Source organism: Panulirus ornatus, chromosome 31, assembly GCF_036320965.1.
Source record: "Panulirus ornatus isolate Po-2019 chromosome 31, ASM3632096v1, whole genome shotgun sequence".
NCBI classification, from domain to species: Eukaryota; Metazoa; Arthropoda; class Malacostraca; order Decapoda; family Palinuridae; genus Panulirus; species Panulirus ornatus.
Window position 1 is genome coordinate 3,736,873 of NC_092254.1, and position 70,628 is coordinate 3,807,500.

The 70,628-nt window shown below is 40.2% G+C and overlaps 5 protein-coding genes across 15 annotated transcripts in view; 3 read left to right on the top strand and 2 right to left on the bottom strand.

The window, feature by feature from the left end:
* Positions 1 to 18,518, top strand: part of LOC139758719 (uncharacterized) — a 31,001-nt gene extending 12,483 nt beyond the window's left edge. For 2 of the 4 annotated variants that reach the window (XM_071680406.1, XM_071680407.1), the window contains exons 3-12: positions 1 to 478; positions 2,991 to 3,395; positions 5,397 to 5,588; positions 6,763 to 6,935; positions 9,409 to 9,544; positions 9,789 to 9,890; positions 9,990 to 10,244; positions 11,536 to 11,718; positions 12,833 to 12,939; positions 14,475 to 18,518. The exon at positions 1 to 478 is cut by the window's left edge and continues 4,797 nt beyond it. In XM_071680406.1, the coding sequence (XP_071536507.1) occupies positions 1 to 478; positions 2,991 to 3,001 (489 nt within the window). In that variant the 3' untranslated portion in view covers positions 3,002 to 3,395; positions 5,397 to 5,588; positions 6,763 to 6,935; ... (4 more) ...; positions 12,833 to 12,939; positions 14,475 to 18,518. Of the gene's footprint in view, positions 479 to 2,990; positions 3,396 to 5,396; positions 5,589 to 6,762; positions 6,936 to 9,408; positions 9,545 to 9,788; positions 9,891 to 9,989; positions 10,245 to 11,535; positions 11,719 to 12,832; positions 12,940 to 14,474 lie in introns of those variants that run through there. The other 2 variants (XM_071680408.1, XM_071680409.1) reach the window with 2 other exon arrangements.
* On the top strand, positions 3,237 to 14,514 carry LOC139758623 (FYVE, RhoGEF and PH domain-containing protein 6-like). The gene is made up of 11 exons (XM_071680132.1): positions 3,237 to 3,395; positions 5,161 to 5,172; positions 5,397 to 5,588; positions 6,763 to 6,935; positions 9,409 to 9,544; positions 9,789 to 9,890; positions 9,990 to 10,244; positions 11,292 to 11,402; positions 11,536 to 11,718; positions 12,833 to 12,939; positions 14,475 to 14,514. Exons 1-11 carry the CDS (start codon positions 3,237 to 3,239, stop codon positions 14,512 to 14,514), a joined length of 1,470 nt encoding a protein of 489 aa, XP_071536233.1.
* Positions 18,519 to 24,800: 6,282 nt separating the features above from the next.
* Positions 24,801 to 27,073, bottom strand: LOC139758722 (protein YIPF3-like). The gene has a single exon (XM_071680417.1). The coding sequence runs from the start codon at positions 27,071 to 27,073 to the stop codon at positions 26,375 to 26,377; it is 699 nt and encodes a 232-aa protein (XP_071536518.1). The 3' UTR covers positions 24,801 to 26,374.
* Positions 24,801 to 33,534, bottom strand: MED9 (mediator complex subunit 9). Of its 4 annotated transcripts, none has more exons than XM_071680421.1 (4): positions 33,265 to 33,534; positions 31,945 to 32,041; positions 31,114 to 31,249; positions 24,801 to 28,201 (listed from the first exon to the last, which is right to left on the bottom strand). In XM_071680421.1, exons 1-3 carry the CDS (start codon positions 33,336 to 33,338, stop codon positions 31,118 to 31,120), a joined length of 303 nt encoding a protein of 100 aa, XP_071536522.1. In that variant the 5' UTR covers positions 33,339 to 33,534; the 3' UTR covers positions 24,801 to 28,201; positions 31,114 to 31,117. The 4 variants fall into 4 exon arrangements, with proteins under 4 accessions (XP_071536522.1, XP_071536520.1, XP_071536521.1 ...); XM_071680419.1 differs by having other exon boundaries at positions 33,168 to 33,307; XM_071680420.1 differs by having other exon boundaries at positions 28,063 to 28,201; positions 31,114 to 31,252.
* A 52-nt stretch (positions 33,535 to 33,586) lies between these two features.
* On the top strand, positions 33,587 to 58,782 carry Ipk2 (Inositol phosphate kinase 2). 5 transcript variants are annotated; one of them, XM_071680415.1, is made up of 7 exons: positions 33,587 to 33,719; positions 43,332 to 43,436; positions 48,844 to 48,972; positions 52,061 to 52,198; positions 52,935 to 53,050; positions 54,996 to 55,131; positions 57,471 to 58,782. In XM_071680415.1, the coding sequence occupies exons 2-7, from the start codon at positions 43,355 to 43,357 to the stop codon at positions 57,857 to 57,859; spliced, it is 990 nt and encodes a 329-aa protein (XP_071536516.1). In that variant the 5' UTR covers positions 33,587 to 33,719; positions 43,332 to 43,354; the 3' UTR covers positions 57,860 to 58,782. The 5 variants fall into 5 exon arrangements, with proteins under 5 accessions (XP_071536516.1, XP_071536513.1, XP_071536517.1 ...); XM_071680412.1 differs by lacking the exon at positions 33,587 to 33,719 and adding an exon at positions 35,320 to 35,388; XM_071680416.1 differs by lacking the exon at positions 33,587 to 33,719 and adding an exon at positions 35,320 to 35,388 and having other exon boundaries at positions 57,474 to 58,782.
* Positions 58,783 to 70,628: the final 11,846 nt, after the last annotated feature.

Here is a 70,628-nt window from a genome sequence, read left to right on the forward strand (position 1 = left end):
CAGGTCGATGCTGCCGCCGCCATCAAGGACAAGAAGAAATCAAAACGAATCGAAGAACTTGGAGGTGAGAGTGAAGAGCATAGTAAGAAGTGTGAGGATCAAGTTGAGGGTCCAAGTGTGAGAGTGAAGAGTGAAGTTGAAGCGAGAACACTAAGTGTGGAAGACACCAAGGCTGGCCTGCTCGAGTCAGGTGTGTCAGACACCAGGGCTGGCCAGCTGGAGTCAGGTGTGTCAGACACCAGGGCTGGCCAATTGGAGGCAGGTGTGGCAGACATCGCTAGCCGTCTACAAGGTATTCAGTGTACCCTAGAGAGTGTAATCATTAACCTGCCGTGCGTGCCTCACGTCCAGAACCCTGGCCTGAGTACCAGCTCACATGTATCTCCTGCCCTAACCTCTCCTAACACACACACCAGGACGCCCAGCCACCACCTGCCTCACATCAACACCAGCGGCCTTCCCCACAACGGTGGTAGTGGTGCGTTCAGTGTATTTGTGTTGCCTTACCTACACCTACTGAGTGTGTTAGTTTATGAATATGAGTTAGTTAAGTGTGTGTTGGTGTTTCCCAGGAAAATGATTATGTTTAGAAGTACAGTTATAATACTTATGGTAGATGTAGACAAGTGTAATGAGAGTGTAGTGTTGTTTGGTGCCCTTTGTAACGTCTGACTATAGTATATTGTTGCTTGGTGCCCTCTGTAACATGAGACTACAGTGTGGTTTTGCTTGGTGCCCTCTCTGTAACGTGAGACTACATTGTAGTGTTGCTTGGTGCCCTCTCTGTGACGTGAGACTTCATTGTAGTATTGCTTGGTGCCCTCTCTGTAACGTGACTACAGTGTAGTTTTGCTTGGTGCCTTCTCTGTAACGTTTGACTACAGTATAGTGGTGCTTGATGCTCTCTCTGTAACGTTTGACTTCAGAGTATAGTGTTGCTTGGTGCCCTCTCTCTCTAACGTTGGACTACAGTATAGTGTTGCTTGGTATACTCTCTGGAACGTCTGACTTCAGCGTTGTAATGCTCGGTTTCCTTTCTGTAAGTTGTGAATACTGTGTAGTTTTGCTTTGTGCCCTCTCTGTAACATGAGACTACAGTATAGTGTTGCTTGGTGCCCTTTCTGTAACGTGAGGTAAGGTAAAATAGGAAGGTTAGGGGAGGGTAAAGATTGGTAGGAAAAGAATTGGGGAAGGAGCTGTATGTACCGGTGGTGGGCAGTGGTCAGCTTGTGGCCTACGGTGACCTTTGGCACCAGACAATTCCCACATTCTTGGGAATGACCGCAGAGAACGACGCCATATCGTCTATAAGAGGTGGAAGGAGGTCCTTGGCATCAGTATTTTGTTCATTTAGGAAGTCGGGTCCTCGTTCTGGAGACAGGAAAGTGACAACTCAGGAGACTGGGGAGAAGTCAAGGAGTCGGTTCTACCTGCAGCTTGATGGTACCAGGACGCTGTCTGCTGAGAACCACAGCCTCACTGACTGCGAAGCAGCCACCACACACCACACTGAAGATGAAGACGTAGATTGTGGTGGTGAGGGCGTGGCAAGGCAGGAGGATAGTAAGGAAGTGCAAGGAAGGAAGTGTGCCGAACCGAGATCCTGCTACACCAGAAATACCAAGTGTGGTCGTATAGGTGTCCTTGTGGTACCGGAGTGTGTGTCTCAGTGTAACATGTACAGAGAGAGAGCTGCCGCCGCCGCTATGGTCGCCTCGCAAGACAAGAAGGAGGATGTCGTGGATAGTGAGGAGGACATCATCAACACCCACATCGTCCCTGATAGCGTCACGCATCAATACATGCATGTGGTGGCCCAGCTCAGACAAAGTCGTCACCTCACTTCAGTACGACGGTTGGAGCAGGTCCGTCAAGATGAGCATCATGGTCGACAGGAGGACTGCAGGTACCGTCCTTCCAGCCCTCACTCTAACATACATACTCCCATCAGCCACTGTAGTCCCACTGTTGGAGGTGGGTTGCGTCCTGGTAATGGGGGCACTGTTGGAAGTGAGTCGCGTCCTGGTAGTGGGGGCACAGTTGGAGATTCGCGCTCTGGTGGTGAGGGCACTGTAGGAGGCGAGTTGTGTCCTGGAAGTGGGAGCACTATTGGAGGTGAGTCGTGTCCTGGTAGTGGGGGCACTGTTAAAGATGAGTCGTGTCTTGGTAGTGGGGGCACTGTTGGAAATGAGTCACATCCTGGTATTGGGGGCACTGTTGGAGATGAGTCGCATCCTGGTAGTGGGGGCACTGTTGGAGGTGAGTCGTGTCCTGGTAGTGGGGGCACTGTCGGAGGTGAGTCGCGTCTGGGTAGTGGGGGCACTGTTGGAGGTGAGTCGTGCCCTGGTAGTGGGGACACTGTTGGAGGTGAGTCGCGTCCTGGTAGTGGGGGCACTGTTGGAGGTGAGTCGCATTCTGTTAATGGGAGCACTGTTGGTGAGCCGCGTCCTGGTAATGGGGGCTCTGTTGCAGATGAGTCGCGTTATGGTAGTGTGGGCACTGTTGGAGGTGTTCAGAACACAGTGGTGCACTACAGTGGTAGTGAGAGACAAGAGTGGCATGGTACTGGCTCCTTACCCCTTACTGAAGGTAATGTGCTTGACCAACACCAGACTTTACCTTCAACCGAACCATGTGATGCGTCAGTGTTGGGCTTAGAGGCCAGGAACACTATCGTGGTAGGGCAGAGTGAAGGCTCATGTGTAGTGGAGTGTTGTGATGCACATGGTAGCATGTCAGATGTGTTGTGTAACACTAACATGAGTCCAGACCTGACTCCAGCCACCACTCCAGACCTAACCACGCATGATAAACGTGACAGAAAGATTTTCTTAATTGCTCGTGAAGTGATGACGTCAGAGAGAGTTTTCGTAAATGTCCTCAAACTCTTGAATGTTGATTTTCGTAGATTTATTTTAGAGTGGAGTGAGGAGCCAGCTCTGCCTGAGGAACACCTCAACAAGATACTCAAGTATCTGCCACAATTACAGAATCTGAATGAGGAGATCCTGAAGGATCTGGAGGAGCGCATCACAGACTGGGAGAGATATAGGAAGATATCAGACGTGATCGTCAGGAAGGGACCATTCCTGAAGCTGTACTCCTCTTACATCCAGGACTACCCGACACAGTGTGACCATATTGACCTGTGTTGCAATACCTATCCCAACTTCTCACGAGTCCTGAAGCAGTTTGAGGCGTTAGACGAGTGCAACAAACTCAAGGTGAAACATTATATGCTGAAACCCATCCAGAGAATACCACAGTACCGTCTGCTGCTGGAGCAATACCTCAAGTGCCTGCCACACACCCACCCAGACTACATGGATACACAGATGGCGCTACGTGTTGTAGCTAATGTGGCAACCCATGCCAACAACACCATGAACCAAGGGGTGAGTAATGTTAATGTTTCCATCACCATAATGTTAATGTTCCCATCACCATAATGTTAATATTCCCATCACCATAATGGTAGTGTTCCCATCACCATAATGGTAGTATTCCCCATTACCATAATGTTAATGTTCCCATCTCCATGGTATTGATGTTCCCATCATAATGTTCTCATCACCATAATGGTAATGTCCCCATCACCATAATGGTAGTATTCCCATCACCATAATGTCAGTGTTCCCGCCACCGTAATGGTATTGTTCCCACTACACTAACAACCCACCATTCACCCTAGCAACACTACACTAATAACTGCCAACCACCCCACCAACACTACACTAACAACCCACCACCCACCCCACCAACACTACACTAACAACCCACCATTCACCCCACCAACACTACACTAACAACCCATCACCCACCCCACCAACACTACACTAACAACCCATCACCCACCCCACCAACACTACACTAACAACCCATCACCCACCCCACCAACACCACACCAACAACACTACACTGGCATCTCACCATTCGCCACCACTCACCTCAGCAACCTACCAGTTGTCACCCCCAACCTCACCAACACTTCACTAACAGCTGACCATTCAACACCATCCACCCCATGAACATGTCAGTAAACACATCTTAGATTTATTAGAGGGAAAAGTGTCAGATAAAGAGGAGCTAACGAGGCTGAGAAATTTGGAGGGAAGGGTTACTGAACTTGAGAAAATAATGAGGAATTGAATAATTGATTACAGAGTGTGCTTATATTGGAATACATCATAACCCTACACTAATGATAAGGGAAGAGATCTTGATCCATAAAAGTTTCATAATTTGAAGTCACCCTGTATGCACCTGGCATTCAGAAACACTTGAGAGGCCATTCAAAATGTTGCTTAAAAAATCATTAGAAGAGGTATTGGTACCAAGGGAGTGGAGGATAGCAAATGTCATGACTTTTTTATGGACATAAAGAATTCAGAAAATTGCACTTGATCACAGACCAATATCTCTGAAAAAAAAGATAGTTTATAAAATGCTAGGAGATATAATCAGAAAGCAGTGTAGATAAAGTACTTGCAAGGGAGACTACTTAAGTGTCAAGCAATCCGAGTTCTGAGAAAAGAGGTTATGGATAACAAATCATTCAGACTGTTAAAGTAAAATCACTATGAGGAGAGAGATTGATGAGTGAATTTTGTTCTTGGACTGACAGAAGACATTTGACAGTCACATATTATAGACTGGAAAAAGATATGATTATCTGGCAAGCATAAGGGAGAAGACTTCTTCAGTAACCTGAAGAATAATTGTAGTGGAAGGGAACACAAGCACATCAGAGGAGCATTTTGTAAGAGGGCTGAGAGTAACCAGTGGCATACCATAGTTAAGTCTCAAGCCCATTTCTATATTTGGTAGGTGTTAATGACTTTTCACAAGGCTTGGATTCATACTTGAATGAGTCTGCAGATGATGCTAAACCAGTTTTCCACTCGCACCACTTCTGCTTTCAAAAAGCTTTTGTGGCATCTGATTTCAGATCATTCCTTTGGCATCCTCATCTGAAATATTCCAAGCCCTTATCATTCCTCGTATTGTATTTATCGATATATGGATAGATGGTAGACAACATTGCATGATTGGTGAACCTGTGAAATATTTTAATGATTTCTGGAGAAATTTTTGTAGACTATAGTTACAACTCATTGAAGAAATATGTAACTTTTGTGAATGTGTCATTGTAAATTGCAGTTGGTTTCCAAGGTTAGCCAGAACTTAGAGTTGCCATTTGTCCAGGATCTACTTTATCTCTTGTAGGGCAATAACAGGACAGGACTGAGTACACTGGTCTCCAACATGCATCAAATTTTTAAATTTTACCTGCTTGTTTTCTTCTCAAGATCCCAGAAATTGTAGTTTTAGCTGTTCAACTAGAACAAAACGCCTAAAATTAGGGTTAGAAATGTATAAAGTTTTTAATCTTTCAGAACAACTTCATGAAACTGTTGGCATTACATGATCGTCTCAACAGCAGTCATAGCACCAGCACTGGTGATCATGGCAACAGCAATAGCAGAAGGCCACGCTATGAGTTAGTACGTCCCGGTAGATATTTACTTAAGGAGGGAGAGCTCCTCAAACTTTGCCGGCGGGAGATGCAGCCCAGGTACTTCATCCTGGTGAGTACTATATTATGAGTGTGTGACTGTATTATAGTGGTTGATACTGCTGACTATGAATTCACTTAGAGACTCACTCTAATACAAATCCTGAACTTAGCATTCAACCCTCAGCCAACCCAGTTGTTTGTCCTAACCATGGAGCTGGATGATAAATGGGTATCTAGTTCCCATGTGGAGAACATGTCCTGCTTAATTAGCCCCACATAGATCTGAGTTTTTCCTGTATAAATTAGTTTATACCTTACCTTGATATCAGTTTGCATGAAGATGTGATAAATGAAAGATCTTGCAACTACATTTTGATTTTTTCCTTTGTTTTTATCTTCACATATATATATATATATATATCCCTGGGGATAGGGGAGAAAGAATACTACACATGTATTCCCTACATCTCGTAGAAGGCACTTAAAAGGGGAAGGAGTAGGGGGCTGGAAATCCCCCCTCCCATTTTAATTTTTTCAAAAGAAGAAACAGAAGAAGGCCAAGTATCCTCTAAGGCTCAGTCCTCTGTTCTTAATATTACCTACCACACTACTGCAGGAAATGACTAGAGACTGATTGTGAACGAGTGGCCTTTTTTGTTTGTTTTCCTGGCGCTACCTTGCTGAAGCAGAGGGTTGCGATGCTGTTTCCTGTATATTTATATTTATTTCAGTGATTAGGTTAGTGATAGTGTTATCTAAGGTTTGAGTTTATTCTCTGACTTCTGTTGATAGTGAGTGGTTGCGTCTGAGCTGATTTCTTTGCTTTATTAGGTGTGTAACTTGTAGGGAGCAATTGGGTTATATTTCTTTATGTGTCTGAGTGGTATGAGCATTCTGCTGCCTTGGTTCAAGATGCTGATGAAGTGTATGATTGCATAATCTAGGGAAGAGATACCATCTATATTGAAGTTTTGGAGCTTTGTTTCTATGCATTGTGGGAATGCTGGGCAATCTGCTTTCCTGTGGTTTGTGTATGTGTGGGGTGTCTGAATGCTTATGGGTATAACCAGGATGAGAAGGGAGAGATAAGTAGTATTTCTAAGAACTTGATTGTTATAGGATGCATTTATGTTTTCAATCATAGTTATTTTTAAACCATGGCTAATTTTATAAGGGCTGTAGTAAGATTTATTTTGATAGTGGAGAATTACTGTTTCTGATAAAAGTAACATTGTGTATTTTAGTTATCAGATGTGCTTCTGTACACGAGCTTTGTTACCAGTGGCCCAGGTGGAGCACTCAGATTGAACTGTGAACTTACATTAGAAGGAATGAAAGTTGAGACACCAAAAGCAGAAGATTTCAAAAATGAGTTCAGTGTAATATCTACCTCACGTTCCTTCACCTTGCAAGCAAGGTAAGTGTACATGTACCAGTGATCCTGTCTTTCTCATGGTGAATGTGTGAGATGCCAGTTGTGTTTGATGATGCTTGCACCAGAAACAATCTGTGGTACTGTGTGTTTATTTTACTTTTGCCAAAGTAAACTCTCTATGTATATAATTGAAGTTTTAATGTGAATAACTGCTTGAAATTGAATACTTAATGTGCATTACTACAGTATGCCTTATTTTTGTGCTTTGAAGAGAAAAAGGTGATTGCAAATTTTTTTTGAAAGAAGAACCATTAATTCTCTTTTCCCTCTTCTTATGCTTTGCATTTTCTTGTATGTAGATTCTTTTCCACACATTTCAGTCTCAACACTTCCAGGTAATGAGATCCAGTCATCTCAACACTTCAGGTAATGAGAACCAAGAGTATCAAAACATTTGCTGAAGAATTCATGATTGTTTGGTTTTCATGTTTACAACTGCAGTTGCCATTTTGTTATTCTTCATGTGTGAAAAGGAAGGTTGCCTTAGGAACCACTCACAAGAAAGTATAAATATGGAAAATGAACATGATAGTCCAAGTTAAAAATAAGGAATAGAGTAAACTGGAACAATTGGGGAAGTAGCACCATGAAAACAGACAACAAAAATATAAGGCCATATTCGTTCACACTCAAGTCTCTAGCTTTCATGTGTAATACACCGAAAACACAGCTCCCTATCCACATCCAGGCCCCACAGAACTTTCCATGGTTTACCCCAACTTTCCATGGTTTACCCCAGACATTTTACTTGCCTTGGTTGTCCGTTGACAGCACCTCGACCCTGGTATACCACATCATTCCAGTTCATTCTATTCCTTGCATGCCTCTCACTCTCCTGTATGTTCAGGCCCCAATCGCTCATAATCTGTCCTTCCACCTCCAGTTTGGTCTCCCACTTCTTGTTCCCTCCACCTCTGACACATATATCCTCTTTGTCAATCTTTCTTCACTCATTCTCTCCTTATGTCCAAACCATTTCAACACACCCTCTTTTGCTCTCTCACCCACACTCTTTTTATTACCACACATCTCTCTCACCCCTTCATTACTTAGTCAAACCACCTCACACCACACATTGTACTCAAACATTTCATTTCCAACACATCCACCCTCCTCCATACAACCCTATCTACAGCCCATGTCTCACAACCATATAACATTGTTGGAACTACTGTTCCTTCAAACATACCTATTAGGTTAGTTGTGTGTGTGTTGGAGGGCGGGGGGTCTTACACAAACCACACCTAATTTGACTTGAACCAACACAGTCTAACTTAGCTCAGAAAATTATAAGGGGCTAAGTTGCAGGTCCTTTTCTTTTTACGTTTAATGCGATTTTTGTATGGAGTATTGCTTTCACATCTTGGGTGGTACTAGCTCCACATCCTTACTTGATAAGAGTTGAGTTGAAAGTGGTCCAACTTATAGACTGTTCCAAGACTGCCACCACTTTTGCTAGAAAAACCTTCTCCTGCCTCATCTTGGTCAACTTTCATTGCTGGAAGAGTCATGTCCATAAAAGTCATTCTTCACACAATCCAGACAGATCAACATCATCAAATGAATCAGGATCATCTGCTGCCTGGTACTATGAATCTAGCTAAGAAAGCTGCTGTCTCCATCCTAGAAAACTCAAAAAAAGTGCTCTCATTAGCATGATTGAAGGATGACTGACTAGGGAGAGACTATCATACACCACCACCTCAGCCACCATCCAGATTCAGTCCATGGCCTTGGAATTGAGGCAGAAACTTGATGTGTAAATATCCACCTAGAGGCATCACTCAACTTGAATAAATATTTCCTTGGAAACATTTGAGGGTTAAAGAGCGAACGTATTCAAACAAAAGCATGTAAAGAAAAAAGATAAAAAAAATAGCACCACAAAAAACTTTTAATCATTGTAAATGTTCATACTTAGTGGACCATTAGCTGTACCAGACTTGTTCACCTCAGGGGTACCAGGAAGGCTCACATCTCTCATGCATCACACAGATTCAGTCCTGTATTCATAAAAGTATGAATTCCATCTTTTTCACTTCATCTTTCCACCTCCAATTTGGAGTGAAAAAGATTTTGTGTGATCGGGGCCTGAACATGCAGGAGGGTGAAAGGAGGGCAAGGAATAGAGTGAATTGGAGCGATGTGGTATACCGGGGTTGACGTGCTGTCAGTGGATTGAATCAAGGCATGTGAAGCGTCTGGGGTAAACCATGGAAAGCTGTGTAGGTATGTATATTTGCGTGTGTGGACGTATGTATATACATGTGTATGGGGGTGGGTTGGGCCATTTCTTTTGTCTGTTTCCTTGCGCTACCTCGCAAACGCAGGAGACAGTGACAAAGCAAAAAAAAAAAAAAAAAAAATTCCATACCTATTCATTTAAAATACACATACTTTTTTCCAGTGTAACTCTCTTAAACGTTTTAGCTTACTAAAGGCTGTTTATATGCAGCACAGCGGAGGAGCGAGATGCATGGATAAAGGCACTTCGTGAAGCAATAGAAGACAATGCTTCACGCAGGTCAACCTTTCTTCAAGCTAAGATGCCTATCTACCAGCAACCATCTACATCCACACTTGGCAAACAGGTTAGGTTCATAGTCATTCAAGGTAAACAGCAATAACAAGACCACTACAATATTTTAACTTTTCATTATGTAAATATTTGTTTGATGTGGTGTTCAGTATGTTTTCCTTCATTCTTCCATTTAAAAATATTGTTTAAGCTTTTATCCTCTTCATGCAAGTTACTTTTTATGCCTTATCATTAGCAAAAATGAGTTTTACAGTACATTCATTTGTTTTATAGTAATGTTATTTGTCATATTGCAGGCTCCAGTGTGGATCCCTGACTACAGAGTAACTATGTGCCAGCAGTGCACAGCAGAGTTCACCCTAACCTTCCGCAGACATCACTGTCGTGCTTGTGGCAAGGTACCGTACACCCTGCTTATTCATAGATGACATACTGATAGCTCAGTCTATATATTGTGCAGTAGGATTACTTTTCTACATACTTAAAAATTTTTACAGGTTGTTTGTGACCACTGTTCTGCCAACCGTGCACCTTTACAATATAAAAAGAATCAAGTAGCACGAGTCTGTGATAACTGTTTTGAAATTCTCCAGAAAGACTTTGAAAATAGATATGAAGGATCTGTAATTCAAGAGGACCAACAAGGTTCAAGAATGAGAAGAGTGCCTAGCCTCAAGGCTCAGTTCAAAAAAGGAATCCGGGACAGCAACAGATATCGCACCAGGAAAAGAGCGCCAGAGAGGCTTATGGAGGTTAGTAGAACTTACTTATTTGAACCAGAAAAACATATTCTCATGAAGATATTGACAAAACATATATATCAGGTATGGATACCACTAAAGATTATTACTTATCACTGAATTAATGTAACTGTCCATATTTATCTGCTCATTTACTAATGATTATTTTCTTATATGAAATTGCATGGTTTAACTTACTTGTTATATCTTACTAGAAAGTATTCGCAAATGAACAGTTGGGGAAGTAGTAACTGACAAAGAAGAGGTGAAAAATTGAATGAGTAATTAGGTGAGAGGATGGCACAGATGGTACATGAAGTAAGGGTCATGACAAATGGTTAAATGAAAAAGGGGAGACATTGAAAGTTTTCCATAAGAAATGGGTAGGATTGTTGTTGAGTTTAATCAGACTTTTCTGTGTATGTATAGCTCAAGATGAGGTGCCTGGGTTACTGGCAGAATACATGTATAGTGCCTGTATTTAAAGACAAGGGGCACAAAAGTGTATACTTGAATTACAGTCTGTACAAGTCTGTTTATATCAAGGCTTTCTTTCACATGTCCTGCCTTCGTTACATAGCACTTACTCAGACTGGATTTCATCAACCATTTAGTAAACCAGTCTTGGAGTTTGTATAGGCTCCCATGTAAACCAACACAGTCATCATTATTCTTTACTTTTTTCATGACCTTGGCATTATCCATAAAACATGTTCAGATAAGAGTCCAATCCATTATATCGAAATACATATGAAGTTGCTACATACTGTTATATTGAGATACATATGCAAATTATGGTTATCCTCTTGAGCCTAAATACAAGAAAGAAAACATTGTTTGTGGTCATTTAAATATTAGGTAAGATGTGTACTTTGTACATTCATATACAAATTAAAGATCACGCGTTACTGCATTTTAATTGCATGTTCCTGAAATGGGAACGTTTGATATAAAAGGTTGTCTTGCCTGTATCTTTTAATTTTCTTATTTTGCTTTTATACTTGCATTGAACAAGTCCAATACATTCAGTTAGCTTTTTAACATGCTTCCATTTCTTAGCTCCAGTTTCCACTGTTCAAATGTTCCTCCTCCAACCTGAACATCAGTATTGACTCATCTGTTAACTTCATTCTACATGGTCTTTCTCGTTTGAGGAGTTACCCATCTTGGGTATTTCCTTTAGTTGCTTTATACCTTCTTAGCTTTCATTGAGAATCAGCATTTTCGTTGCCACATATCTATCGTGAATGATTTGCACACTCATTGATTAAGGTTTCACTAATCCTTTTATAACATATTTTAGGTGTGTGCAAGTGACACTTCATCCCAGATGTGTGGTTATCTCCGGATGTTAGTAAGGAGGTCATGGCGTAAAGGATGGTTTGTTCTTAAAGACAGAGTGTTGTATGAATACCGAGCACCACAGGATGTATGTGCCCTACAGAGTCTTCCAGTACTTGGCTATCACGTCCAGACCATGCAGGAGGTATGAAGTATTAGTAATCCTCCATTAAGCCTAAAGCTGTAAAGAATAAAGACTAGAGGTAGTCTGTTACTATTATTAATTATAAAGAAAGTATCCCTGAACTCTCATCCCATAGAATACAGCCCAACAAATTCAGGATTAATGCCAATTTGGAGTTTGAGTGTCCAGTAAATAAGTCCAATGAATGTTTATAAAATGTTTTATATAATTTATATCTGTAGGTATCACATATAAATATAAACCACTATCAGAAAGACAAAACACTTTCTTCAGGTTACGGAGAATCTAGCTCATATATTTCTAAAATCCATAAGGTAAAAAATCCAATCATTGTTTAGTACCGAGGATTATGGATTACTGTGTTGAATTTCTGTCTGTATACAATGCAGTATATGTGAAAAATGACATTTACTTTTCAGTATGAAATTTTCTAGATATTCAATATTCTCAAGCTGTGCATAACAACTCTACTACTGCCTACATGTAATTCCTTTATGTTGTGCTATTTTTTATTTGAAGTGATTTACCATCAGTATCTTAAGATTTGAGAGGTGGCTGATGGTGTGGATTTTTGTACCTAGAGGTTAGATAGGTGGCTTATGGTGTGGATGTTTGCACCTTAAGGTTCGAGAGCAGACTAATGGTGAAGTTTTTTTTGTGCCTTAGGGTTAGAGAGATGGCTGACAGAGTGCATGTTTGTTCCTTAAGGTTCAAAAGGTGGCGGATGGTGTAGATGTTTGAACCTTAAGGTTTGAGAGGTGGCTGAGAGAGTGGACGTTTGTACCCTAAGGTTAGAGAGATGGCTAATAGTGAGGTTGTTTGTGCCTTAGAGTTAGAGTGGTGGCTGACAGAGTGCATGTTTGTTCCTCAAGGTTTGAGAGGTGGCTAATGGTGTGGATGTTTGAACCTTAATGTTCAAGACATGGCAAACAGAGTGCATGTTTGTTCCTTAAGGTTTGAGGTGGTAGATGGTGTGGATGTTTTAACCTTAAGGTTCAAGATGTGGCTGACAGAGTGCATGTTTGTACCTTAAGATTTAAGAGGTGGCTGATGGTGCAAATGTTTGTACCTTAAAATTACAAAGGTGGCTGACAGTGGATGTTTGTACCTTAAGGTTCGAGAGCTGGCTGATGGTGTGGATGTTTGTTTGGCCTTCCAGCTGACCCATCCCAACCAGGAGCCTTTTGTCTTCCATGCGGACTCTCCACATCTTGCTGAGAAGTAAGTGATACAATCTTTTTCTAGATGATAATTGAGATCTAACAGTCAAATTGAGGTTGATTCTTGTGGCAGGCTGTTATTCTAAAGATGCTTATAAAACTTTTATGAGATGTTTGGGTGGTAAGGAGTGCTTGTGAACCTACAAGTAATAAAGTATTGAGAGTGCATGAAAGCCATTTAATTTTTTTTTTTGCTATTACTATGTATATAGAGGATCCATATCATTAGCCCTGTTGTGGCAGCAAGGTCAAGAGACAGAGTAACTAATAATTAAAATCATCTCTATACATACAACACTGATGCTTATTATTATATTAATAATCTGTTTGAGGACAATGTGTGGTGTGAGGTGGTTTGATCGAGTAAGTAACGTAAGGGTAAGAGAGATGTGTGGAAATAAAAAGAGCGTGGTTGAGAGAGCAGAAGAGGGTGTTTTGAAATGGTTTGGGCACATGGAGAGAATGAGCGAGGAAAGATTGACCAAGAGGATATATGTGTCAGAGGTGGAGGGAATGAGAAGTGGGAGACCAAATTGGAGGTGGAAAGATGGCGAAAAAAAGATTTTGTGTGATCGGGGCCTGAACATGCAGGAGGGTGAAAGGAGGGCAAGGAATAGAGTGAATTGGAACGATGTGGTATACCGGGATTGACGTGCTGTCAGTGGATTGAATCAGGGCATGTGAAGCGTCTGGGGTAAACCATGGAAAGCTGTGTAGGTATGTATATTTGCGTGTGTGGACGTGTATGTATATACATGTGTATGGGGGTGGGTTGGGCCATTTCTTTCGTCTGTTTCCTTGCGCTACCTCGCAAACACGGGAGACAGCGACAAAAAAGAAAAAAAAAAATAATAATAATCTGCAATAGAATATACTATTACCTTTCCTTTTTAGTCTCTGTTCCTTTTTATGATTCTTTCATTTCCTTCTATGCATTCCTTGTTTAGTCTTCTAGTTGTTAAATTCTATCTTTGCCTGTTGCAAATCTTAGTTTTTACTTCCATTCTCTTCATCTGTTCAATCAGTTTTCAATCCTATTGATTTTGTGAGTCTCTCGATTTCATGTATACTGATGTATAGGAATAACCAAAAATTATTGGTTTATAAATGTTATTTTTTTAAATGGCATAGCAGAGGCAAATTATGCCCCAATTGAGCCTTCTCGGGTGAAAGAAAAAAAGAAAATTAATTAGCTCTACAGGTTTAGTTCCACATATAATTTCCAGAATCAACCTTGTATACATAAATCAGGCTAGGGTAATTTTACACACTATGTACCCCATATCAACATTTTAAAAAGGGATATATAACAGTTTGATGATGTACTGCTTCATATTGAGTCAAAAGAGATTCCTTGATGAGTTTTTGAATGTACGAAGACAAGAGTATGCCCTTTAAGCTAAAATGCTTTATTTTCACATAAAGTATAGCTTTCTTTACTTAAAGTGACAATTAATGATCATGTGTTACTGTTAGATCAATCATTAATTTCCACTCAAAATCAGATTAACATTTGGTTTTATTTATTCTTGTCAGGTGGATACAAGCCATGAAAGAAGCTGTCATTCTGACCTGACCCACTGGAAGCAGAATGAACCAGATCTAACTTATGCTGTGCAGATCAGTAACTAAACCAGTGGTTGCAATGATCTGACCCTACTCTTGTATGGTGCGGTAAATAGTAAGAATCTTGCCACATAGTTATTACCACATGCTCTGCTGTACACATATTTATCTCTACTAAACAACGCTTTCATGGATATGGATAGGGATGTTTATGTGTCTGTGCAAGTATAAAAACCCTCTCTACTAGTGCAATCCATTCAACCAAGGTAGATAAATAATTTATCAGTGAACCAAAGTACTCACCTATGGTGAAAGAGGCTTCTGTATTTTGAAATAAAAAAATATTCCTTGGAGTGGGCAGGATTAATCTAGTAAATGTAACTCGAATGTTAAAAGCTCCATTTTTCTTTATTAGTACATGGCCTTTCTTTGAGGTAGGCTAAACTGAACTTGCAGCAGTAAGGAATTTAATTTTTACTTACATAACCCCAGGACCCCTTCTCCAAAGCTCCTGCAGCTTCAAGGCTGTACAACAATCAGTAGCAGGGAACTGATGGATTTCATTGGAGTGATAATTTCTTTGACAAGATCATACTCCTTTTCATCTATTGACCATGATGCAAACTTGCCAAAGATGACTTTTCACTCTCATTGTAACCTCATGCACATATAGAAAGATAACACCTGCAAAGAACTAAATACAAAATTATAGGCTGACCAGAATATATCAAGATATGCTTATATATCTGGCTTAATTATTGTCAATTTCTTTGTTTCATTATTATCACTGTAACACAGATAATGCAAACTGGCCAGCCACACAGAACAGCGACGAGTTTTAAAAGTTTCTTGTAACAATGAGATAGTTGTTATAGGTATTTGTTTTGTAAGTAACAAAATTATGAAGACTAATATTTGAAACCTACACTGGTTTGTTGATGTCACCATAATGAACCTATGTATGGTTTGTCACAAATTTCTGTTAATATTGGAGTGCATATCCTTCCGTGTGTGACTCTGCTTATATGACTGACAAGTTTATATGGAAAAAAGCATAGACTGTTAAGTGTAATATAATAGTTGGCATTGAAACCAACATGAACATGCCAAAATTTAATGCTACAAGATTTTCTGTTGTGTTAGTCATCAAAATACAAAAATTCATAAATGTTATATATAACAACAAAGGAGAAATGGAAAGAAGTCATTATGTTTAATGAGTCTTAATCATTCATACTATTTGTGGTCCTTCTGTAACATATGAATGTTGAGGAGAAGTAAGAGTTGGTTTATTGAAACCAAGTAAACTTCTTGATAGTGGCAATTTATCAACACCATTTCCAATGTATCTTATGTGTCTTTCCGAGTCTGTGATGCTTTTCCTGTTATTACAATGTTGTTGAGATTTTAATATATACATATATTATTAGTTAAATGAATATAGATTTTATATGAAGCTGACCACTTGGACTGTTTTATATAGCATATAGGATTATAGATCATATTAAGGAGTTAGAGCAAACTTTGACAAATGTGGACCTTTTTAATTATATGAGCTTTAGTATTGACCATTAAGGCAGTACTCCCAAGTTGAAGAACTTCTCCCATTGGCCCTACCAAAAGTGTTAAACAAAGCATAGAGTATGAAGGCTAAGTATCACAACCAGATTAGTGGATATTACAATTAGTTGTACTGTATGAAGGCTAAGTATCACAATCAGATGTAGTGGATATTACAATTAGTTGAACTGTATGAAGGCTAAGTATCACAATCAAAAACTAGAATAAAAATAAGTTTATAAATCAATATAGGTGTAGCTGTATGAGTGCTTAATCCTTATTCAGATTTCCCATTACAGGAAACAAGCTGTCTTAACCATAATTTTATCCGAGAAATTAAAAATGTTACCCAAATAAAATTTTTAATTCACTTAAAAATTCTGGGGGCCTTGAAGAATGTGTGGAAGTCGAGAACATTATCTCGGAAAGCAAAAATGGGTATGTTTGAAGGAATAGTGGTTCCAACAATGTTGTATGGTTGCGAGGCGTGGGCTATAGATAGAGTTGTGCACAGGAGGATGGATGTGCTGGAAATGAGATGTTTGAGGACAATGTGTGGTGTGAGGTGGTTTGATCGAGTGAGTAACGTAAGGGTAAGAGAGATGTGTGGAAATAAAAAGAGCGTGGTTGAGAGAGCAGAAGAGGGTGTTTTGAAGTGGTTTGGGCACATGGAGAGAATGAGTGAGGAAAGATTGACCAAGAGGACATATGTGTCGGAGGTGGAGGGAACGAGGAGAAGAGGGAGACCAAATTGGAGGTGGAAAGATGGAGTGAAAAAGATTTTGTGTGATCGGGGCCTGAACATGCAGGAGGTTAAAGGAGGGCAAGGAATAGAGTGAATTGGAGCGATGTGGTATACCGGGGTTGACGTGCTGTCAGTGGATTGAATCAAGGCATGTGAAGCGTCTGGGGTAAACCATGGAAAGCTGTGTAGGTATGTATATTTGCGTGTGTGGACGTATGTATATACATGTGTATGGGGGGGGTTGGGCCATTTCTTTCGTCTGTTTCCTTGCGCTACCTCGCAAACGTGGGAGACAGCGACAAAGTATAATAAATATATAAATAATATTAAATTGAATACCGTAAACTAGCTTTCACAGATGAAAGGTTTTTAATAGGTTACTAATTTTGATATACCATCTTATTTACCATGAAAGTTAATAGCCTCTTACTTCAAGATCTTGTTAATGTTTAGTCTCTCTATATCACTGGTTTGAAAATGAATATACATCCTGTGCGATGGAACTCTTACAAGATACCCTTATATAAAATGCAAGTTCTGTTTTCATTGTACAATAAAATCAAACTGAATTTCAGTAATAGACAGTAAAGGAAATGGTTGTTCTAACTCATAATACAACAATAAGTTTGATATGTTATTATTGAATAAGTGTGTTTTTGAAGTGCTCAAAGTATTTTATGAAGGTCTCTGAGATGTGAGATTCCCTTTCTAGCCATCTACCTCCATACCTCGAGGCTGTCAAACTCTTGCACATGCAATAGCTTTGTTTATGTAAACCTGTGTTAAGATTGGTTAAATTATTTTCTCCCTACCCTTCAGGTTAGGAATGTTGAACCAAGTCACTCTGATCCAAGAATAGTACTTGCTAAAACCATCAGTTTTCCCAGATTGATACAAATTCAGTTATAGGATTTGACTTATGTCAAGCTTTACTATAAAGGAGTGAGCCAGATAGACTACCAAAGAGTTGACTGCTCTTGAAATTTTCCTCTCTGGTTTCTTTCTCCTGACCTCACCAAGCTCCTACATTACACATGAATCAGTTTACACTCGGTTGTATTTATTACTACTTATCTATGTATTATCTTTAAATGCTTATATATACATATGGGGCAAATTAAGTGCAACAGCCTCACATTGCACTTAAACACATCTTTAATCCATGTCCTGTGTGCTCAAGTGAAACAAGGGCTTAAGCAAATAAACTTTGATAGTGTTGCCTATATGAATGAAGTTAATCAGAAACTTTCAAAACTATATTCAATCTTAGGCCATACTTATTGTGAAATAATGAAGGCATTCATGTGGTGTAAATCAAATGATCATAGCATTAATTATTAGTTGGTGCTTAACACTCAGAACTGTGATGCCAATTTAAACTTTTGTATGTTTTTTATTTAGTACAAGTGCAAGGATATCTGACCAAATTGTAAGGGTGAATAACATAGAATAAGTTTCTTGAGTTTCATATAAGTAAACATAGAGGAGGATGGTACCTGCTGTATATTCATACTCTACAGGCAAAGCTGTAGGTGCCAATACAGGTGTGGTTAAGAGTAATGCATGTATCATTCTCACTTCCAATAAAAATGTGAGACATTCACTCAAGCATTTACACAATATATAACCAAATCATCCAGTCTCTCATTTCTGTCTAGTCATATACACCAATGTCTACAAAAAGTTATCCAATAAAAAATATTTCTATATATTTTGCCTTGTATATACCTCTATCATCACTTTTGAAGTTAAATATTTCCTTAAACTTTAAGGTGTCTTGAATGTAACATGACTTCACATATATACCCAAAAATAAAGCATACCATATACTGTACAGTGTAATTCAAGAAATGTTCTATCTGTGATCTCTATAACCTACACAGACAAGCTGTGGATCAACGGTTTCCTAAAGAGGTAGGGCAACATAAGCATTTAATGAAATTCTGTACAAAAGAATTCACGGGATGGTTACTTACAACATTAAAAAAAGCAAATTCATAAATATGAAAGTACCATTATTACATTATTGTTAAAGCAGTAGTAGTAGTAGTATTTCTTAAAGTTATGTTGACTATGAGTACTGTGAGATGGAGGCCAAAGGTCCACAGAAATCTATCCAGACCAAACACACTCTTGTTCTTGGACACTGGCCACATTCCTAAATGTTTAAATGTATTATACTTGTACAAATACACGATTATGTCAAATGTTTGAAGTTATATAAAAGTCTAAACTTGTTTATGTTTACAGTGTGGAAGGAAAGCTGCTGGAAGCAGTGAGTTTTTTCAAGGGTGTAAGGCTTGTGTGCAAGTAGAAGAGGGGATAGTCAATGGTTCCAAGTGAAAGTTGGTCTGTGGCAGGGGTGTGTGATGTCACCAAGTTTGTTGAACAAGAGAGGAAAAGTTGACCGAGGATATACGTGTCAGAGGTATAGGGAACAAGAAGAATGGGGAGACCAAATTGGAGATGGTAGGATGGAGTGAAAAAGATTTTGAGCAGCTAGGGCTTGAACATGCACGAGGGTGACTATGCTGGGGAAAGAGAAACCCGACACTTTATATAGGGAAAAGAGAAACCCAACATTATAAACTAGGGGAAAGAGAGAGAGACCCAACACTTTATACTTGGGGAAAGAGAAAGACCCAACACTTTATACAGGAAGAAAAAGAGAGGACACGAGACTTAATTGGGGAGAGAGAGACAACACTTTATACTGGGAGAGAGAGATCCAACATCTTATTCTGGGAGAAAGAGACCCAATACTTTATACTGGGAGAAAAAGACCTAACATTTCATACTGCAGGAAAGAGGGACCCAACACTTTTTTTCTACGGGAAAGAGAGAGAGAGAGAGAGACTCCCACAATATTATATACTGGGAGAAAGGCTAATCTTTTTTAGGGAATCTGCCCTTAGACAGGGTAATTAAAACCCTTTTCAAAATAAAAATAAAAACTTTACATGGCTCCTTTCAAAATTAATGGATATCTATAACAGATAGTCCATACAAATCAAGAATAAGACTATTATTCATTACAAAATGTAAGTTACAATTATGGTTTTTAGCTCTAAATGGTCTGCTTGCATCTCCCACTGCTAATTTGGCAGATTAATACAAGTAATTTTTTTTGGTACACAGTAATGCTACAAATGGAAAATCTATTTCCAATACCTTAACTGTTAACTTACAATGAATAACTTACAAAAATAAAACACCTTAAATATTTCTTTCCTTTAATCAGAACTAAAGTATATACAACTGCGTAACTACAAGCAAGGAGGGCTACCGTGAACACCCTTCGAATTTCATACAATTATACATTGGGAAAAATAATATTCATACCAATTACATTACCTTCCACATACACACACACATGGGATAGTGATGCTGTTTTCCTGTGGGGTGGGGAAGTGACAGGAATGGATGAAGACAAGCAAGTATGAATATGTACATGTGTGTGTGTATATATATATATATATATATATATTTTTTTTTTTTTTTTATACTTTGTCGCTGTCTCCCGCGTTTGCGAGGTAGCGCAAGGAAACAGACGAAAGAAATGGCCCAACCCCCCCCATACACATGTATATACATACGTCCACACACGCAAATATACATACCTACACAGCTTTCCATGGTTTACCCCAGACGCTTCACATGCCTTGATTCAATCCACTGACAGCACGTCAACCCCGGTATACCACATCGCTCCAATTCACTCTATTCCTTGCCCTCCTTTCACCCTCCTGCATGTTCAGGCCCCGATCACACAAAATCTTTTTCACTCCATCTTTCCACCTCCAATTTGGCCTCCCTCTTCTCCTCGTTCCCTCCACCTCCGACACATATATCCTCTTGGTCAATCTTTCCTCACTCATTCTCTCCATGTGCCCAAACCACTTCAAAACACCCTCTTCTGCTCTCTCAACCACGCTCTTTTTATTTCCACACATCTCTCTTACCCTTACGTTACTCACTCGATCAAACCACCTCACACCACACATTGTCCTCAAACATCTCATTTCCAGCACATCCATCCTCCTGCGCACAACTCTATCCATAGCCCACGCCTCGCAACCATACAACATTGTTGGAACCACTATTCCTTCAAACATACCCATACATATATATATATATATATATATATATATATATATATATATATATATATATATATATATATATATATATATATGGAATGGAGAAAAACTGGAGGAAGTGAAGTGTTTTAGATATCTGGGAGTGGATCTGGCAGCGGATGGAAACAGAGAAGCGGAAGTGGATCATAGGGTGGGGGAGGGGGCGAAAATTCTGGGAGCCTTGAAGAATGTGTGGAAGTCGAGAACATTATCTCGGAAAGCAAAAATGGGTATGTTTGAAGGAATAGTGGTTCCAACAATGTTGTATGGTTGCGAGACATGGGCTATGGATAGAGTTGTGCGCAGGAGGATGGATGTGCTGGAAATGAGATGTTTGAGGACAATATGTGGTGTGAGGTGGTTTGATCGAGTAAGTAACGTAAGGGTAAGAGAGATGTGTGGAAATAAAAAGAGCGTGGTTGAGAGAGCAGATGAGGGTGTTTTGAAATGGTTTGGTCACATGGAGAGAATGAGTGAGGAAAGATTGACCAAGAGAATATATGTGTCGCAGGTGGAGGGAACGAGGAGAAGAGGGAGACCAAATTGGAGGTGGAAAGATGGAGTGAAAAAGATTTTGTGTGATCGGGGCCTGAACATGCAGGAGGGTGAAAGGAGGGCAAGGAATAGAGTGAATTGGAGCGATGTGGTATACCGGGGTTGACGTGCTGTCAGTGGATTGAATCAAGGCATGTGAAGCGGCTGGGGTAAACCATGGAAAGCTGTGTAGGTATGTATATTTGCGTGTGTGGACGTATGTATATACATGTGTATGGGGGTGGGTTGGGCCATTTCTTTCGTCTGTTTCCTTGCGCTACCTCGCAAACGTGGGAGACAGCGACAAAGTATAATATAATATATAATATAATATACTATTCGCCATTTCCCGCACTAGCGAGGTAGCGTTAAGAACAGAGACTGAGCCTTACAGGGAATATTCTCACTTGGCCCCCTTGTCTGTCCCTTCTTTGGGAAAATTAAAAACGAGAGGGGAGGATTTCCAACCCCCTGATCCCTCCCCTTTTAGTCGCCTTCTATGACACACAGGGAATACATGGGAAGTATTCTTTCTCTTCCCACGTATTCCCTGCATGCTGTAGAAGGCGACTAAAAGGGGAGGGATCAGGGGGCTGGAAATCCTTCCCTCTCATCTTTAATTTTCCAAAAGAAGGAACAGAGAAGGGGGCCAAGTGTATACACACACACACACACACACACATATATATATATATATATATATATATATATATATATATATATATATAGTGCTATCTCGCACACATGCGGGAGAGGGGGTTGTCATTTCATGTGTAGCGGGGTGGCGACAGGAATGAATAAAGGCAGACAGTATGAATTATGTACATGTGTATATATGTATGTATGTCTGTGTGTGTGTATATATATATATATATATATATATATATATATATATATATATATATATATATATATATATATATATATATATATATGTGTGTGTGTGTGTGTATACGATGAGATGTATATGTGCGTGTGTGGAGGTGTATGTATATACATGTGTATGTGGGTGGGATGGGCCGTTCTTTCATCTGTTTCCTTGCGATACCTCGCTAACACAGGAGACAGCAACAAAGTGTAATAAATAAATAAATAAATATATATCCATATACCTATCAACATATTCACATGCATACACAGACATACACATACACATATTCATGCTTGCCTTCATCCATTCTGGCGCTACCCTGCCCCACAGGAAACAGCATTTGCTACCCCCTGCTTCAGCGAGGAAGTGCCAGGAAAACAGACAAAAAAGGCCACATACGTTCACACTGTCTCTAGCTACCTCACTAACACAGGAAATGGCAAATATGTATGAAAAAAATACATATATATTTGTTTCAATCATATTTGCCATTTCCCACATTAGATAGATAGCATGAAGAACAGAGAACTAAGCCTTATAAAGGGCAAATCCTCACTTGGCTCCCTAATCTCTTCCTTCTTTTGGAAAAGCTTCTGGAGGGAAGGATTCCCAGACTCCACTCCCATCCCTTTAAGTCGCCTTCTACAACACGCAGGGAATACGTGGGATGTATTCTTTCTCCTCTATCCCCAGGGATAATCTATACATATATTCATACAGGAGTAGGGGGCTGGAAATCCTCCCTTTCTCTTTTACTTTTCCAAAAGAAGGAACAGAGACACAGGTTAAGTGAGGATTTTCCTCTCTGTGGCTTGGTCATCTGTTCTTGAACTGTACCTTACTGACATGGGTAATGATAGTGATATGAATACCTTGTTAATATGGTCTTATCAAATAAATTGATTGCAATTCTGATATTTGCTTGCAGACTGTTAAGACCCTTAACCATATTCATACGGTGGGATTCTTGTGACAGTTTCAGAATGATAATGACTTGAACTTTTTTTTTCACATAGATTCATGCAACTGATTTCCTGCTAGATTATAATCATATCGAGGCCTTTTACTGTGACCCATCCTTGTTACTTTACAGTTACTCGAGTTGAACTTCAACCATGTAACATACCAACTTTCCGAGTGTGTGTAGGTCTTGTAATGTGATGATGTCACCCATTTTTTCACTCCCTCATTACCTTTGCATTATCTATAAACGTATTCACAGACAAAAGTCCAAATTAAGATGGAGCCTCAGTTGAAATATAGAGAGTAATATGAAGGGGAAAAAGAACAAATGACATATTTCCCAGGCCCTCTCATCCACCAACAGACTGCATACTTGCCCCTCTCTCACCACCCAATTCATAAACAAATTAAATAACCATGGTGAAATCACACACCCTTGATGCAGACCGACATTCACTGGGAACCATTCATTCTCCTCTCTTCCTACTCGTACACATGCTTTGCACTCTTGATAAAAACTTTCCACTGCTTGTAGCAGCTACCTCCCATACCATATATTCTCAAGACCTTCCACAAAGCATTTCTCTCTACCCTATCATAAGTCTGCTCTAGAACCATAAGGGCCACACACAAATCCATCTGTTTTTCTAAGTATTTCTCAGATACATTCTTCAAAGAAACAAGTTATCCACACATCCTTTACCACTTCTGAAATCACTCTGTTCCTCCACAGTCTGATGCTCTGTACATGCCTTCACCCTCTCAATCAATGCCCTCCCATAATACAAAGTGTATTCAGCAAACTTATACCTCTCTAGTTTGAATACTCACCTTTATCGCATTTGCCTTTACACGATGGCACTATACATTCATTCTGCCAATTCTTAGGCACTTCACCATGATCCATACATACAATGAATATCATTATCAACCAATCAACAACAAAGTCATCCCTTTCTTAATAAATTCAACAGAAATACCATCCACTTCAGCTGCTTTGCTGCATTTCATCTTGTGCAAGGCATTTGCCACCTTTTCTTTCTTTACTAAATCATCCTCAATGACTGGGAGAGTGTGAGAAAGGAGGAATTTGAAAGTAAATGTGAATAAAAACAATCTTACTTAGTTTAGCAGGGTTGACAGTAAACAGTTCTTGGAGATGTAGGGAAAAACAATCAGAAAACAGAACATGAACTCAGGCAAAGTGCTTGTTAACATAGATGAGAAATTTTATATGAGTGGTGGGTGAATGGAAGAATATGACCAGATTTGGTTAACATTGACAGCAAACATATATTTACAAAGCTGTCTGAAAAGCAAAGTATGTTCAAGATGTGGGACCCTAAGAGTGTAAAGCTCATTTCCCATGAAGGACAAATAAGACCTGAAGTTCACTAGTTGTGGTGACTCTTGCCATGGCCAACCCCTTCAAGGAGTTCCTGAAGGCAACAGGCATCAGAGATACAGACATTGATACAAATAAGTGATTATGAGCTCATATTTTATTCATCACATTTATAATTACCCCAGGACCTCTTTATAAGAAAGACTCCAAATGTTATCCAGGACCCTTTCCCTGATGCTCCCGAAGCCCAAGGCTGCACTATCACCAGCAGCATGAAAACAGACACCCTTAGGGGGAAATTCTTTGCCAAGACTGTACTCCCAATTATACAACCTCAAAGGTGACTTTTCACTTGCAGTGTAACATCATTCAGGAGTCAAGTAACACCTTGCATGCATTTATCATCCATTCTTTCATGCATGCTTGCCATTTCCTGTGTTGGTTTCAGTGCATTACACATGACAGAGTGGATATGAACACGTGAGACCATTTCCTTGTCTTATCCTGACACTACCTCGCTAACATGGAAAGTGGCAAACAAGCATGAGAAAAAAAAGACAAAAAATAATAACAAAAACTCACAGACACACACACTGGAGAAAGGAAGTACACATGAACCATTTACTTAAACTTTTTATATAATCTATGAAATGAACTTATTTCATTGTCAATCATTATACCAATACATAAAGTCCTAAACTTACTCAAGTTTACTTCCATGTGCATTTGTAACTTATCCCGAGATATTGTATAAAATGAAGTGAGTCCCTAACCACCAATAACAATGATTAGTCATGATTCAACATCCTCACCAAATTAAGATATGAGCACTACCACCACTTTTGTCTATAAATATTTAAATGACCATGATCATCAACCATCAACTCATTCTTAGCAGAAATCATCACTATCACCCGCTGTGAATCTCATCACCATCTGTAGCGATCAGTTACCACTGTCACCAGTTGTCAATCTCATCACCACCTGCAGTGACCAGTTGCCAGTGTCATCAGTTGTCAAACTCATCACAACCAGCAGTGATCAGTTACCACTATTACCACTTGTGAACCTCATCACCACCAGCAGTGATCAGTTACACTATCACCACTTGTGAACCTTATCACCACCAGCAGTGATCAGTTACCACTATCACCACTTGTGAACCTCATCACCACCAGCAGTGATCAGTAACCAGTCACCACTTGTTAGCCGCATCACCTGCAGTGATCAGTTACCAATGTCACCACCAGCAGTGATCAGTCAGCATTGTCACCAGTTGTCAACCTCATCACAACTGGCAGTGGTCAACTACCAAAGTAACCAGTTTACAACCTCATAACCTGCAGTGATCAGTTACCACTGTCACCAGTTGTCAATCTTACTACAACCCATAGTGATCAGTTACCTATGTCACCACCTTTCAAGCTCATCACCACCTGCAGTGATCAGTTACCATTGTGACTGCTTGTCAACCTCATCACCATCCACAGTAATGATAGCCACATCTACCAATTTCTTCACCACTCAGATGAGATAAAAATCCCTGTACAAGCATTCCATCTCAAGTACTACATTAATCTGACAAGACATGCAATTCCAGGAAAGGTGCAACTGTCTTTAATTATATAATAAGCACAAAATCTAGCATTACACCATTACTGAAATATATTTTCTTTTCCTTCTCAACATTTTCCTTAAGTGGCATGACTTTCTTCAGTGATTGTAAATGTCAAACTTGTTCCTCATACATGCTAAATGTATGTAAATTAAGTGTATAAGATGAATACAAGCCAATGTAGAGCACATAAGAAGCCTCTGAGCAGGTCCTGGTGTACGTGCCAGTATTATCATGACCAGTCTACAAGTGGCCAGTCCCCCAAATACAGTAGTAAGAAAAAAGAATACACCATGACTCTCTTCCTGATGCAGGATCTCCGCTATTAGCAATACCAAGCAGTGGCCAGTCAGACTATAGCCCGATACTGATAACAGCTGGGTCAGAGTCAGGAAAGTCTGGCAAAAGTAACCCAGAAAGAATGCTAGTAGGGAAAAACCAAACCAATAACCAAGAGTCAGCTTAGTAGTAACAAGCAACTCTTCTACTAGAGTTCGGCTTGGACTGTGAAGACCATAGAAAAGGATCAGGGCCAGTAAAACTATTATCAAAACTGGCCCCTTCATATCCGAGTAAACCCGCCTCAACTCTGGGAAAAAGAGAGGTGGTGCAATAGAGGTCAATACTCTATATGGAAGCCTATGATTGGCCACTGCAAAGTATGGTCTCAAAAATAAGTATATATCATGGCAATAATCTGTCAAAGAGCCTTTTTTACTGAAAAGAATATCAAAACTTGAGTCTAAAGACTCAACTGTTATAACAGCATGCCCTTTGTGCGACATGGTAAACAACATCCACCAACCAGATATTGATAGCCTATAAATGGGATAAATGGTAACTAACTGAACACCCTTGGTTACAAAAACTCACTGCACCAGTCTGCTAGGCACTGATAACATTCTGATGCTTGGTTTGAGTTTGCTGCCACTAAATCTTGTAGCCACTCCAAAAATAGCTCTCTGTTCTTCTTGAGAACCAGAAATTGACCAAGGACTACATATGCCTTATCAAAGCCTCGATTTTCAAGTCTCTTACCTAGGACCTCACCAATACCAGCCAATTCAGTAACAGGTTTATTTCCCATGGGCTCAGCCACAAAAAGTGTATGCTTTTGGGATGTTGTGGTCATTATTCTAAGAAATCTTTCTCTGCTCTCATATATGTTTTAAATAATTACTGATAGAATGGCAACATTCCTTCACCCTTAATTAAAACCATCCTAAATGTGCCAACCAAATATTCAGCATATGCTATAGCTAGCAATACTACACATCAAAACCCATCTCCCTCATGCACTTTTTATGAGCTTCTATTAGGTCTTGACAATTCTCTGCACCATTTTCTACAATACATGCATCTCTTGCTTGCTTAGTCTCTGGACAGGCACAGCACGCCTTGCATTTGGGCTTCTTTTCCTCAACCATACTGTCCGTCTCACTATGACTTGGTTTAGCGGCTTCTTCAGGCATATTGGTGTTTAAAAGTGACTCAAAACTTATCTAGTTTCAAATTACCACTCAAATTTATAAATGACCTTACTTGTCAAGTAAGCTATGAAAGTCACATGTGTGAAAAACAGATGCAATAAGCCTAACTTACTGTCTAGAAATGCACGAGCCTGCTACTCTAGTAGCTTTTCTTCCTTTTAAAGATCCCTCTTTATTTCTGCTTCTTCTGATAGTCTCCTTTCTTCCTGAAACCTTCTTTCACCTCCTGAGAAAAGTCACTCTGAAATTGGCTCATACGCTTTGCGACTTCTGATTCAACAGCTTCTTTAGCCGCCACTTTACCTCGCTGCAATGCATAAGCAGTAAGCTGAGCAGCACGCCGAATTGGATATGAATCTGCCAACTTATCAATTACCTGAGGGTTGTTCAAGAACCGTTCCAAAAGATACCGCAGCACCATATCACAAACAGCACCTAAAATTAAAAGGAGGAAGATAAAAAAAAATTGAATATATATAAAAACTTACACAACATACTCTTATGAGACTAATAAAGAAGAGGTATCTTCAGGCAGGAATAAAGGAAAAACTGCTTCAATGTATGGGAGATCATTTTATTGAAAGTAGATGAAAGATGCATGGTAAGGGATCATTCTCCAATTTGATTGAAGTCACAAAAGGTGTGCCAAAGAGCTGTTTTGGTACTTCTATCCTTACTGATAAATATAAATGACTTGCCAAAAGGACTGGGATCTTCTTTAAATATTTTTTTTTTTTTTTTGCCGCTGTCTCCCGTGTTTGCGAGGTAGCGCAAGGAAACAGACGAAAGAAATGGCCCCCCCCCCCATACACATGTATATACATACGTCCACACACGCAAATATACATACCTACACAGCTTTCCATGGTTTACCCCAGACGCTTCACATGCCTTGATTCAATCCACTGACAGCACGTCAACCCCGGTATACCACATCGCTCCAATTCACTCTATTCCTTGCCCTCCTTTCACCCTCCTGCATGTTCAGGCCCCGATCACACAAAATCTTTTTCACTCCATCTTTCCACCTCCAATTTGGTCTCCCTCTTCTCCTCGTTCCCTCCACCTCCGACACATATATCCTCTTGGTCAATCTTTCCTCACTCATTCTCTCCATGTGACCAAACCATTTCAAAACACCCTCTTCTGCTCTCTCAACCACGCTCTTTTTATTTCCACACATCTCTCTTACCCTTACGTTACTTACTCGATCAAACCACCTCACACCACACATTGTCCTCAAACATCTCATTTCCAGCACATCCATCCTCCTGCGCACAACTCTATCCATAGTCCACGCCTCGCAACCATACAACATTGTTGGAACCACTATTCCTTCAAACATACCCATTTTTGCTTTCCGAGATAATGTTCTCGACTTCCACACATTCTTCAAGGCTCCCAGAATTTTCGCCCCCTCCCCCACCCTATGATCCACTTCCGCTTCCATGTTTCCATCTGCTGCCAGATCCACTCCCAGATATCTAAAACACTTCACTTCCTCCAGTTTTTCTCCATTCAAACTCACCTCCCAATTGACTTGACCCTCAACCCTACTGTACCTAATAACCTTGCTCTTATTCATATTTACTCTTAACTTTCTTCTTTCACACACTTTACCAAACTCAGTCACCAGCTTCTGCAGTTTCTCACATGAATCAGCCACCAGCGCTGTATCATCAGCGAACAACAACTGACTCACTTCCCAAGCTCTCTCATCCCCAACAGACTTCATCCTTGCCCCTCTTTCCAAAACTCTTGCATTCACCTCCCTAACAACCCCATCCATAAACAAATTAAACAACCATGGAGACAGCACACACCCCTGCCGCAAACCTACATTCACTGAGAACCAATCACTTTCCTCTCTTCCTACACGTACACGTAAATATATTCAGATGATACCAAAGTCATGAGCAAGGCAAAACATATGGAAGATTGCATCCACCTAAATGGGGATCTAAACAAGATCCATAGATGATCTGATACATGGTTGATGATATTCAACCAGGGTAAAATGCAAAATGATGGTGTGGGAAGTAAGATGCTAGAAGCAGCGACAAGTTTTTATCATGGGTGGAAGGCATGTGTACAAGTAGGAAGAGAGGAGAGTGATTGGTTCCCAGTGAACATAAGTATGGGGCTGTGGTGTGTGATTTCATCTTGGTTATCTAATTTGTTTATGGATGGCATGGATAGGGTGGTAAATGCAAGTTTTGGAGATGGGCAAATATGCAGTCAGTTAATTTTTGAGGACAATATGTGGTGTGAGGTGGTTTGATCGAGTAAGTAATTAAAGGGTAAGAGAGATCTTTCTTTTTCTTTCAAACTATTCGCCATTTCCCGCATTAGCGAGGTAGCACTAAGAACAGAGGACTGGGCCTTTGAGGGAATATCCTCACCTGGCCCCCTTCTCTGTTCCTTCTTTAGGAAAATTAAAAAAACCAAGAAGGGAGGATTTCCAGCCCCCCGCTCCCTCCCTTTTAGTCACCTTCTATGACACGCAGGGAATACGTGGGAAGTACTCTTTCTCCCCATCCCCAGGGATAATATATATATCAATGAAAGGGTAAGAGAGATGTGTGGTAATAAAAAGAGTGTGATTGAGAGCAGAAGAGGGTGTATTGAAATGCTTTGGACATATGGAGAGAATAAGTGACGAAGATTGACAAAGAGGATATATGTGTCAGAGATGGAGAGAACAAGAAGTGGGAGACCAAATTGGAGGAGGAAGGATGGAGTGAAAAAGATTTTGAGTGATCGGGGTGAGAGGCGTGCAAGGAATAGAGTGAATTGGAATGATGTGGTATAATGGGGTCGATGTGCTGTCAATGGATTGAACCAGGGCATGCGACGCGTATGGGGTAAACCATGGAAAGTTTTGTGGGGCCTGGATGTGGAAAGGAAGCTGTGGTTTTGGTGCATAACACATGACAGCTAGAGACTGAGTGTGAAGGAATGTGGCCTTTGTTGTCTTTTCCTAGCACTAACTCACACGCATGCAGGGGGTGGGGGGTGCTATGCCATTTCCTACATAACAAGGGTACTCCAGGAATATATATATTTAACATAACTGGTATGTACTTAAAATGCCCTTTCAATTTTCAAAGAACTTCCATATAATACATACAAGTTTTATCTTTAAGATCTAATCATTCTAACTAGTATTATAAATGAGGACCTGCATTAACACTTAGCATTAAAAATTAATGGTGCTTCCTTGTAAAACACATATAATGCTTTATTATTCAAAACAACAATAAATATTAATCAATCAGACATCAAAGCTATCACATTACATCATTACATACACAATAATGACCAGAAAATCTTTCAAGAAACACTACCTGATTAATGAGGAGCTTCACTCTTAGCCTTGTACTTGAGCAAGAGACACTTTTTAAGAGCCAACTGCTTCCTCAAAGCCTCAAGGCGGCGCAGCTGCTCTTCTCGACTGTATTCAACTCCTGGTAATTTGCGTACCTGCTAGATCATTACAAAGTGAGTGAGGTTGCATACTTCCACTAGTACCTATAAATCTATGTACAACCAATGTCATACCAATCAACTACTCCATTCCCAATTTCATGGGGACAAGTTTTCCACTCAAATCACTTACTTTTCCGGAGAAGTAATCTTTTATTCATTTCTGCCATTTCCTACATAACAAGGGTACTCCAGGAATGAAGGAAAAATAGCCTCATTTGCTCACATCCACTCTGCACAAGTTACAAACCTCATAAGGCAAAGAAACCAGCTCAGCCACCACTCACCACCAACAGAAATAAAAAACAAATACAAATGCTAAACAACACCATCACTCACCTAATTACTGTTCATATTGGCCTTATGTAACATAAGACGAAAACTAGAATATGCTTCTCAAGTTTTGTCACTGCATTTAAAGAAACACTAACAGCTAATTGAGAAGGTCCAGAGTTAGGCAACAAAGATGGCATTAGAATTATGAGAGCTACGTTACAAGAAAAGGATACAGGCCTTAAATTTTACCACTTTGGAGGAAAGAAGAATGAAGGGTGTCCTGATCACAACCTTCCAAAGATATTGGGACAGAGCAACTGAAGGACATAACATTAAATTAAGTAAGAAACTTGTTGGAAAAGATGCAAAGAAACACTTTCGCAATGAAAAGACTTTGAAATGTAAAACACACCCACCTGTTCACGAGCAGTCTGGATTTTCCGCTGCAGCTCTAGCACTTTCTGACTAGACTCCTGAGACACACGATTAAGATCTGTTGGCTCCTTCTCCAAGCTGTAGGTGAAAGAGCAGGAAGTTACATACCACTGATAACCATGAGCAAAATTATGTAAATTCTTAATGATGGAAACTTTCATCTGCCAACAGTAATTTTATCTGCATCATAAGCCTTGTGTGGGTCAAGAGCTCTTTGTATTCACTTATCTTTTCTAAATATCACTATCCTTATTAATGTTTCTCACTTAATTTCATGTTATTCCTTCTGGTTGCTCTATCCCTACATCTCTTGAAGAACTGTTTACCGTTCATCGAATGATGACTGTGATTAATAACTTCATCAATGATCTAACATATAGGCAATACATACATAGACACAAAAATAAATTGGTTACCTCAGTCATATCTTGAATTTGGCCTACACTCGCTATCAACAAAATTACATTAAGTGTTAAGGCAATGATTGATACATTCTTCAGTGATTTGTGGCATATACTCGCATCAGATATATGGCCCACTGAGACATGGGGCATGCAAGAGGCTATTGAACAAGGAGGGAATGGAGTCAGTTGATAAGAACCAAAGTGTCTGGCATCCCTACAGGTCACATCTGGTACGAGCCCTACAAGCCACGTCCAGTACAGGCCCCACAGGTCATTTCCAGTACAGACCCCATAGGTCACAACCAATGCAGACACCACAGGTCACTTTCAGTACAGACACCACAGATGACATCCAGAAGACACCAGAGGTCACATCCAGTACAGACACCAGAGGTCACATCCATTACAAACCACAGGTCACATCCAGTGCAGACACCACAGGTTACGTCAGGTACATGCACCACAGGCTACATTAAGAACAGACACCTTAATACAGCCCACTAGATGCAGCACATGTCATGTCCGGTACAGACACCACAGAAGACATCCGGAGCAAACACAACAGGTCAAAGCCAGTACAGACACTAAAGGTCACATACGGTATAGGCCTCACAGGTCATGTCCAGTAATGGATCAATTAAGTCACTTCTAGTGCAGACACCAGAGGTCACGTCTAGTGCAGGCACCACAGGTCAAGCCTACTGCAGGAACCACAGGTCACGTCTAGTGCACATCCTGACAACCCTGTTTCATAAGCCCTGAAGTAAAGGTCGCGGAAAACGTGTCTCGCACAAATTTACAATTGGTTGCCGTGGGGAGGTCTGGCTAGCTGCTCTGCCTCCATCATCCCCAAAGCCAGGAGCCATGGCAACCTTGGTTCACCTATCATCCACCTACCACCTCAAGTACTGGTAGATTACAGGCAAAAAGTCAACATCAATTTCCTCAGCTGCGACGACCTGAGAGGACATGGTCAGACTTGTGCGATGGTTCCTTCCCGTGTCTATTCCTTTATATTTTATCTGCGCTGACTTATGTTGTACGCCGTATTATCATTGTATTTTGTCATATTCAATACTGAAGCCTTATGTCATTGTGTAATATGGCACCAAATGACTACAAAAACATTAAAAAGACGCGGCATATTCCACTCGTTCCTCATAAGGTACCCGGCTGCCGGCAGCCTGTTGTCCAGCCAGACAGACATCATCGAAATAAAGTCAATGGATTCTTTCAAAACAGTATTCTGATATTTTCTTCTTTTATCTCTTTGCACCCAGGAACTGCAGCACACTTCAGTTATATCTACAACTAGTATGGAGACGCATGGTGAATAATGTGTGTAGCTATAGGTAAGGGGCGTCAAAATGAGCACATTAGTATTCATCAGCCGTAAATCACCTTTTTAAAACTTAGGATTATGTAACATTGAAGAGACTTGATGTATGAATGTTGTAGAATAAAGGAGAGAAAGAATGAACGGCTTAGATCGGTAAATAAAGATTGAATTCACCTAATGATGAGAACGGGACATGTAATCATTATGTAAGATTTACGAAGAGTTTTCCTAGCCACAAACAACTGTTGTCAACTTATTGTTCATTTACCATCATCAAGGTTTCTGTATATGGTATTAGACCATAAGTAGCCATATACAACATGCTCTTATAATATGTCATACAATATAACCGCTCCCGACCATATATTTCTGCCATAGTGTGAAACACTTCATTAATACTGCATCTAGCCATTGTTGGTGTCATTGGTTTACGTTCTTCCAAACACGAAATATAATCATTATACAATGCTAGGACTCTTATCACGAAGCTCCTACAGCTTCAAGTCTGCACTACAATAAGTAGCAGACAAAGAATAGACTTTAGTGAAGTGAGAGGTTCTCTGACAGTATATATATTCATCTTTGTCTTGGTTTCCTTCCCTGAGGACAGAAGCTTGAGGAGGGTAAGTGGTGTCTCCTGCAGCTGTGGGTAGTGGCCTGTCCTGGCCTATGATTGTAAGTGGTGTCTCCTGCTGCTGTGGGTAGTGGTCTGTCATGGCACATGTCTGGAGCACAATATCCTGATGCTCTCATGTTTCCTTCCTTCACGACCTCAGGAAAAAAAATTTTCTTCATGATATCCAGCACTTGAATTTGTAAAATTTATGAAGGGGACGTATTATTGAGTGTAGCTAATAAGGGGGGTCCACTTTCACTCTCCCGTGAAGAAGCTCAAAAACGATAATGCAGAGTTGTACATGGTTTTGAGGTTTGTGAATTAATACACTGTGGTGAGGATTGGGAAGAACAGGTGCAACAAAATCAATAAAGCAGGATCCGTAGACCGTATGTGTGAATGATTTTCATAGTTTATGATGAAGGTAGACAATGACATTTTAGATAATGACTTATTGTTAGGTAAATAATGACTTATTGTTACATAAATAGTAACATATCATTTGCAGTTTTTATTTTGAAGTATCACGATAAAATCTTCCAAGCTACTCGTCTATTACAGTTCCACACACGTTCAATTTGATTTATTAACACGATAGATTCATGAAATTATATATCAATCTATATATATTTTTGGCATGCTTTTTAACTTGATGTTAAAGCGTATTTCATCTAGTCATAACGGAGATGATTATTTCATCGCCTGATTTAGACAAGGGGGTTGTTATCCCTGATTCAGACAATTTGATAAGTAAATATTTACTTGAGATGCCTTCCCCTTCCCCACATAATTTCTCTTGTCTAGTGACATTAGAACTGCTGTTTGTAGTATTGCCCCTATTTCTGTAACTATAGTATTGTTAAGTATTGTAATGGATTGAAAGCCTGCAGTCCGTATCTTATTGAGACATAGTTATGACTTGATAAATATTTAATTACTGGATGATAATAGTTGGAATCTGCAACGGTGACGTCAGAGTCAGCTGGTGGTTGGAGGTGCCAGTTAGTGTTAACAGCTGTTGTGTACAGCAGTGTGGTGACTCTGGTCGCTTTTGTGGCACTGTTGTGTAAGTGACCTTCGCTGGGCTCAACCCTCACGTGGATTACGCCACCTCACACACATTCCCCCCCAGAAATAGATTATCTTATACACCATGAACAGACATGTAGCTATTGTAGTACCAGGAAACAGCTAAGATGCTTTGAGTAGCACGAGCTGCTGCGTCGTGAGTTGATAGCATGCTCCTCCAACAGTTATGGTGGATGTTGTTCCTACCGATGTTGGGAGTGGCCTTGAGGGCTGATGTTACACGTAGCGGTGTTGTAAGAGGCCCTTAGGGTTTGTGTTGTTCCGAGCGATAATAGCACGCCCAGAAGGTGGTGTTGCTCGTAATGATGTAGGTGGTCCTGAGGACTAGTGGTGTTCTAGCCAAGTATAAGATGGCCCTGAGGGCTGGTGTTGTTCCTATCGATGTTGGAGTTGGTCCTGGGGCCTGTTGGTGTTCCTATGATGTTGGAGATGTCTCTGAGGGCTGCTGGTGTTCTTAGTGATGTTGGAGGTGGCCCTGAGGACTGATGTTATTCCTATCGACGTTAGAGGTGGCCCTGAGGACTGATGTTATTCCTATCGACGTTAGAGGTGGCCCTGAGGGCTGGAGGTGTCCTTAGCTATATTTTATGTGACCCTGAGGTCTGATGATGTTCCTGTCTGTGTTGGAGATGGCCCTAAGGCCTGATGATTTCCTAGCTATATTGGAGGTGGTCCTGAGGGCTGGTGGCGTTCCTAGCGATGTTGTTGGTCTTAAGAGCTGGTATTGTTCCTATGTAGGTGATGACCCTGAGGGCTAATCTTCCCAGCGATCTTGGAGGCAGCCCTTAGGGCTGATGTTTCTTGTGATGTAAGTGGTCTTAGGAGATGGTGTTTTGTAGTGATGTTGGAGGTGGCCCTTTAGGGCTGGCGTAGTTCCTATGGATGTTGATGGTTTTGAGGGCTGGTTTCCTAATGATGGAGGTAGCCCTAAGGGCTGGTGAACGTGGCATTGTAGGATGTGGCCCAAAGGGCAGGTGAACCTGGCAATGTAGAAGGTTTCCCTGAGGAGTCAGGCAGTGTAGGAGGTGGCCCATAGGGGCTGGTATTCCTAGCGATGTTGGATTGGCTCCTAAGGACCGTTGCCCCATCTGATGTTCGAGTAGGTCCTGGGGACTGGTGTTGTCCTTAGCAATGTGGAGGTGGCTCAGAGGGCAAGTGTTGTCCAAGTGATGTTGGTGACCCTCAGAGTTTTTGTTCTTAGTGATGTTGGAGTTGGCCATGAGAAGTGGCGCTGTTACACGCGAAGTTAGAGGTAGCTGAGAGGGCTGATATTCTTTGCAGTGTTAAAGATGGCCATAAGGACTGCTGGTCCCAACTATGTTGAAGATGTCCCAAAGCGCTTGTGTTCTTGGCGGTGTTTGAATTGGCCTTGTGGATGGAGTTGTTTCTAGCGATATTGGAGGAGGCCCTTAGGGCTGGTGGTGTTGCTAGTGATGTTGGGGCACTCGGGGTTATTGACGTTTCTCGCGATGTTGGACATGGCCATGGGGTTGGTGCTGTTCCTAGTTATGTTAGAGGTAGTCCTAAGGGTAGATGCTGTTTCTAGCGATGTTGTAGAAGGGCCTGACGGCTCGTCTTATTCTTAACGATGTTGGAGGTGGCTTTAAGGGCTGGTGTTGTTCCCAGTGATATTGGAGGTGGACTTGAAGGCTGATGTTCTTGAGGGCTGGTGTTGTTTCTAGTGATGTTGGCAATGACGACTGGTGAACCTATCGATGTTGGTGGCCTTGAGGAATGGTGTTTCCAGTGATGTTGGAGGTGGCTCTGAGGGGCCCCTGTACTTGGCAGTGTAGGAGGTTTCCCTAGGGGGATGATGTTTTAGACGATGTTGGAGGTGGCCCTGAGGGCTGGTAGTGTTCCTATCGGTGTTGGAGGTGACCCTGAAAGCCGTTGTTGTCCCTAGTGATGTTGGAGGTGGCCCTGAGGACTTATGTTCATAGCACTGTTGGAAGTGGTGTTAAGAGCTGAGAGCTGGTGTTGTTCCTAGCTATGTTGAAGGTTTTCCTGAGGGTTGATGTTCATAGCGATGTTGGAGATGGCCCTGAAGGCTGGATTTATTCCAAATGATGTTGGAAGCGTTCTTAAGGGCTGGTGGTTTTCCCAGAGATGGAGATGGCCCTGGGTACTGGTGTTCTTAGTTATATTGGAGGTGACCCTGAAGGCTTGTGCTCTGTATCCTTGTTGGAGGTAGCCTCAATGACTGGTGTTATTTTGAGAAATTTTGGAAGTTGCCTTGGGGGCTGGTAGTGTTCCTAGCAATGTTGGAGGTGATCCTGAGGTCTGTTATTGTTCCTAGTGATGTTGGAGGTGTCATTGAAGGCTGACGTTAGTGCTCTCTGTGTTGGAGGTAACTCTGAGGGCTGGTCATTTTTGTATGTATGTTAGAGGTGACTCCCAGGGCTGGTGTTGTTCCTGGCAAAGTTATTACTTTAATATTATCCCTAGGGATAGGGGAGAAAGAATACTTCCCACGTATTCCCTGCGTGTTGTAGAAGGCGGCTAAAAGGGGAGGGAGTGGGTGGCTGGAAATCCTTCCCTCTCGTTTTTTTTTTAGTTTTCCAAAAGAAGGAACAGAGAAGGGGGCTAGGTGAGGATATTCCCTCTAAGGCCTAGTCCTCTGTTCTTAATGCTACCTAGCTAATGCGGGAAATGGTGAATAGTATGAAATATATATATATATATATATATTATCCCTGGGGATAGGGGAGAAAGAATACTTCCCACGTATTCCCTGCGTGTCGTAGAAGGCGACTAAAAGGGGAGGGAGCGGGTGGCTGGAAATCCTCCCCTTTCTTGTTTTTTTTTAATTTTCCAAAAGAAGCAACAGAGAAGGGGGTCAGGTGAGGATATTCCCTCTAAGACCCAGTTCTCTGTTCTTAACGCTACCTCGCTAACGCGGGAAATGGCAAATAGTATGAAAAAAAAAAAAAAGATATATATATATATATATATATATATATATATATATATAAATATAGATAGAGATGCTCTGTGGAAGGTATTAAGAATATATGGTGTGGGAGGCAAGTTGTTAGAAGCAGTGAAAAGTTTTTATCGAGGATGTAAGGCATGTGTACGTGTAGGAAGAGAGGAAAGTGATTGGTTCTCAGCGAATGTAGGTTTGCAGCAGGGGTGTGTGATGTCTCCATGGTTGTTTAATTTGTTTATGGATGGGGTTGTTAGGGAGGTGAATGCAAAAGTTTTGGAAAGAGGGGCAAGTATGAAGTCTGTTGGGGATGAGAGAGCTTGAGAAGTGAGTCAGTTGTTGTTCGCTGATGATACAGCGCTGGTGGCTGATTCATGTGAAAAACTGCAGAAGCTGGTGACTGAGTTTGGTTAAGTGTGTGAAAGAAGAAAGTTAAGAGTAAATATGAATAAGAGCAAGGTTATTAGGTACCGTAGGGTTGAGGGTCAAGTCAGTCAATTGGGAGGTAAGTTTGAATGGAGAAAAACTGAAGGAAGTAAAGTGTTTTAGATATCTGGGAGTGGATCTGGCAGTGGATGGAACCATGGAAGCGGAAGTGGATCATAGGGTGGGGGAGGGGGCGAAAATTCTGGGGGCCTTGAAGAATGTGTGGAAGTCGAGAACATTATCTCGGAAAGCAAAAATGGGTATGTTTGAAGGAATAGTGGTTCCAACAATGTTGTATGGTTGCAAGGCGTGGGCTATGGATAGAGCTGTGTGCAGGAGGATGGATGTGCTGGAAATGAGATGTTTGAGGACAATGTGTGGTGTGAGGTGGTTTGATCGAGTAAGTAACGTAAGGGTAAGAGAGATGTGTGGAAATAAAAAGAGCGTGGTTGAGAGAGCAGAAGAGGGTGTTTTGAAATGGTTTGGGCACATGGAGAGAATGAGTGAGGAAAGATTGACCAAGAGGATATATGTGTCGGAGGTGGAGGGAACAAGGAGAAGTGGGAGACCAAATTGGAGGTGGAAAGATGGAGTGAAAAAGATTTTGAGTGATCGGGGCCTGAACATGCGGGAGGGTGAAAGGCATTCAAGGAATAGAGTGAATTGGATCGATGTGGTAATGAGAGGGGAGGATTTCCAGCCCCCCGCTATATATATATATATATTTTTTTTTTTGCTTTGTCACTGTCTCCCGCATTTGCGAGGTAGTGCAAGGAAACAGACGAAAGAAATGGCCCAACCCACCCCCATACACATGTATATACATACGTCCACACACGCAAATATACATACCTACACAGCTTTCCATGGTTTACCCCAGACGCTTCACATGCCCTGATTCAATCCACTGACAGCACGTCAACCCCGCTATACCACATCGATCCAATTCACTCTATTCCTTGCCCTCCTTTCACCCTCCTGCATGTTCAGGCCCCGATCACACAAAATCTTTTTCACTCCATCTTTCCACCTCCAATTTGGTCTCCCACTTCTCCTCGTTCCCTCCACCTCCGACACATATATCCTCTTGGTCAATCTTTCCTCACTCATTCTCTCCATGTGCCCAAACCATTTCAAAACACCCTCTTCTGCTCTCTCAACCGTGCTCTCTTTATTTCCACACATCTCTCTTACCCTTACGTTACTTACTCGATCAAACCACCTCACATCACACATTGTCCTCAAACATCTCATTTCCAGCACATCCATCCTCCTGCGCACAACTCTATCCATAGCCCACGCCTCGCAACCATGCAACATTGTTGGAACCACTATTCCTTCAAACATACCCATTTTTGCTTTCCGAGATTATGTTCTCGACTTCCACACATTCTTCAAGGCTCCCAGAATTTTCGCCCCCTCCCCCACCCTATGATCCACTTCCACTTCCATGGTTCCATCCGCTGCCAGATCCACTCCCAGATATCTAAAACACTTTACTTCCTCCAGTTTTTCTCCATTCAAACTTACCTCCCAATTGACTTGACCCTCAACCCTACTGTACCTAATAACCTTGCTCTTATTCACATTTACTCTTAACTTTCTTCTTTCACACACTTTACCAAACTCAGTCACCAGCTTCTGCAGTTTCTCACATGAATCAGCCACCAGTGCTGTATCATCAGCGAACAACAACTGACTCACTTCCCAAGCTCTCTCATCCCCAACAGACTTCATACTTGCCCCTCTTTCCAAAACTCTTGCATTCACCTCCCTAACAACCCCATCCATAAACAAATTAAACAACCATGGAGACATCACACACCCCTGCTGCAAACCTACATTCGCTGAGAACCAATCACTTTCCTCTCTTCCTACACGTACACATGCCTTACATCCTCGATAAAAACTTTTCACTGCTTCTAACAACTTGCCTCCCACACCATATATTCTTAATACCTTCCACAGAGCATCTCTATCAACTCTATCATATGCCTTCTCCAGATCCATAAATGCTACATACAAATCCATTTGCTTTTCTAAGTATTTCTCACATACATTCTTCAAAGCAAACACCTGATCCACACATCCTCTACCACTTCTGAAACCACACTGCTCTTCCCCAATCTGATGCTCTGTACATGCCTTCACCCTCTCAATCAATACCCTCCCATATAATTTACCAGGAATATATATATATATATATATATATATATATATATATATATATATATATATATATATATATTTTATATATTTTTTATTTTGCTTTGTCGCTGTCTTCCACGTTTGCGAGGTAGCGCAAGGAAACAGACGAAAGAAATGGCCCAACCCACCCCCATACACAATGTATACACACACACATGTCCACACACGCAAATATACATACCTATACATCTCAATGTACACATATATATACATACACAGACACATACATATATACCCATGCACACAATTCACACTACCTGCCCCCATTCACTCCCATCGCCACCTCACCACACATGGAATACCATCCCCCTCCCCCCTCATGTGTGTGAGGTAGCACTAGGAAAAGACAACAAAGGCCCCATTCGTTCACTCTCTAGCTGCCACGCAATAATGCCCGAAACCACAGCTCCCTTTCCACATCCAGGCCACACACAACTTTCCATGGTTTACCCCAGACGCTTCACATGCCCTTATTCAATCCATTGACAGCACGTCAACCCCAGTATACCACATCGATCCAATTCACTCTATTCTATGCCCTCCTTTCAGCCTCCTGCATGTTCAGGCCCCGATCACACAAAATCTTTTTCACTCCATCTTTCCACCTCCAATTTGGTCTCCCACTTCTCCTTGTTCCCTCCACCTCCGACACATATATCCTCTTAGTCAATCTTTCCTCACTCATTCTCTCCATGTGCCCAAACCATTTCAAAACACCCTCTTCTGCTCTCTCAACCACGCTTTTTTTATTTCCACACATCTCTCTTACCCTTACATTACTTACTTGATCAAACCACCTCACACCACACATTGTCCTCAAACATCTCATTTCCAGCACATCCACCCTCCTGTGCACAACTCTATCCATAGCCCACGCCTCGCAACCATAAAACATTGTTGGAACCACTATTCCTTCAAACATACCCATTTTTGCTTTCCGAGATAATGTTCTTGACTTCCACACATTCTTCAAGGCTCCCAGGATTTTCTTTCATACTATTCGCCATTATTATATATATACACGCATATATATAATAATAATGATAATAAAGTGTTGTGATGTATGTGCATCTGTGTGGAGATTTACAGGACAGTTGAGTAGTAAGTGGTTGCTGTATTCTTTATGGTAGATGCATTATGGGCTTGAAGGGTCTCAGAATATGTTGAAACAGCGTTTGTGTTGTTGGGATGGGTGATGTCCAAAGTATAGACAGGAAAGTGTGACTTGTCTTTGTCTAGGAAGTGTGGCTTGTGATGAGTGTATGTCTGCTCCATTAATTGAAATTCTTTTTGAGGATTGTATAATATCTACTCTGCTCTACACCTGTTTCTTATGCACTCTTCCTATTATGTGTCATTTGAATGGACCATCTACTGTTCCAGTATTTTCTGATACTTAAAGCTGCCGGCATTACATTAGGAAAGCCAATCCTTCCTTTGTCCTTTCTGAAATAAATTTTGTTTCCGTGACTCTAGCAATACTAGATTAATTTTCCCTAATTTGATTCTTAAATTCCATCTCTTTGCAATTAACTTCTTGTCCATCTGCAATTGCTTACATTACTTTCAGTTCTGCGTGACCCTCACTTATTATTCCTGACCTCTCTGCAGCATTGGTGGGGCTGTTATTTCTTTTCACTTCATTGGTATCTACCATTTTTTACCTTCTGACTGTATTTATTGCTTTCCTCCATCCCTTCCCTTGGTCTGTTACATCTAATGACTCCCTTCCTGAATTCCACTTTATTTTTAAGCTTCTTAGCCGGCCTAAGTTCTTTGCGTGATGCCTCCAAATGATATGTAATCATAACTGGTCAAACCTTTCATGTCTTGATTATGCATGCTAATGCTTCTGCTTTCATTTTTTTACTTTACAGTAACTGAGTCCATCATTTCTGTAGCCTCTAGTACTTTTTAAGTTTTTCCCAAAAAAATCATTTGTGATTTGTATGTCAACCTCTTGCATTATTAACCTCTAAAATATTTGGTGCAACCTATTTGCTGTCAAGCCCTTCAATGTTGGTTTGTCAGTCTTTATGTCTGATTTTCTGTAAAATCTCATTTTTACAAACAAGATTGATCATTTATGCATTGCACTTTTCTTAACTTTTCATCCTTTGGACCATAGATTTCCATGATTGTTCCATCTCTAATAGTGCATATTATCCTTCTGCTTCACTCAGTTTCCAGCGTGTGGTTAATCACTATTTTTTTCTTTTTACTGGGAGAGCATTTTATGCTCACATTGCCATTCTAAATGTGTGTGTATGTCATATCTTCCCCTCCCTTATCCCCCAAGAGTAGGTAATATTCACTTGTCATGTCTTTGTTACTTTTCTTATAGTTAATTATTGCTGCAGGTGCATGCAAGTAACATTTGGTTATGGTAGACAAGATTGTCAGCATGAGTGTCCTAATTCCCTACGAGCACCAGGTTGGAGGTTGGCACAAAGGAGCTCAGTCATGTGAGTAAGTCCATTTAGATTAATTAATCGTACTTTTTTACTTTTGATTTTTGTCCTTTATCTGATGTAGGCCATCATAATTTAATGTTGAAACTTTTGATCCATACATATTCTAGTGAGAATTTTCTACTTTACATCCGTACTTTGGTCAAAATAAACTTTGCATATCAGGTAATGAAGATATAAAAGTTGTCCTTACAGGTACATTATTAAATTAAAATGAAATAGTTTAACCTTGTAAATAGTTAGATGATTTCTGATTTGCTTAGAACAGACCTATGGAAAACAACATAAGTTTGAGGATATTGCTTAACATCTTGGTTCCCCTGGATGGATATTTACGCAAGCTGGACAACTCCTCCAGATGGATAACCATTCATCAAGATTTAGGCCTCTATTTCAAGGTTGCCCACCAAGCCTGGATGATTGCTGAGGAGGCATTGCATGATAATTTCTCCCTACAATTTGTCATCATCTAGCCTTGCCAATGACTATACATTTTTGTGAGTTTTCTTGAAAGGAAATTTAGTGGCTTTTAGCAAGATTTTTAGTAGCAGGCAGGTGATTCTAAATTGCTTGATGATGATTCATCTTCATGTCATGGAGAGAGCAATTTTATGAATAACAGCTATACCAGCATGGAAAGTTTACCAAGATAAGGTGGCAGGAGAAAGTGTTAACAAAAGTGGAGACCTTGACAACACTGCACCAGACAACTGAGACTGGTAATTTTGCTGTCGTGAAAGATTTTTCTGTGAATCATGTTGATTATAACAAAAATAAGTTAGGTCAATGATAATCAGCAATCAGTATTTGGATGAAGGTAAACTAAACAACTAGACATTTTCAGTATTAATTCACTTGAAACTCAGGTCTTATTCCCAATTCATAGATGCTTTAGCACAATGTGCTAGAGCATCTACAGAATTTTTTTTCATCATTAGAGTGATAGTAATGGATGAAATATACTTCTGAAATGATTTTTTCTATTGTCATATGAATGTTTTTATAGTAGGTTTAATGCAGCTTGAAAAACTGAGATTCATAGGATTGGAAAGTAACTTTAATGAGTAATAAATAGTTGAAATGCGATTTTTGGACTTGTCGTTTGCTTAAGTTGAACACAGTGGTATCTTTCTTACTGATTAACATTTATTTTTTTTCTTCTTTTTTTTTTTGCTTTGTCGCTGTCTCCCGCGTTTGCGAGGTAGCGCAAGGAAACAGACGAAAGAAATGGCCCAACCACCCCCATACACATGTATATACATATGTCCACACACGCAAATATACATACCTACACAGCTTTCCATGGTTTACCCCAGACGCTTCACATGCCCTGATTCAATCCACTGACAGCACATCAACCCCGGTAGACCACATCGATCCAATTCACTCTATTCCTTGCCCTCCTTTCACCCTCCTGCATGTTCAGGCCCCGATCACACAAAATCTTTTTCACTCCATCTTTCCACCTCCAATTTGGTCTCCCACTTCTCCTCGTTCCCTCCACCTCCTACACATATATCCTCTTGGCCAATCTTTCCTTACTCATTCTCTCCATGTGCCCAAACCATTTCAAAACACCCTCTTCTGCTCTCTCAACCACGCTCTTTTTATTTCCACACATCTCTCTTACCCTTACGTTACTTACTCGATCAAACCACCTCACACCACACATTGTCCTCAAACATCTCATTTCCAGCACATCCATCCTCCTGCGCACAACTCTATCCATAGCCCACGCCTCGCAACCATACAACATTGTTGGAACCACTATTCCTTCAAACATACCCATTTTTGCTTTCCGAGATAATGTTCTTGACTTCCACACATTCTTCAAGGCTCCCAGAATTTTCGCCCCCTCCCCCACCCTATGATCCACTTCCGCTTCCATGGTTCCATCCGCTGCCAGATCCACTTCCAGATATCTAAAACACTTCCTCCAGTTTTTCTCCATTCATTTATTTATGAAAGAAAATTAATTGGTTCTTCTTTAACATTAATTTTAGCTTAACCAATAGTTATAATTTAGCCATTGGTTCTCGCCTTATCATTGGTTCTAGACTTACCGTTTGTTCTGCCCTTAACATTGGTTCTAGCCATAGCATTGGTTCTACCATTGTTTTTACCCTTAATGTTGGCTTTAGCTGTACCTTTTTTCTAGCCTTACCATTATCATAGCATTGGTTTTATATTGATTCTACCATTGGTTCTAGCCCAATCATTAGCTCTAGCCATACCATTAGTTCTTGACTGACTTACCGTTGGTTCAAGACTGACTTGCCATTGGTTCTAAACTTACTATTGGTTCTAGACTTACCATAGGTTCTAGCTGTATTGTTAGTTCTATCATTGCTTCTACCCACAGCATTGGTTTTAGCCATACCGTTGGCTCTAGCCTTTCTGTTGGTTGTAGACTGACTTGCCTTTGGGAGATATTTAGGGAAAGGTAGGAGATGGGCAGTTTAGGAAGGGTAGTGAGTGGTGACTGAGGAGAACCAGGTGACTGAGGGAACCAGATGAATGAGGGGAACCAGATGAACGAGGGGAACTGCATGAGGGAAGGACCCATGTAACTGAGAAGAGCTAGATGGGAACCTAGTAGAGGAGCAGCTTGGTGATTGAGAGGTAGTGGTATCTTTATTGTATTTGAAAACACAAGTGACTTTAAGAAGTATTTGAAAACACATGAGTGTCTTTCAAAAGTATTTGAAAATACATAAGTATCTTTCAAAAGGTTTATTTTTAGTGAAGAGTAAGCTTAGTTGAATATAGTTGTAGAGGAATGTGATGACACTGATGAATATGTTAGGTTGCGATCTTGTCCAGAAGGAGAGTTTAAATGTTGGAATGACTCTGAATGGTCAGGGAAGGGAAATTTTGGGTGGCCACATGCAAAGCAGTAGCACTATAAAACAATAAAAAGATCTTTGTCAACTTGGCACGCTAGATATGACACAACTTTGCCAGTATGTTGGTCTTTTGTATTGATTTTTACGATATATCTCTTAGTAAGTCAATGTTTCATGGTGAATCTAAAAGAAATTTCAGAATTACTTTGCCAAGTGTGTGAATGCTGCCACCATGGCTGACAAAGACACAGCATACACAATACATCATGACTAGTGGATGCCACCAATGAGTGATACTGTAGTTCTCACTAAACATTACTAGCAACTTATATTCATTTATGTAAATCTTTGACATATTTGAAATATACTTTTAATTGGTGCTGCACTGCATTGGTTAACAACCATAGTAATGCTATCATTATGTAATTCTTTATTCATGTGAAAATGTATTTTGAGTAAAATTGGTAGTATCTGTAAATCATTTCTTCTATCAGTCCTTTTCTTTTTTAGTGTTGATGACAGCATGCTAGGGTGTTGGTAACGTTTTTTTAGTTATCTTTTAGAAAGGAAAATAAGAGGGAACAGTAATAAGCAAGATTCAGGCCAACATTTACCCACATTTATTTTGAACCACTTAACTCACACCAGTGTTTACCCTCACACATGCCCTGCTTCCATGCCAAAAGCCCGTAACAACATTCAGCAAAGTCTTTCGTACACATCACAGATTATTTGATCTTCATGGTGCTTTTGTGTAAATTCTTTTAATCCATAAATACTGCATATTGTTTTCCATTTTTCTTTAGCACTTTCTGCAACCTTCTTATGGGCAAAAATATGGTCCACATACCCACTTTCCATCTTAATTCCACCTTTTTCTTCACCTACAGTGGGTTTGCTCATCAGCATAATCAATCACAGGTTTTCCATATACTGTACCTTGCCAACTATTCTTCAAGGACTTATTCCTTGCTGACTTTAACCTTCATTCATATTCCTTTTACTTTATACCCTGCTTCAGTGACTTGTTCCTTGCTAACTTTTACCTTCATTCATATTACTTTTACTTTATACCTTGAAACAAATCACTGCTTTCTTGTAATCATCAGGCACTCAAATACACTTTTTGAGCAACTTAACATCTGTTCCACTTCCACTCTTTACCTTCTGACCATGCTACCCATACTCCCAGATTTTTGCAATTTTCAGATGTTCCTCTCACCATCCCTTTTTTAATATAGTCCTTTTCATATGAGTATTCTACATTCTTTTGATCCCCTAATGTCTCTGGTATCACAATAAAGAGTAAAGGCATATTACAAACAGTGTCCTGTCCAATAACACCATTTTAATTAATTTACAAAACTGTTAATTACAATAACTGCAAATGATAGCGTAACTAGATAGTAGACCTGAGCAAATGAGACAGTCTTTTGTGTGTTCCTGGCTACCTTACTAAAATGGGAAAGAGCAAACAGGTATGAAAAAGTTAAATGATAACCATATACAGCAGAACTTTTTAAATGCAGTTTGATATTTTCTATGTTTTTCTTGGAGTGTATAAGGAAATTGGCTTGTGCTGATATATGATTCAATTCACACAAGTTTAATTTGTTTGGTGCACTATTTTTTTTATATATAATTGTTACACACACAATTTTGATAAGAGAATTTTATAGCATAACAGGGTTTTCTAAATATGATTGATTAAGAATAAGATCAAGGGCAGATCATATGGAAGAGGAAGTGAATTAAGTTGTCCAGCAGGTGTATCATACAGGGGTGAATGTGTTGGAAGGGTATAATGAATAGATATGAGTTGAGTGAAAGGAAGGAAATGCAAGTAAGGGTGAAAGGTTAAGTTTGATGTGATGATGAGAGGTGGGAATATAGTGGATATACACGTGATGATTTATTTATTAAGGTTTTTGGAGAATGCTTCTCTCTGTCAATCTTTCCATATCTCTGGCACCCGTTCCTGTTGGTAACTGCCATCAAGGGGCTGGCCACTTATCCCTGTCCTTCCTCCCTCACATATGCTATTCCATGTGTTCTTCCACCATTTCTCTCCCTCCAGTATTCTTCCATTCTATTTCCCCGTGTCATAGGTGGTCTTCCTCTCACACCAAGCCCTTTGATTGTACTATCATACTCTCTCCTTGTAAATTCCTTATCTTGCAGTCTTTCCACATGCCCAAACCACCTGAAAGTTTTATGTTTCACCCACTTTATCACTCTACAATTCATTCCCTTTGTATTTCTTGCCATACCACATCTCTCACACACTCCTTCATTTCTTTCTTCATTCCATCTAGTCATACCTCATGATCTTCTCAAATAGCTGTTTTCCAAAGCCTGGATTCTTGACCTTTGTGATTCATTCCATATCCATGTTTCAGCAGCATAGGTCAGGGTTGGGAGGACTGTGCTGTCCCATAATCCTTTCTTCACTTCTGTACTTACCTTGCAATGGTGGCAGATGGATTCAGAAGTAGAAGAATTTGATGTATATTGATTTCATCATTGAAATATTTAGAAGAATATTCACTCAACAGGTGTATTGAAGGATCAGAGAGGTCTCATTCTGAAGCCATTAAAATTGAATGCCAATCCCACATACAACCAGAAACCGTTAGTCTCCAAGTCCACAGAGCGAAATGAAATTGTGAAGCCTTGTGATGAGGGTATGTTAACTTCTAGTGATAGACTCAGTATTCTTGATTTTATGTATCTGGCTCACTTTCCATTTTTCTGTCTGTCTCTGCTGTCTTCCAATTTCTGCTGGTATATTTCTCCATCTTTTCATGTCCTCATTATTTATCTGTATCTGTTTGCCTGTGTATCTTTGTTAACACTTATCTGTTATTAGTTTGTATCTTTCCCTCCATGTACCCTTGCTATCATGTGTATTAGATCTTTTTATATAACTATATGCTTAGTCATAATGTATGGTGTTTCTGGACTCTGCCTGCTCTGGGTGAAAAGTCTCCTTTGATGAGGGTGTATCACCAGGAGTACAGTCTCATCAAAGAACGTATCACTTCAAAGGAGTTTACATGTCCCTGTTACTGGAAGTAGCGTTGTAGGAATCTTTAGAAAGGTTTTAGGGCTCTTTCATAGAAATTGGCCCTGGGGTATTTATAAGTAGGTAAATATTATTATGTGTTGTATGTCTTTCTGTTCATTCTATATTTCCTCTCTCTCTTGTCCATGTATTTTGTCTCATGCGTTTGATTTTGGATGGAGGTGAGCAGTGTGAAGGGAACAAGTAGGACCATTGGTGATTGAAACAGATGGGAAGTGGTGACAGGCAAAGAAGAAATGGAGATGACATGAATTTAGTATTTTAATTAGAGGACTGTTGAATGTGTTTGAAGATAGGCTGGTATTTTTAGATTGTTTTAAGTGAGGGGATGTGAGGAAAGAGAGTCATGGTGAATGATTTTGTGAAAAGAGAGGAGGTAATGAAAGCCATGGGTAAAATAAAGTAGGGCGAAGCAGGTAGGGCATATGGGATTTCAGTTGAACTTCTAAAAAAAGATTTGATAGTTAAATGGATTGTTTATTAAAGACTTTCAGTGTATCTATGTCCCAGGGTAAGGTATATTGAGTTCTGTGAGGACTGGCAGAGTGCCTGTATAGTGGCAGTATATAAAGGGAAGGGGGATAAAAGAAATGGTGAAATTATAGAAGTATACTTAGTAAAAATGTATGGGAGAACAGTATTGAGAGGGTGGTGGCACTCACAAAGCATCACACTGAGGAGATGCAGTGTGGTTTTAGGAGTAGTAAAGTGTTTGCTCTGAAGTTGTGTGAAAAATACATGGAGATAGCATTTATGGACCTGGAGAAAGTGTATAGGGTTAACAGATACTTTGTTCTGTGAATACATGATAAGGGGAGAAATTACTAGATGCATTGAGGAGTTTTTCTTGTGATGGCAAGGTATGTTAGTAAGTAGAAAGGTAGGAGGGTAGGTGGTTCCAAGGGAAGGAAGGTGTATGTCAAGGGTTTTGATGTTGCCATGGCTGTTTAATCTGTTTATGGGTGGGGTGGTAAGGTAGATAGATGTGTGGGTCATGGTGAGAGGGGGAGTCTATAGTATGTTGGGGCTTTGAGGGCCTTGGAGGTGAGTCATTTACTGCTTGCATATGACATGGTTCAGTTGATGGATTCAAGAAAGGGTTGTAGAAGCTGATTTTTGAGTTTGGGAGTGTGTAAAAAGAGGAAGTTGAGAGTTAATGTGAATAAAAGTAAGGTAATGAGGTTCAGCAGGGGACAAGACATATCGCTGTGTGTGAATTGAATGGGAAGAGCTTGGAGGAAGTGGAGTACTTTAGATACCTGAGAGTGAGCATGGCATTCGATAGAACACAGGAGCTGAAGTAGATCACGGGAGAAGAGATGAAGTATTGACGGGTGTGTGGAAGGAGTGGCTGACACAGTGAGGTTAAAGTTGGGTATGTTTGATGGTATAGTTGTCCTCTCAGTGTTTTATGAGTGTGAGTTTTGGCTCTTGAATGTAAAAGAAAGGAAGAGGTGGATGTGTTGGAAATTAAATTAAAGAGGACAGTATGTGGAATGAGTTAGGTTGATAGGGTACCTATTTACATACCTATTGAGTTCCTGTGAAGAAATTTTACCATGATGGTAGGGCTAGCACTAAGTGCTCACCACAGGCCTCCGTGGTGTGTGGTTAGCGTTACTGACCATGAGTCAGCATGAGCCAGTCCAGGATTGGACTCACACTGGTCTGAATCCTCTGTGTGGCAGGTAGCTTACACCCAACTCAGGTGTTCATCCTCCCTTTGGGTTTGGTTGAGTAATGGGTGCCATTTTTAGGCTGAGGTGTGTGTGTGTGTGTGTGTGTGTGTGTGTGTGTGCACGCATAAGAGTGAAGACGTGTTACATATATAATGGGTTGAGAGTCAGGGCAACCTGAGTTAGAAACTCTCGCCCCATAACATGCAGATTGTAATCACGTCTTATTAGCCTCACTTCAATTATATGGAAACTTCTGAAGTCGATTATTAGAGATAAAATTGTAGCCTAACTGGAACAACACAGCCTGATCAATAATACACTGCATGGTTTTAGAGGGTGCAGATTATGCCTTACAAATCTTGAATTTTATCTTACATTATTCAGTAGCCACGACAAAACTAAAGCAATAGATATTATATTTCATTACTTCCAGAAAGCATTCAACAAACTCCTCCACATTAAACTGATGCACAAAGTCTTGGCCTTGGGGGTTACTGGTTGCATAGGAAATTGGTTACATGATAAGAAGTCAGTGAATAGAGTTGTCACCATGATTACCTGTTACTAGTAGAGTCCCCCAGGGATCCATACTTGGGCCTATACTTTTCATAATCCACTCCCCTGGCTTCATTTACTTTCACCTTTTGCCTTGCCACACTTAATCTTTCCTGATATCTCATCACACAAGCCTATTTTGCAAGCTCACTCGCTTTCACCACCCTTCTTTCATCCCACATCATTTTGACTTGACCCAAAGCCTGTGCAAATCTTCAACCTTGCCTTCACCAGGTAATGATCAGGCATCCTCCCATCTGCCTTTCTCTGCATATTCACATCTAACAGTTTCTCTTTTGCACGCCCATCATTCTGTACGTGATCCCATAAATCCCACACACCATCTTTTCTACTTGGTGTTTACTTGTGTTATGTCCTCTTTTTTGAACCAGGTATTCCCAGTCACCAGTCCTTTCTCAGCATGTAGATCCTCAAGCTGCTCACCCTTTTCAGAGCTGATACCTGTGTGTAGAGATGAACTTGGTTTCTACGAGCACCTGAAAACCTCCACTAGTCCAGATGACACATCCCTGAAGTCCCTAATGCCCACATATCATGGAAGTCATCAAGTTGTTATGGAAGATGGTCAAGGTAAGCTGTTCTTTAGGGCAAGGCACAACTTCAGAGAGAGGTTGTGTACTGCTGAGTTGCTTGTTGACATGACCTCGCAAATAGAAATGACTAGAAGGAGATGAAGTAAACCTGAGTGACGAGATGTCTTTTGGGATAGACATGATCAAAGGTTATTGGGGTTATTATGATCTTGGTAATGGGATGTGATATGAGGGACATGATGCGTGGGAAGGCTGCTTGGGTGAGTTAGGCCCTTTGGACTTAGCAGTGTCATTCTGTTGATTTAGGTTTTCCTAAGACCTATATAACACCCTCATGATGAATTGAGTAATTATTTAACTTCCTCCTTAGGTGTTTTAACGTTCCTGACCAGAGGTATTAAGGGAAATCTGAATGATTCAGTGATCAGAAATAAAGGTGTTTTTCCTGTAGCATCACCTGTAACAACTAAGATTGTTCATTCAGTGTGCTTAACTGTCACAGTAGGCTAACTGTTGAGATGATTAGATAGTAGAAGATGTAAAACAGGGTGAAAGCATATAGCAAAGGAGTATGTGGGCAAGTAAAGACATGATTATTTGATTAATTTTTATTTCTTAATCATAGAAATAGTGCTCATTGAAAGAATTAGTAAAGATTTTGCCTGTACATTTACTTTATGAAATTCAAGGCACCATTGCAAAAATGAAATTGGTTTGATTCAGTTAGATATGTCTAATCAGATGTTAATGCAGAAGGACTTTTCCTTGGACAGAATTCCCACATTTGGTTCTGGAGGACTTGACTGCTGGGCTCCAGCTTCCCTGTGTGGCTGATATCAAGATTGGTCATTCATTCTACTACCCTGGCAAAGAACACTATCTTCAGAAGGTGTGTCAAAATGGCTGCTCATTTTTCTTTGCTTAATTTATCCGTGTCAGTTCACCTGTAAAGTTTAGCTGTTGGCATCTGGATTTTTCATGCTTAATGATCCCCAGACTGTGAAGTTTCTTAGAACTGTTGAATGTGTTCACCATGATGGCAGCTAGATTGGTCTTGTGATGACTGACAGGAGTTTATTGGTACATATCAGAACTGGTAGAGAATATGGTACAGTCATACCTCTAGTGGACTGTCAAGTGACTTTTGATATTTGATTGATCAAGTCATTCCAGTATTTATTTTGGAAATACTGTAACCTACATAAAACTCTGTATTATTTGATTTTCTTCATATGCTTTGCTTCTCTACCAAAGAATTTGACAAGTGTACAAAGAACACTTGTAAATGAATGAACTAGGTTATGGAAGGTCAGTTAAATGATATCAAAGAACAGAGAAACTTGGATAATGTTTCATTCAGTCAATAATTGGTTTAGCAGTGTAGATTTTTCGTTAAGTAATTGACATGGCATGGGCATGATATGCTACAGTTGAGGCCATCTCATTTGTGGACCTAACACAGACCTTTTCAAGGTTTACCTCAGACATTCACATTCTCTAATTCAGTCTGTTGACAGCATGTCGACCTCAGTGTGTCACATCATTCCAATTCACCCTAGTTCATGCATGCCTTTCATCCTCCTACATGTTCAGGCCCCAATAGCTCAAAATGTTTATAAATATTTTTTTGTACTTGATTGCCATTTCTTGCATCAGCTAGGTAGTACCAGGAAACAGACGAAGAAAGACACATCCACGCACATACACATATATATACTTATATTCACATACATGCATATTTATTTATTTTTTTTTTTATTTTGCTTTGTCGCTGTCTCCTGCGTTAGCGAAGTAGCGCAAGGAAACAGACGAAAGAATGGCCCAACCCACCCACATACACATGTATATACATACACGTCCACACACGCAAATATACATACCTATACATCTCAATGTATACATATATATACACACACAGACATATACATATATACACATGTACATAATTCATACTGTCTGCCTTTATTCATTCCCATCGCCACCTTGCCACACATGAAATAACAACCCCCTCCCCTCTCATGTGTGCGAGGTAGTGCTAGGAAAAGACAACAAAGGCCACATTCGTTCACACTCAGTCTCTAGCTGTCATGTAATAATGCACCGAAACCACAGCTCCCTTTCCACATCCAGGCCCCACAGAACTTTCCATGGTTTACCCCAGACGCTTCACATGCCCTGGTTCAATCCATTGACAGCATGTCGACCCCGGTATACCACATCTGTTTGAATATAGGAACAGTAATAGCTTTCACCCAATCCTCAGACACAACCTTTTGTTTCTATGCCATATTATATATCAAATGCACCCATTACACACTTTTACCTCCAAACTTCATCTTTTCAGCCATTATCCTATCCATGCCAGGTTCCTTTCCTACCTTCAACCTCATTATTGCCAACAGTTAAAGCTCCATCACTGTAATTTGGAAGTTATTATTGATTTTCACCAGTCATGAGCTATAATCGGAGATCACCATTTAGTGAAGATTGTAAATAAACCTCACTGCTTTGATTTAGAAGGTAGCCACATGATATAAGCAGGTAGAACAGTTAGTATTCTGGAGAACATGAACAGTTATCCAAGGAATCAAACACTACCATCAGGTTAAACTGTGTGGTGTTCTTTACTCAGCCTCTATATCAGTTGGCTAAGTTTCAATTTCAGTTGCAGTAAAAGGTTATGTTTCCGAAATCCATGTCTGATCTAAATTTGTGTAGCCATAGTCCTTGTTGAAGTTTCTGCATACATATATGGTTGTATTTGATGTATGTCTTTTGTCAGATAGGAAACTTGCTTTTTAACTTTTTTTTTCTGTTTTCATGTGATGTTGCAGACCAAATCTGCAGCACAAAGAGAGCTGGGCTTCTGCTTAACAGGCTTAAGAGTTTTCCATCCTGGTACTGGTCACATAAGCACTGAATTACGACCTGATACATGCAAAAAGCTCAGCATCTCACAAGTTCTTGAAGGTTAGTTGGTCTACTTTTGGTTCATGCACCTTTAGGACTGTTATATCACTAATGAACTTAGGCTTGTCGGATTTGGTATCTAGCTGGGTAGCTGTGATGTTGGTGGCCAGGTGTGTTGCCATTATGGAAAGTGGCAGGTGGATGGTCATAATATTTATAGCCAGATGGATGACTATGATAATCGTGAGAAGGTGTAACCATGACAATGAGGGGCTGATGGATAGCCATGATACCGAGGGGCAGTTGGATGACCATAATGTTGGTGAGCAGGTTTGTGGCTTTGATAGTGAGGGGTAGGAGGATAGCTGTGATATTGATGAACAGATGGGTGGCCAAGATGGTAAGGGCCAGGTGATTGACCATGATACTGGCAAGCAGGTGTGTGACCATGATGATGATGGGCATGTGGATGGCCCAGATAGTAGCAGCAAGGTGGGTGGCTATGATGGTAAGGTAAGGTGGATAGACTTGATAATAGTGAGCAAGTGTGTGACCATGATGGTGAGGGGCAGGTGATATCCATGATATTGGTAAGCAGTGTGTGGCCATAATAATGAGGGGCATGTGGATGGCCATGATGGTGTGCCATGTAAATGACCATGATATTGGTAAGCAGGTGTGTGGCCATGATGTTAAGGGGCATGTGGATGACCATGATATTGGTGAGCAAGTGTGTGGCCATGATGGTAAGGGTAGGAGGATAGCTAAAATATTGGGGAGGTGGTAGATGGCCTTAAGGGTAAAAGGCAGGTGGATGGCTTATGATATTGGTGAGCAGGTGGATGGTTGATATTGGTGAGCAGGTGGTTGGCCATGGTATTGGTGAGCAGGTGGTAGGCCATGATATTTGTGGGCATATGGCTAGCCCTGATGATGAGGGGCAATGGATGGCCATGATAGTAAAAGATGGGTGGCTATAATGGGTAGAGGGGTATTTGGATTGTTATGATATTAAAGTGAGTAGGCGTTAGACCATGGTGGTCACCATGATATTGATTGTCAGTAAGGGTGGCCATGATATTGATAGCTAGGTATGTGGCCTTGATATTAATGGTCAGGAAGGGTGGCCATGATATTGATGGTCAGGATGGATGGCCATGCTATTGATAACTAGGTACGTGACCATGATATTGATGGTCATGAAGGGTGGCTATGATATTGATAACTAGGTTTATGGCCATGATATTGATGGTCAGGAAGGGTGGCCATGATAGTGATAGCTTGGTATGTGGCCATGATAGTGATAGCTTGGTATGTGGCCATGATATTGACAGCTTGGTACATGGCCATGGTATGGATAGCAAGGTATGTGGCCATGATATTGATAGCTGAATGTGTGGCCATGTTATTGATGGTCAGAAAGGGTAGCCATGATATTGATAGCTGGATGTGTGGCCATGATATTGACAGCTAGGTGCATGGACATGATATGGATGTGTAGATGAGTGGTTGTAATACTGGTGGCCAGGTTATTGGCCATAATATTGGTGAGCAGATGGTTTGCCACGATATTGATGATCAGAACGGTGGCCATGATATTGGTGAGCAGGTGGTTGGCCATGATAATGATTGGCCTGAAAGGTGACCATGACTGGTGCACTGGTAGGTAGTCATGCTGCTTTGGTTAGGTGGGTAGCCATGACACTGATTAGCTGGTGGATGGCCATGACACTCTTGGGTGGTGGGTGACTATGAGGCTGATGAGCTAGCGGGTGGCCATGATATTGTGGGCTGGTGGGTGATCAAGACACTGTGGGCTGGTGGGTGACTGAGACACTGGGCTAGTGGGTGGCCATGACATTGTGGGCTGGTAGGTGATCAAGAAACTGTGTGCTGGTGGGTGATCAAGACACTATGGGCTGGTGTGTGACCATGACACTGTGGGCTGGTGGGTCACCAAGACACTGTGGGCTGGCGTGTGGCTATGACACTGTGGACTGATGGGTGACCATGATACTGTGGGCTGGTGGTTGGCCATGACACTGTGACATTGCTGAATGTGATGGTTCACAATGGGTGTGGGTTATTTAAGAAATTCATATTTTGTAATTATTTTTTCTTACATTAGATGTTTGCTTACATAACTTCATGTTCCAAGATACATAGTCTTGAGCCACACATTGAATGAACATGAATGCCTTGTGGTCAGTGACTCATAATGCACCTAAACTAACTTATGCTGTGTTACAAAAGATTTTTCTGTGGTGGCCCACATCCATTTAGGTAGGTAGCTTTATCAGGTCTTTCAAGTAGTACTTGCCAAATGATAGGATTAGAGAACATAATATCTCTTTGTATGGTGGATGGTTACTTATCATTCACCAAGAACACTGATTCAGCAGGTCTGGAGACATTTTGTCAGCAAGACCTCGGCTATGGCAGTGATCTTCGTCAGGCCCTCGTTACTCAGCTCCTTTGCATTCACGAGTGGTTCCTCAAGCAACGTAGTTACAAAATACGTTGCAGTTCCATACTCATGGTCTATGATGCCAGCCAGTTGGCAACTGGGCAGCAGATACTACAATCATCAGAAGCTGCATCTGTAACACCACAACTAAATAGTGAAGCAGTTTTATGTGAATTAGATCCCAAAGTAACTGTTAAAATGATTGACTTTGCTCATGTACTTTATTCTTGTGGTGAAAGAGATGAAAATTATATATTTGGCTTAGAAAATCTGATTAAATTTTTGACAAAACAGATGAATAGAGAGACACCTAATGATTGATCTTTTGACTGAATTTTGATCTTTTATTATGTTAGGTGGTCCGGACATGGAAAACATGGAGGTCGCTACCATCCAATCCACTCTTTATTTTTCCCATCAGATTGTGATAAAATCTATAATTTCCCCAGGATTCCTATAGCTCCAAGGTTACACTTCCAGAAGCAGGGAAATAAAGGCCTTCTTTGGAATGAGTTCTTCATTTGGGGTTAACCACAGGCAAGCAGAATCCAGCAAACCTATTTATTCATAATGACCTCAGGGTCAGTTTCTCTGAAAGAATCCTGATGCTACCCAGGACCTCTCTCAAGGTTCCTGGAGCCCAAGGGTAATTTCCTAGTAGCACAGGAATGTAGACTCTTTTGGAGTGAGCAGTTCTTTGACAAGATTTTACCCCTAGTGATACAACTTTGCCAAAGGTAACTTTCCACTCATGGTGTAATCTCTTGCTTGTGGAGTCCAGGAACACCTCGCAAACGCGGGAGACAGCGACAAAGCAAAAAAAAAAAAAAAAATATACTTCCCACGTATTCCCTGCGTGTCGTAGAAGGCGACTAAAAGGGAAGGGAGCGGGGGGCTGGAAATCCTCCCCACTCGTTTTTTTTTTTTTTTTTTTTTTGCTCCAAAAGAAGGAACAGAGAAGAGGGCCAGGTGAGGATATTCCCTCAAAGGCCCAGTCCTCTGTTCTTAACGCTACCTCGCTATCACGGGAAATGGCGAATAGTATAAAAAAGAAAAAAAAAAATATATATATATATATATATATATATATATATATATTTTTTTTTTTTTTGTCGCTGTCTCCCGCGTTTGTGAGGTAGCGCAAGGAAACAGACGAAAGAAATGGCCCAACCCACCCCCATACACATGTATATACATACGTCCACACACGCAAATATACATACCTACAGACCTTCTGTTTCCCATTTTAGAAAGTTAAAAAATACAAGGTAGGGAGGATTTCTGGCCCCCCGCTCCCGTCCCCTCTAGTCGCCTTCTACGACACGCGAGGAATGCGTGGGAAGTATTCTTTCACCCCTATCCCCAGGGATAATATATATATATATATATATACATATATACATACACATACATACGCACATATACACACACACACACACACACACACATATACATATATATACATATGAAAAATGTAAGAAATAATTTAGAAAACTGAAACTTCTAGCTTGAAATGAAATGAAAAAATGAATGTCACATAATGGTTTAACCTCTGGCTATGGAAAAGGGAAATGTATAATTTATTTACACAAACGTCGATAGTAGTTCTCATCAATTTAACCACTGTATCAATAAGCTTCAATGTCTAAGCTACATATATATATATATATTTATTTATTTATTTATTTATTATACTTTGTCGCTGTCTCCCGCGTTTGCGAGGTAGCGCAAGGAAACAGACGAAAGAAATGGCCCAACCCCCCCCATACACATGCATATACATACGTCCACGCACGCAAATATACATACCTACACAGCTTTCCATGGTTTACCCCAGACACTTCACATGCCTTGATTCAATCCACTGACAGCACGTCAACCCCAGTATACCACATCGCTCCAATTCACTCTATTCCTTGCCCTCCTTTCACCCTCCTGCATGTTCAGGCCCTGATCACACAAAATCTTTTTCACTCCATCTTTCCACCTCCAATTTGGTCTCCCTCTTCTCCTCGTTCCCTCCACCTCTGACACATATATCCTCTTGGTCAATCTTTCCTCACTCATTCTCTCCAGGTGCCCAAACCACTTCAAAACACCCTCTTCTGCTCTCTCAACCACACTCTTTTTATTTCCACACATCTCTCTTACCCTTACGTTACTCACTCGATCAAACCACCTCACACCACACATTGTCCTCAAACATCTCATTTCCAGCACTTCCATCCTCCTGCGCACAACTCTATCCATAGCCCACGCCTCGCAACCATACAACATTGTTGGAATCACTATTCCTTCAAACATACCCATTTTTGCTTTCCGAGATAATGTTCTCGACTTCCACACATTCTTCAAGGCCCCCAGAATTTTCGCCCCCTCCCCCACCCTATGATCCACTTCCGCTTCCATGGTTCCATCCGCTGCCAGATCCACTCCCAGATATCTAAAACACTTCACTTCCTCCAGTTTTTCTCCATTCAAACTCGCCTCCCAATTGACTTGACCCTCAACCCTACTGTACCTAATAACCTTGCTCTTATTCACATTTACTCTTAACTTTCTTCTTCCACACACTTTACCAAACTCAGTCACCAGCTTCTGCAGTTTCTCACATGAATCAGCCACCAGCGCTGTATCATCAGCGAACAACAACTGACTCACTTCCCAAGCTCTCTCATCCCCAACAGACTTCATACTTGCCCCTCTTTCCAAAACTCTTGCATTTACCTCCCTAACAACCCCATCCATAAACAAATTAAACAACCATGGAGACATCACACACCCCTGCCGCAAACCTACATTCACTGAGAACCAATCACTTTCCTCTCTTCCTACACGTACACATGCCTTACATCCTCGATAAAAACTTTTCACTGCTTCTAACAACTTTCCTCCCACACCATATATTCTTAATACCTTCCACAGAGCATCTCTATCAACTCTATCATATGCCTTCTCCAGATCCATAAATGCTACATACAAATCCATTTGCTTTTCTAAGTATTTCTCACATACATTCTTCAAAGCCATTCTTCAAAGGTTTGAAGGAATAGTGGTTCCAACAATGTTGTATGGTTGCGAGGCGTGGGCTATGGATAGAGTTGTGCGCAGGAGGATGGATGTGCTGGAAATGAGATGTTTGAGGACAATGTGTGGTGTGAGGTGGTTTGATCGAGTGAGTAACGTAAGGGTAAGAGAGATGTGTGGAAATAAAAAGAGCGTGGTTGAGAGAGCAGAAGAGGGTGTTTTGAAGTGGTTTGGGCACATGGAGAGAATGAGTGAGGAAAGATTGACCAAGAGGATATATGTGTTGGAGGTGGAGGGAACGAGGAGAAGAGGGAGACCAAATTGGAGGTGGAAAGATGGAGTGAAAAAGATTTTGTGTGATCGGGGCCTGAACATGCAGGAGGGTGAAAGGAGGGCAAGGAATAGAGTGAATTGGAGCGATGTGGTATACCGGGGTTGACGTGCTGTCAGTGGATTGAATCAAGGCATGTGAAGCGTCTGGGGTAAACCATGGAAAGCTGTGTAGGTATGTATATTTGCATGTGTGGACGTATGTATATACATGTGTATGGGGGGGGGGTTGGGCCATTTCTTTCGTCTGTTTCCTTGCGCTACCTCGCAAACGTGGGAGACAGCGACAAAGTATAATATAAAAAAAAAATAATATTCTTCAAAGCAAACACCTGATCCACACATCCTCTACCACTTCTGAAACCACACTGCTCTTCCCCAATCTGATGCTCTGTACATGCCTTCACCCTCTCAATCAATACCCTCCCATATAATTTACCAGGAATACTCAACAAACTTATGATACAGCGCTGGTGGCTGATTCATGTGAGAAACTACAGAAGCTGGTGACTGAGTTTGGTAAAGTGTGTGAAAGAAGTAAGTTAAGAGTAAATGTGAATAAGAGCAAGGTTATTAGGTACAGTAGGGTTGAGGGTCAAGTCAATTGGGAGGTAACTTTGAATGGAGAAAAACTGGAGGAAGTAAAGTGTTTTAGATATCTGGGAGTGGATCTGGCAGCGGATGGAACCATGGAAGCGGAAGTGGGTCATAGGGTGGAGGAGGGGGCGAAAATCCTGGGAGCCTTGAAGAATGTGTGGAAGTTGAGAACATTATCTCGGAAAGCAAAAATGGGTATGTTTGAAGAAATAGTGGTTCCAACAATGTTGTATGGTTGCAAGGCGTGGGCTATGGATAGAGTTGTGCGCAGGAGGATGGATGTGCTGGAAATGAGATGTTTGAGGACAATGTGTGGTGTGAGGTGGTTTGATCGAGTAAGTAACGTAAGGGTAAGAGAGATGTGTGGAAATAAAAAGAGCGTGGTTTAGAGAGCAGAAGAGGGTGTTTTGAAATGGTTTGGGCACCTGGAGAGAATGAGTGAGGAAAGATTGACCAAGAGGATATATGTGTCGGAGGTGGAGGGAACGAGAAGTGGGAGACCAAATTGGAGGTGGAAAGATGGAGTGAAAAAGATTTTGTGTGATCGGGGCCTGAACATGCAGGAGGGTGAAAGGAGGGCAAGGAATAGAATGAATTGGATCGATGTGGTATACCGGGGTTGACGTGCTGTCAGCGACAAAGCAAAATATATATATATATATATATATATATATATATATATATATATATATATATATATATATATATTTTTTTTTTTTTGCTTTGTCGCTGTCTCCCGCGTTTGCGAGGTAGCGCAAGGAAACAGACGAAAGAAATGGCCCAACCCACCCCCATACACATGTATATACATACGTCCACACACGCAAATATACATACCTACACAGCTTTCCATGGTTTACCCCAGACGCTTCACATGCCCTGATTCAATCCACTGACAGCACGTCAACCCTGGTATACCACATCGATCCAATTCTCTCTATTCCTTGCCCTCCTTTCACCCTCCTGCATGTTCAGGCCCCGATCACACAAAATCTTTTTCACTCCATCTTTCCACCTCCAATTTGGTCTCCCACTTCTCCTCGTTCCCTCCACCTCCGACACATATATCCTCTTGGTCAATCTTTCCTCACTCATTCTCTCCATGTGCCCAAACCATTTCAAAACACCCTCTTCTGCTCTCTCAACCACGCTCTTTTTATTTCCACACATCTCTCTTACCCTTACGTTACTTACTCGATCAAACCACCTCACACCACACATTGTCCTCAAACATCTCATTTCCAGCACATCCATCCTCCTGCACAGAACTCTATCCATAGCCCACGCCTTGCAACCATACAACATTGTTGGAACTACTATTCCTTCAAACATACCCATTTTTGCTTTCCGAGATAATGTTCTCGACTTCCACACATTCTTCAAGGCTCCTAGAATTTTCGCCCCCTCCCCCACCCTATGATCCACTTCCGCTTCCATGGTTCCATCCGCTGCCAGATACGCTCCCAGATATCTAAAACACTTTACTTCCTCCAGTTTTTCTCCATTCAAACTTACCTCCCAATTGACTTGACCCTCAACCCTACTGTACCTAATAACCTTGCTCTTATTCACATTTACTCTTAACTTACTTCTTTCACACACTTTACCAAACTCAGTCACCAGCTTCTGCAGTTTCTCACATGAATCAGCCACCAGCGCTGTATCATCAGCGCACAACAACTGACTCACTTCCCAAGCTCTCTCATCCCCAACAGACTTCATACTTGCCCCTCTTTCCAAAACTCTTGCTTTCACCTCCCTAACAACCCCATCCATAAACAAATTAAACAACCATGGAGACATCACACACCCCTGCCGCAAACCTACATTCACTGAGAACCAATCACTTTCCTCTCTTCCTACACGTACACATGCCTTACATCCTCGATAAAAACTTTTCACTGCTTCTAACAACTTTCCTCCCACACCATATATTCTTAATACCCTCCACAGAGCATCTCTATCAACTCTATCATATGCCTTCTCCAGATCCATAAATGCTACATACAAATCCATTTGCTTTTCTAAGTATTTCTCACATACATTCTTCAAAGCAAACACCTGATCCACACATCCTCTACCACTTCTGAAACCACACTGCTCTTCCCCAATCTGATGCTCTGTACATACCTTCACCCTCTCAATCAATACCCTCCCATATAATTTACCAGGAATACTCAACAAACTTATACCTCTGTAATTTGAGCACTCACTCTTATCCCCTTTGCATTTGTACAATGGCACTATGCACGCATTCCGCCAATCCTCAGGCACCTCACCATGAGTCATACATACATTAAATAACCTTACCAACCAGTCAATAATACAGTCACCCCCTTCTTTAATAAATTCCACTGCAATACCATCCAAACCTGCTGCCTTGCCGGCTTTCATCTTCCGCAAAGCTTTTACTACCTCTTCTCTGTTTACCAAATCATTTTCCCTAACCCTCTCACTTTGCACACCACCTCGACCAAAACACCCTATATCTGCCACTCTATCATCAAACACATTCAACAAACCTTCAAAATACTCACTCCATCTCCTTCTCACATATATATATATATATATATATATATATATATATATATATATATATATATATATATATATATATATTTAGGAATATATATATATATATATATATATATATATATATATATATATATATATATATATATTCCCTGGGGATAGGGGAGAAAGAATACTTCCCACATATTCCCTGCATGTCGTAGAAGGCGACTAAAAGGGAAGGGAGCGGGGGGCTGGAAATCCTCCCCTCTCGTTTTTTTTTTTTTTTTTTTTTTTTTTTTTTTTTTTTTCCCAAAAGAAGGAACAGAGAAGAGGGCCAGGTGAGGATATTCCCTCAAAGGCCCAGTCCTCTGTTCTTAACGCTACCTTGCTATCGCGGGAAATGGCGAATAGTATGAAAAAGAAAAAAAAAATATAGGAATGTGTTTGATGATAGAGTGGCAGATGTAGGGTGTCTTGGTCGAGGTGGTGTGCAAAGTGAGAGGGTTAGGGAAAATGATTTGGTAAATAGAGAAGAGGTAGTAAAAGCTTTACGGAAGATGAAAGCCAGCAAAGCAGCAGGTTTGGATGGCATTGCAGTGGAATTTATTAAAAAAGGGGGTGACTGTGTTGTTGACTAGTTGGTAAGGTTATTTAATGTATGTATAATTCATGGTGAGGTGCCTGAGGATTGGCGGAATGCTTGCATAGTGCCATTGTACAAAAGCAAAGGGGATAAGAGTGAGTGCTCAAATTACAGAGGTATAAGCTTGTTGAGTATTCCTGGTATATTATATGGGAGGGTATTGATTGAGAGGGTGAAGGCATGTACAGAGCATCAGATTGGGGAAGAGCAGTGTGGTTTCAGAAGTGGTAGAGGATGTGTGGATCAGGTGTTTGCTTTGAGGAATGTTAACTCAACCCTTCTGAACCTCATAACATTGCTCTTATTCACATTTACTCTTAACTTTCTCCTTTCACACACTTTTCCAAACTCGGTCACCAGCTTCTGCAGTTTCTCACTCAAATCAGCCACAAGAGCTGTAACATTGGTGAACAACATCTTACACTTCCCAAGCCCTCTCATCCTCAACAGAATGCATACTCACCCTCTCTCCAATGATAGCTATAACAATAAAGATGATGATATAAAAATGATAATATTATTGATAATGATACTGTATAGTATACTTTATTGTGCAGTACTTTATCTGTAATTCAGATTTAAAACTTTTTTGTCCGTGTTAATTGCAGTACTTTGTGAAAGCAAAATAGATTTTAATAATGTTTAATGATTTGCACAAAGATACATTTTTGCCTTTATATTGTAAAGCAAGAATTTAGATAATGAACTTATTTTCAACTTTCAATTCTGGTCTCACATGATCCAAATGACTGGGACTTCGGTGCACACTTTTCACTTTTTCTGTGACAGGAGAGAAAAAAAGAGGTGAAAGGAATGCCTACTTATTTTTACCATAGAATGTTTGGTACACTTTCTGCAGATTCACTTAAGAAACACATTTTTTCCCAGAGCACATTTCCCATACGATAATGTGTGCATGAAAGATTGTAATGCTGTTTAGAGTTTTTAGAGCTTATATAGTAGAAATGATGCTTGTGTGAGAGGAAAGGTAGTATGAGTGAGCTGTTTGAAATATATATGGATGTGCATCACATTTACATGTGATGCACATCCATATATATTTCAAACAGCTCACTCATACTACCTTTCCTCGTGACATGACCTTCATTATTTAGTATTTTTAAGATGGAGCATCACATGACATAAGAGCAAGATAGTAGCTAGCTAGTAGTGGTGAAATATGACTGAAGTTTCCACTGTAGCTGTATCCAGATGATGCTGTGGCATTAGGTAATTGAGTGGAGGAGTTGGGTACAGTAATATAGTGGGCTGCTTTGATGATGTTAGCAGAAGGAGGATGATGAAAGTGAATTCAGGTAAGAGAAAGAAGTGTGTTTGGAGATCTCAGTTTATCAATTTTAACATTGAAGAGCTGGAAGTTGCAGATGAATTTAGATATTTAGAAGAAATATGTGAGGATTATGCTAGAAAAGCTGAGGGAATAGTCTTTCAAAAGAAAAAGAAATTGGGGATTCATTGCAAGGTCTAATGATTGGAAAAAAAAATGAATACACAGTGAGCAAGAAGCTTACATTAAGGATTGTTTGCTTGGTCTCTGATTTATGGATAGGAGACCTAAGTTAATCTAAAGTCAGGATTGGACTAAAATAATAAAAGATTGAGTAACTTGTGTAGGGGGATAGATATTGCAGAGTGAAGGATGAAGACTTGGGGATATGTGGTGTGAGTAACTTGTGTTGGGGGATAGATATTGCAGAGTGAAGGATGAAGAATTGGGGATATGTGGTGTGAAGAAATTATTAAAACAGTACATGGATGAGTCATTTAGGATGGCAACATATGACAGTCAAAAGGTTGGCCAATATGTATGCAAAATTAAAGTTTAAGGTATGAGGAAATTGCAGGAAATGTCGTGAGAGTTTCTTATGTTTGCACTGGGGAAATGAAAAAGGATGAATGCATTGGAAACCTTTCTTGTTAAGGTTGGTATCAATGGAGACATTAGCTTCACTTGATGGATCAATAGATTGTAAAGAAATGTCTTTATGCATGTGGAAAATCATGCTTCACTTTTCACATACAAGCTGTGGATTAAGGAGGAGTGTAATTGATTTTAGAAGCATTATGTTCTTAATCCACATCATGGAATTAAGAAGGGAGTTAATTATTGTTGAGAGATAAGTAGAAGGATGGATCGTAAGTGTCTTAAAGAAAATATTGAAATGTATCATGATAGTTTTTCTGTATTTTTTAAGTGTTTATTTGTAAAGACTTTTATTGCTGAGATGTATATAAGTTTTTCTGTATTTTTTAAGTGTTTATTTGTAAAGACTTTTATTGCTGAGATGTATATATTATGGACAATGAGTTCATTGTAGCTCTAACTGTGATAATGTTAAATAACCCACCTAAGATCTTTTACTCAGGATTCCCTTTTTTTTTTGTAGTTAACATCTAAATCTTATACCAAATCTTCTGTTTGTATTTTGTTAGCCTTAGATATGTATATGCATGTGATTTATAAAGTGTTAATAGAGAAGTTGTCCTTCAAAATAGGTCACTTCATCCTAATAGTCATTCAGTCATTTACCTCAAACAGTAGCTAAGATCATTATGTTTGTAATATGTTATTCAACTGGTAGTACTGGTAATTGAACATAAGTTGATTAAAGGAATGTAGAAGAGACCATATCAAATATCTTGATTAGTTTCAAAACAAGAGCTCAGATGATGCGAAGGGTTATTTTAAAACTTCATAAAAAGTTCAGATGTTTCAAAGTAAAACAACCTAGGTAACTATTTATTTCTAATGGATAGAAAATTATAAAGATGTTCAGATTCTAGAAGATACAGTAGTTAAAAATATCATGTAAATTAGTCTTATATTTCCTATTGGAATTCCTGTGTATCTCTTAAAGACAAGGAAAGGGGAGTGTGCATCATGTCATCTAGACTCCATTAAGGCAAAACGTTATTCCTTAAGAGTTAGCTACGGTTTTATGTTTGTATTCTTGGTCCCATTGATTGGGAATTTTTTTAGTTTGAGAAATTTTCCTTAGGGTTTGTTTGGCTTTTTTTTGCTCCATTACCTTGCTGGGCATTACAAAACTAGTCAAAGCCTGGTGTTACAGGTAAGGAATGTTTATGTTTCATTATTGAGATGATAATATGACAATGCATAACTGATACAAGATTTTAATTATGCTTTATAGAATTGCTCAAAAATTTCTACTTTTCTTTAAGTTCCAGCCTTCTCCATTTTAGGCTTAAATATCTTAGGGCAATTATTTGGTATTTTCTTGTGAATCCTTAGGTATTCCTCTTATAAGCTCTCACAGAAGGAAGGCTATTCTCTAGTATTTTTAAAAGAATACATTTTCAGTAAGTGTTTAGAGTCCTTAATTTGATATCTTCAGTCTTTACATCATGAATCCTTTTTGTCGTCAGTTAGGTGTTACTGGACTCTGCCTACGTGGGGTTACACTGCGGTTGAATAGTTACCTTTAGTGAGGCTGTATCGTCGAGAGTACTTTGTCATCAGAGAACTTCTAATTCCAAAGGAGTCCATTATTTCCCTATTACTGGAAGTAGTGCAGCCTTGTAGCTGCAGGAACTTCTGGAAAAGAGATCATGTCTTGCTTAGAAGGCTTATGCTTAGTTCTTGTTGCTGGATTTACCATCCATTTGGCTTTGAAACATATTCTCTATGTATAGTAAAGAGGAATGCATTACAGATCCAGCTAAGGATGTTTATGAAACACAAGTATTTCTAGGGATGGTGAGATCTATCAAGAGTTCTAGAGTTGTGATTATATCATTATTTTCTAGCTTGAGTTCATGTTACTGGATTTTTCTGGTCCTTCATTCACATTCCAGAAAAACCGAATTTTCTGATCTATAGCTTATCTAAGATGGGACCCATTGTCAGGGAAGGAGGTTAGATTGTGCAGTATTAGAATTTTATTGCAAATTCATTTTTGTTTCAAGAGAGATACGGTATGTTTCTTGCTTGAAGCAAGTTTGTGGAGTTAGTCAAATGTTGCCTCTTCCAGATTCAGTGGAAGTGCTTATTTTCTCCGTCCAAACTCTTGAGGGAGAAAGAAGAGTTATTTCTCCTTATTTTTCTATGACCCATGGTTTATATTGCTATTGCAGAGATTATGAGAATTGTTTGACTTATGAACCATATATAATCAAAGTTTTGTACATGTGAGCCAAGTGTTTCTCATAGATCCATACAGTTTCCTGATACATGCTAGGGCTTTACATTACTATATTGTGCTTAGAGAGTTTTCTGATCATACTGATATATTATTAGTAGATCAGAGTTCTCTTTTTGAATAATGTCTTGTGTGTTCAAAGTTCCAGGAATGCTTGAATTGTTTTTGTGGAATCTGAAATTTTCCTTGCTTTTGTTTGAAAATTTTTGCCATTTCCTGCTTGAGGATTTAAAAGAAAGTATTGCTTTCAAGCCAAGCTTAAGACAGTCAAAGCATTTACATTGTAATTGATTTTGAAGGATGATTTATTATGGCTCATGAGAAGATGGATAGTCTATAATGTCAAGCTGAACCTATCTCATCTACCTGGTCATCATGACAGGTCATTGGAACTACTCACCTGGTCATCAGGACAGGTTGTTAGAACTCCCTACATGGTCATCAGTACAGGCTGTTAGAATTACCTACCTGGTCATCACATGTTGTCAGGATAGTGTCATTTATAGTCTGGTGTCCAGAGGACTTGTTACCACTCATCATATATTATGTGGTCTTTAGAGCTGGTCTTTTTAGGATCACTGAACGCTACATTACCTGGTCTCTATATAATGATTTTATTTGGACTTGCTGAATTTTCCTTGGTCTGTAGAGATCTCACTGGAATTCGCTGTATAATTTGGTCTCCAGAAAAGACCTTTCTCGTACAGGCATATTATCATGTCATCAGAGAAACTTTAGATTTTATGACTGATTATATGTCACCTGGTCTGTAGAGATGCATTGGTAGGGATCTTATATCACATTCTTCGGTTTCTAGGGAAGGTATTGCAAGGACTCTACAGTATCTAATCCCCAGAAAAGTTTTTGTACAATCCCAGCTTTACATTTCCTGGTCTCTAGCAAAGGTGTTCTTGAAGCTGTCTTGTATTATCTGGGTTTGGAGCAGGTAGACACTTCTTATATATCTTTTTTAGGAGCTCTTTGAGAAATGCTGTTTTATATTCCTTGAATTCTAGAGGTCTTTCTCTTGTATCACCTACTTATGTTGTAGAAATTATCTTTGTGACTTGTATATTACTTGGTCTCTAGAGAAGGTCTTGTCAAGATTGTGGTATATTGCCTGGTTTCCAGAGAAGGTCTTGCTGAAACTTTAATCTGTATTACCTGGATTTTAGAGAAGAGTTTGTTGAGACTTTTGTATATTACCTATTTTCCATGTCTCCCACTTGCTTGTATGATTACAAAGATCGTGTACATGAAGTATTTGCAAATTTTTATAAACTGTATGGTATTTGATTGCTAATTATGACCTGTAGGCAGGAAGTGTACCTCTTTTATCTTGTTTGAAAGTGTATTAAAACAGTTGCACAATACAGAACAAATTCTAATGTTTGTACATTAGCTTTGTAAAGTGGCAGTTCTGTGTACTTCCTTTGTTGGGAAACCCTTGCAGTGATTTTGTGCAGAATATAAACTTCCTATTTTCTGTTACAGGGGAAGAAAATGAGCTTGTACCCCTTCAGGTAACAAATACTTTTTTAAGGAAATTTATTCCTTTCTAGAATTTGATGCATTCCCCAGATTTGTAAGTGGAGCATTGATTTAACATTTAGGGATGTATGAATGTACTTTTGATTCTTATGAGATTCCTCCTGCTTGTTTGTAAATTGTGTATAATGTAATGAAGCAGAACATTTTGAGCTTAATTGAGTGCGGAAAAGTGTATTTGGTCAAAAATTCTTTTGCTTGGTATTCTGAATAGATGTACCTGCTGCACATCTGTCTCAGTGTCTCTTGT

Excerpts from the sequence above, each read along its gene's own strand:
- MED9 (XM_071680418.1), bottom strand. The coding sequence starts at position 33,256 with ATGATAGGTGAACCAAGGTTGCCATGGCTCCTGGCTTTGGGGATGATG. Across the intron at positions 32,042-33,167 it reads CCTCCCCACGGCAACCAATT|CTTGGAGAAGGAGCCAACAG; the intron begins GTAAATTTGTGC and ends TTTCACCTACAG. Across the intron at positions 31,253-31,944 it reads TCCAGACTGCTCGTGAACAG|CAGGTACGCAAATTACCAGG; the intron begins GTGGGTGTGTTT and ends GTAATGATCTAG.
- Ipk2 (XM_071680415.1), top strand. The coding sequence starts at position 43,355 with ATGGTAGACAAGATTGTCAGCATGAGTGTCCTAATTCCCTACGAGCAC. Across the intron at positions 48,973-52,060 it reads TGTGAAGCCTTGTGATGAGG|AGCTGATACCTGTGTGTAGA; the intron begins GTATGTTAACTT and ends CACCCTTTTCAG. Across the intron at positions 53,051-54,995 it reads AAGAACACTATCTTCAGAAG|ACCAAATCTGCAGCACAAAG; the intron begins GTGTGTCAAAAT and ends GTGATGTTGCAG.
- LOC139758623 (XM_071680132.1), top strand. The coding sequence starts at position 3,237 with ATGCTGAAACCCATCCAGAGAATACCACAGTACCGTCTGCTGCTGGAG. Across the intron at positions 6,936-9,408 it reads TCCTTCACCTTGCAAGCAAG|CACAGCGGAGGAGCGAGATG; the intron begins GTAAGTGTACAT and ends GTTTATATGCAG. Across the intron at positions 11,403-11,535 it reads TGAGGAGTTACCCATCTTGG|GTGTGTGCAAGTGACACTTC; the intron begins GTATTTCCTTTA and ends AACATATTTTAG.
- LOC139758722 (XM_071680417.1), bottom strand. The coding sequence starts at position 27,073 with ATGTTGTTTACCATGTCGCACAAAGGGCATGCTGTTATAACAGTTGAG.